Source organism: Argopecten irradians, unplaced genomic scaffold (assembly GCF_041381155.1).
Source record: "Argopecten irradians isolate NY unplaced genomic scaffold, Ai_NY scaffold_0299, whole genome shotgun sequence".
Lineage (NCBI taxonomy): Eukaryota > Metazoa > Mollusca > Bivalvia > Pectinida > Pectinidae > Argopecten > Argopecten irradians.
The window spans coordinates 1-63,594 of NW_027187766.1; the positions used below are offsets into that span (position 1 = coordinate 1).

The 63,594-nt window shown below is 38.1% G+C and overlaps 2 pseudogenes; one reads left to right on the forward strand and one right to left on the reverse strand.

The window, feature by feature from the left end:
• Positions 1-5,045: 5,045 nt before the first annotated feature.
• On the reverse strand, positions 5,046-27,526 carry LOC138312380 (CD5 antigen-like; annotated as a pseudogene).
• Positions 27,527-32,288, forward strand: LOC138312379 (uncharacterized; annotated as a pseudogene).
• Positions 32,289-63,594: the final 31,306 nt, after the last annotated feature.

A 63,594-nucleotide genomic window follows, 5' to 3' on the forward strand; every position in this document is an offset into this window, starting at 1 on the left:
ACAACGGACAATGTTTAGGTCACTGGCGTGACGTGGAGGACATATAGGTAATGTGATTACAACACAGATCCTTATTATCATTACGTTTGATAACATGGAGTGGTTATAAGGGTCTGTATTTTAGTCAGGTTGGACATGTAGTGTAACCTGATGTCACATGTTAACATATTTGATTTATTGTACAGTTGTTTTAATTTGCGGGAAGTTGAAGTCTACTATTTCCAAGCTTAGACAAGAAGATAATGTCCAATTAAGATGAGCTGAATAACATATTACTGTTAGAAATTGACAATGCGAGAACAATACCAATTATCACCTTAGAGGAGATCGCTAAATAATCACCAGCGAAATATATAAATATGCCATTATTATTTTGAATGTATTAGAATATAATGATATATATCATGTAATGTTTCCATATTGAATTAATTGCATATTAGAGAAAGCACAAAAGGAATCGAATTCATGAATTAAATCAATTAAAAATCAATTAATTGGATAAGGATAATATTTGTAAATAAATAAAGTGGAAATAAGTCTTGTAAGGCAATGGTCATCAAAACATCGATTATAATTTTCATCTTATATTTATATTTACAACAGGAACATACCGCAGTCTCCCAAAACACGCACCTTACACTAAATACACGCTACAGTACACACCACAAACATGGGAGGCAGTCCTTACATGGTCCTGGTTGTTATTCGGACGTTAACTATTGAAACAAACAAACAAACGCACATCATGAACGTAATTGACAATCCTTCTTTATAATGATACAGTAAACAGTTTTTTCACCCCATTTAGCTGGCGTTTCCTGGGACAGTGACAGAGTTGTTGCCCTTGCAGGCCTGATAGCGGTAGCGAGGCCATGACCTTCCGAGGGTTATACTGCCATAACGGCGATACGTACTACGACAAAGGCAGTGATGCACTCAGGGCAGCAGGACAAGAAAGTACAAAGGTGCTGATGGAGGTGAAGAACAGGTACACTAACATTCCCTGCCTTGTGATTATAGTAATATCATAACCAGAATTCTATAAAACTATTTTGCATACGATACTGTAGGGTTTGTAAGTTACATTGTAGAATTCCGTGGATGCAACATTCCGAGATTAACTATTTTGCTTTTATTCGGAGAGGTTGGTTTCAATTTTCGCAAATCACCCTGAACCTTTAGACAGTCATAAACTATGACTGGGTGTGCTATGTAAATATATAGCTGAACAACTGCAAGGTAACACATTTTGCAAATTAGGTGTGGAACCGGCGAATTTAGGGAAATTAACCCCCCGTGAATATCTACAAATATACAGTGCCGACAGTATGTCGTCTATTAAAATATAAAAAAAACATAGTAAGCCCTATGGATATAACAATACAATTACAATACTAACACATGGCAATTTGAGAAAAACAAAAAGACTTTTTTGTATTTTTATTACATGTAGCTTGAAAACATGACATATACGACATTTCTCTCAATTATTTGCTATAAATAGACTTTTACAGAAGAACATTCCTTGCGAAGTTGTGTGTATGGGGTCAACTCCTAGCTGTTCTCATCCAGACGAATCGATGTCATATATAACATCGGTTGTTAATAGAACGATAAACCAAATCGGTCTTTTTCATTTATTCTCCATGTTGTGGCACACTTTGTGGCGTACATTTTCGAGGATTGATAACTCACCGTATCCACCTGAAAATTGATCGCAGTTACCTTGCTCCCTTCCGCCATATATATGTTGCCAACTATAATAATGACGTCACAATAGATTATCCCGACGTAAATGAAGAGGAAAACACCCGTTACGCTATATATGGGTACGACACGACGTCAAAAGTGATTATGACGTCACATATCAAGGGAGTTTTCTCCGATCTATTTTAACACAGGTTACTGGATTCGCGAGAGGTATCTGGACTTAGTCCATTAACCTCGTGTGGTTTTTGCCGCCGATTTTGGGGTTGATATCGCAGTTGATGGATGCTTCTGAGAAACGTATTGGCCAATCAAAATACAGCAAAAGCACCAGTCATATAATAAAATATAATCATGGTTTGTGGTATTTTCAGATCTAATGCAAAAAGACATTGGTTCTTGTCAGATGACAGATATTGCTGGACGAGTGGCTACTCGTGTTATCGGCCACAAACCTGAGCTGAACATTTTGATTATTGACTGTGGATTCCTCGCCCTAAGTAAAGATGGAATGGAAAACAACTTACCTGACGGACCATGGATCATACAAGATAATCAAAACCTCAGGTAGTGGACCTATTTTATTCATCTTCGATGATTAAAAAGATATGTTTGCGGCGAATTACATTAAGTTTGTATTTAAACGACGATTTACATGGAATTATTTCCACTGTACTGTATTTGATGTATGTAACAAAAAGGACATTTAGTTTAAAAAAAAAATTAAGTTCTCGCCATGCATACACTGTAAACAATCAACATCTTAGTCATTTAACTCATTGTTGCCTGCTGTTTATAGCCAACAATATTTTGTTTATTGTTAATCATAATAAATATATATAATTATATTTTATTATTTTAATTCGTGTATGATTTATTAATTCAGACTGGTTGGCATGAGTCAAGAGCTTGGAAAAGTTACACAAGTAAAGGGAGAGATAAATTTTGCCAAGTATCCTATCGGATCAATGCTTTTCATCTATCCGTATCATGTAGGTATCGACAACTTTGCCCTTACTTTTTACATTTTGACAACCTATAGAAAACTCCAGGTAGACATGTTTCTATCTTGCTTAGACTTATCTTTAGTTATAAACTCTTATTCGGTTCATCCGAACTCTGTCTGAAATATGAATAATCATAAGAAATATCTGCGATAAGAATGTTTTATTGATAGTAGTATTGTAGTCTATTATTTCGCACACAGGCTTCCTTTTAAATTGTTTCGTTTCTTTTTAAATGGCAGTGTGCTACAGTCAGCCTATGCATCTCTGGTGTATTTACGTCACATTGTGGAGACAGCATCACAGCGACGTGGCGGGCCGAACGGCCGGTGGATAGGATTATTACTAGAAAAAAGTACTAAGTTTCACTACTATTTCTTGTTAATATATAATAAAATAAAAATCAAACACTAACAGACAATTATTCTGTTTATTGTTTTTTGCCTTTACAACGGTTCACTATCTGGCATGCACGCGTGCTTTAGGGCATACTGACATATTAACAAAGTCATCCAATGATTATCCTTTTTAAGTAACTTCCAACATTCTCAGGTAATGGCACGTTAACGAAGATTCTAGCTATAAACTGTTGCTACAACATTACTGACAACTTTTCAAAACATCGATTGGACGTGTATAGAAATTACAGTTCAGTAAAGTTTGGAGTTTTTTAGTGTTAAATATATTTACCTACCTTTCCAAGCGTGATATATACGTTTGTTGATGACAAAAAAACCCAAGATTCCTTAATTCAAAGAAGCGTGACATCTAAAGTATACTTGTCTGAGATTTTATTTCCACGAAGCCACAGCGATGTATATTTCAATAAGATTATCTTACAAGGAATAACCATGGTTATTAATACCCTTACATTTCCATAAATGGAAGAAGTGAATGTGTTAAAATAAATTCAGGATGGAAAAAGAAAAAACCCAAGAAATTCCAGAGGGATCAAGGCATCAAGCAAAGGAGGATATATGTCTGACAATGGGAAAGAGATTTTTTGTCTCTGTTGTAACAATAAAATTCTTCTCTTTGACCGATCGGTCCCAAAATGCAATGTGCACAACAAGGGTCCTAGTGGGGCCTAAATAATTATGAAACAACGTTTTTCTGAGAAATAGCGAATACAAGAATTGTTTATTGTTTACGGACGGACGGTCCACGGACGAATGGCAATTTGAATAGCACACCGTGTATAATTAGCAATCAGTTATACGTAGAACACTTCGCCATACCATACCTAGTATGTTACCGAGCCCCACGACGTGGACGTGGTTCTACTCGGGGCCCAAAATATTTGGAATAATTATACGCATCTGTGTTGTGGTTGACTTGTTTTACCTCAATGATATTTCCTATATCTCAAAAACTCAAAATCACCCAGTAATAGCACAGCAAACAATAATGTTAATATTATAAAGCACACTCTAACGTGACCCGCTACTTCCCTAGCATTATAACACAAGTATGTTTTATTATTATTACAAGGAGACAAACATTATATATACCAGAGCCTCTCAGAATAAGATAAAGTCACACAATAAACACATTCATTATAGGAGGTCATAGTGATATATTCCTAGCTGTAAATACATGTAATACATTGAGCCTATTTAACCGACTAATCACTTCGAAAACAAGTCAAGCAAAACAGGATTTGTATGGCATTTAAGAATCAAAACATTAATTGATATCATGCGTTATGTTGTTTTTTGCAAACAAAGTTAAAATAATAAAGAATGCAATGGAAGAAAAATGTGAGCAACAAGGAAATGCGGAATACCTCTACAACGCCTTGAAACAAGTGTATGAATATAACACACAAATGAATTTATAATTAACCAAATAAAGCTGAATAGAAAACCTAGTCTACCATCACAAACGTATTAATGTTATCCCAATTATCTTATATAAACAGCAAGCCCACAAGACCTTTATCGCTCACCGAGCTTGTTATGTCAAACAAAATTAAGTATAGGTCATGGATTTTTCTTATCGATGACATTTATCTTCCCCAATATTGGTCCTCAACCATTCAATCAAGAAGGGGTCAATGCGTCACCTTACTCCAAATGCTGTTTCTGGTCTCTTTACAGTACATACAGACTAGACAGGTTTTAAAAGAGTTAATGAATAGCTTCACCATTTAATTATCTCTGTCTCTGTCGGAGATAAGATCTACATCATTTCTGACCAAACTAGACAAACGTCTGTGCTGACAAATAACAACTTAAAACGGTGACGTACAACAGATGGATATCTATTAAATATATATATAAACGACTGAAATAAAACAAATTTTACTAAAATGCCATTATTATGTAAATTATGTCATAAAAGATTAATGTAGAAAAAATACGAAGATTTCGCATCATCTGAAAGAAAAACAAAACATCAAAAGCCAAGTGTCGAACCTATATTCTAATAATGACTTGAATATATGTCGCTTTATCTTTACAATTGAAAAAGATGTTAACTTAACTTACACATGCCTCTTTCTCTCTCTCTCTCTCACCAAAGACAATAAGGAGAAACAATGAACATAAATAAACAAAAGAGACAATACATTATTAACTGGACAGAACATGATAAAATATATATAAACAAAAGTGACACGTGTATATGTGAATGACTAGTATTGATATATTGATGTGTGTGTGTGTGACTGGAGTGAATATATTCTAAATAGAATACACGAATATGTGTCTTATTATCATAACCATATGTCGCTTGATATTATAATAAGTAAAATGCAATTTTCGTCTTAATTTAAGACACAAAGACATTAAAAGGGGTGTGAAGCAGATAATCAATTCAACCTTAATTACTGACCCTGGACAGTGGTCATATTACATCTATAAAATAATTTCAATGTTGAATTTAAAATTACCTGTGGGCTCTGTACAAGAAACTCCGCCTCTATCTGTTTGATGTGGGCTTGGACAATTACTTGAGGCTCTACTAAATGTGCATTCATAGATACTCAGTTCTGACCCAGAACAATTCACATTTATCTTTAATATCAAGTCATCTTTGGATTCCCATGAATATCTTTTAAAATATTTAGCCGTTCCATCACTGAAACAGAATGGAAGGTATAATTAGTTAATAAGATATGGTTTCTGTTTCACAGTTAAATAAAAGCATTGATGATTACAATACCTACAACAATGCACATATGCATTTCAAAGATAAATAACAGTATTGCGCCTCAATCTTCAGAAATGATCTGATAATAATCACGTTCTGCGAGCAGATATACAGCGATCTTATTCGTAATTGATTTTCTGTATCGTTACTGGTCCATTTACAAGTTTATTTTACATGACTAAACCATCCCACGACAGGGACTTGATTAATGACGTATCGTTAATAAATCCGAAATAAGAATTTCATTCATACGTCGTATTTTAAGAGAGGGGGACTACTGGTTTGCCTTTTGTCAGTATAATGGGAATGAGTGAGGTGTGTTGCTTGGTGTCTTCGGAGGTATGATTCAATGATATAGCAGTATAAAAAGGAAAAGGTTTCCACTTAACAAAAAGACACAACACGAGAATACAGCAGTCTACCAAACCACACCCCTGTATCTCATACACGCAACACACCGCATACATGGGAGGTCGTCTTGACCCTGATTGCTAATATGATGTTAATTAATTAAACAACACACTAATGATTTATCTGTACCTGAAACCAAGCATCCTGCAGACGATTTCTGCTTCCGTATCTCCCCAGTTGTCACTGCAGACTGTTGTCCTCTGTCCCCCATACACCACATCCACGGCACCAGATGTTCCATTTTCCGCGTCCACAAGGTACACGGATTCGTTGTTGTTATCATCTATAAAAATAAACTTAATCTGATTAATATCGGTTGCATCCTCTAATATCGCAAACTATACAACATATGGAATAACAACAAATAGCTGTAAATTCTGTTTCAAAATTGAACAACTGACATCAGCAATGATTCAAACACATATTGGGAATATCATAATACTTGCTGTCAATAGTTACGATTATACCTCAAGTTATAATCATGTATTCAGATTGAACGAGAGTTGGCATTAGAACAATGGAAGATAATCGACGTTGTCATAGCAACGCCTTAGCATCAAGTGACATCGCAAAAATGCTCACCGCCGGAAAATAATCCGCACTCAAAATGACGTATTTTTTTCAACGCCATCCTCGTTTATTAAAAAAGATATTCTTAGAAATCTTGTTTGAAGCTATTATTAATTTTGCCAAATGAGATTTAATCAATGCATTTTTCCGAATAAAAGGACTGAGCTTATCGTGTATTCCTTTTCGTTTATCCTCAAGACACTGTTTTTTTTTTTATTAAATTGTCAAGGGAAATATAATTGCATGTGTCATCGTGACGTTGTTTAAGTTGTAAACAGAGGAAAATAGGAATTCATTGGCTGTCCAGCAGGTAGGACTTTAGAACTGTACCTGCTGCCTTTATTGTATAATTGTAAAGGGCGACCCTTATATATCATAATAGAGTAAGGTTGTACTAAATTATGTATGAAAACCATTGTCGTTACCATACGGTGTAAATGGGACGTACATATAATAAACCAATATATATGACAATAGAACATTATGAACCTTCGGATCAGATGACCTAAGACAATCAACATTGTTATGTACACATACCTTGAGAGTCATTGTAGCACAGGGCAGTCGCAACACCCAATTGAACACTTTCGTAGTCAGTATGATCGATTGGACAGTCTTCTAGACTACTTTCGTTACCCGCACACCTTCTATATCCCCAAACTGGAATCGTGTTGAAAGGCATCAGTGAAGCACCGTGACTAATCCCGTGGCTAAAATTAAACACATAAAACTGATTATTTATCTTCAGTACAAATAACGTTAATTATGTATATTATCCCATTCTTTTGTAACGGAGTGAGATTGAGATGGAAGTTTGATATCTTCGGGTTAACGCCTGAGACTTAAGGCCTACATGTAGTAAGGACGGCATTTCGTGTGCCATATATAAATGGTTTATGTGGTATACTCTAGTTCTTTCTCCTTCTAATAGCGGGACACATGCCTATTTTATAGTGCTATGCCATAGAAACATGCCACAAAAGACACCAATAATAAGAATTATCGATATCATGAAATATCTCGTATTGTATAATTCCGCAATAAACCTGAATTCTGCCTCGGGCAAGAATCATGCACTCCTATGGATTAAAATTGCGTTATGTGATATTTCATAAAGAGTCGTTTTAGGTTCGTATATATCCAATTAGGTTAAGACGATAGAGTTATCCTTCTTTGTCTCTAATGTCATTCGTAATTACATGGCGATCAGGTAACACGACAACCGAACACAGGAGATGGAAACAAAACCTGTTAATAATAATGTCTTATGAAGATGACTTAAACTAAAACAACGACAAATCAACAAGAACAGTTTATGCTTTGAGTCGTTTAGCAGTTGTGTGATTGAAAGTTTAACATGGGATAAAGCCTTGATTACGTTTCCACTATGTTTGTTTGCTTGTTTGTTTGATTGCATTAGTGTCATTATAACAGCCAGGGTCATATAATGACGGCCTCTTGTGTTTTTGTAGCGTGTGTAAAGTGCTTGGTTCGTGTTTTCTACACTGCGGTAGGTTTATTTTATGTCTTCATGTACAGTGGAATTTTTTTGGTGTTTTTATATCACTGAAGCATGCTTCCGAAGACAGCAACACCCCGACCCGGTCACATTATACTGAAAACGGGCGAACCAGCCTTTCTACTAGTGGGGCAACACCTTAAGGGGTGTTGCGGATGAAATGAGAGACGGAAAGGATCATAATAATTCGTGGTAATTCTCCAAAAGAAGTGCGAGTATGCGCATATGCATACAAATGTGTATACAGTGCATACGTGTATGAAAATGAAGAGAATAGGGCCTAACATACAAAGGACAATGTTTCATGTCTATTTTGTCAACTACTATAGTGGGCGACACCTGTACGAAGGAGTGTCGCTAACGGAATATACTTGCTGTTACTCTTACAGCCTGTAAACGAGAGAGCGGTTTCATTAGCTATGGAAACAATATCCCACGATTAAAGTTTTTTTACGATTTTAGTCTATTTGACCCTTGTGACTGTGCACTTGAATGAAGGTCAAGGTCATTCATTTGATCAAACTTATAATTAGAAGCCGTTCATCCAAGCATGCTACAAACGTAATACATGTACCATGCATATGGCTACAGGCCAGTCAATTTTTGATAGAGGAGCCATTTAAAGATTTTAACCCATTTGACATTGTGACCTTAAATTAAGGTCAAGTCCATTTTTTTAACAAACTCTGTAGCCTTCCATTTTAGCATGTTACAGAACCAAAACTAGGAATACCAAAATCAGGTCTGCATGACTATTGACAAGAATTTATTGCAGGTGGAATAAAACTATAGCACTCTCAATTCAAAACTGGTGGGCAGATTCTTTTACGACTTATCCTAAACGTCTGAAGGTAATTCGAATCTTTTACAACTTATCTTAATCTTCGGAAGGTAGCCTATTCTTTTACCTATTGGAGGTGAAATAAAACTAGCACTCCCAATTCAAAATGGTAGTTTGATTCTTTTACGACTTATCCTAAACGTCTGAAGGTAGTTCAAATCATTTACAACTTATCTTAATCTTCGGAAGGTAGTCCTATTCTTTTACCTCTCAACCTAATCTTTGGAAGTATATTTTAATTGCCTATCAAAAAGCCCCTGAATGTACATATTAACACACCTTTATGGTGAACAAAATAGGTTAAAAGATTTTAAATAAGAAAATGTATAGTATTAAGCTTCTCCAGTGAAATGAAGCAAAAAATCCCAATGTCATGATTACATAATATTTCAATTTGACCCGGATATGATTGACTTCGAATTCATATTCACTCAAAAGCGACAATTCTGAATATGCAATATGCATTAAAAGTTGCGTTAATTTATATTGGAATAAAGTAAACCGGTTCTTAAATATGAAAGTTAAGTAGTAATTGGTATCACTGTGACATGCTTACATATATGGACTGTGTATTGATCAGTGTTTGTAATACGAAGAATAGCTTGTTCTCCAGAATAATAATTGGTAGACCGAACCTGAACCCAACCACATCAATGGAGAAGTGTCCAGAACTATTCAAATCACTATAACAATAGTGTTTATTATACAGAAAATCTGCTATTCTACTTATTAATAATATTATATTTAAATCCATGATGCGCACCAGTGGGGGTGGGGGGCGTGCTAAGAATTTCCATGTTAAAGTATATACGCTTCATCCATCATTATTGTACAGATCATAAGGGAAAACAACTCTATGAAAGATGAGCGGTTACCATGGGGACATGCGTCTAAGTGAAATATGATGTTTATCCCCCGCCGTTATGTTCTTAGCCACGTGATATATTTAAACTAATGACAGGCACATATAAATGACATCACAAGTTTTGTATTCTTACATGTGCCCTGGAAATACAATCCGATTAAAACACAGATCCTTATAACCACTCCGTTCAATAGAGGATCTGACAATATTCCATAAGGGGTCACGTCCAGATGACCTTTATACCACGTGCACTTCAGAGCAAATGCAGTTTCTACACCTTACAACATCAATTGAAAATGTCTTTTCGCCGCAGTATACATATACAATTAGCTTTGTTGTGCACTTCGGGCGAGATGACTACGTACACGAAAATTATTTGGACAGCTTTTTGAAACTATTTCGTCCCCGGTCAAGATTCTGGCAGTGCCAATTTGATTGGCCATTTCAAAAGGTCATCTTGACGTGACCTCTAATGGGATGTTCTCATATCCTATTATGCAACGTAGTGATAATAAGGATATGTATTTTAATCAGATTGCCTGGAAATATGCATGTTTATGAATAATCATGTAAAAGACTCCGCTACCACCATTTTATCGAAAAGAAATTGTTTTTTCTCATATAAGTAAGACATTGGTATTAAGGCCAAAAAAATATGTCTGTTTAGGGTTACATTGGCATACAAAATAGGGTTGGTCGGGAGGATTTTTTTTAAAAGTGTCTTTCACTCTAAATAATGGCCAGAACTAGAGTCTGAGATCGAAATCCCGACTTTTAAATATTTTTCATAGAAAAAATGGGGAAAAAAATATTGGTCGGGGGTAAGAAATTAGGGTCGGTCGGGTACCCCTAAAGAGACATGTTTTTTTTGGCGTAAGAGACATTATAATTATCGTCCTTGTCGAACACTCAATACCTTAAAAACACATACATTTTAGAGAACAAGAAAGTTAAACCGTGTTTTTACATAGAAAATCACAAAATAATACTTTAAAGCTACAAGTTTCTATGGATACCGCGCAATTAATTAAGTTGAAATAACCAGAATTAATGTAATATGGATTGTATGACACCCAACAAGTAATTATGATGTAGTTTTGAAATGAATTTTAGCTGAATGCACGAAAGTGAGCAAATAAGCTAATTACCTCCTCTTTCCCATCCCAGGTTAAAATCATGTTTTCTATTTGCAATTTAAAGCCAAACACACACTGTTTGCATGATATTTGTCCGGCAAAATGACTCCATAATCACTTTACTTTCAAGTTTATGATTAATTTTGTTTTCTGTCCTTTCACCAGTATCATTCATTAGGACGCACTAGTTAGTTATTTAGAAGGTGAAAAAGATGGAACAGCTTGTTTGGGGCTGTGGTTGCCGAGTGGTTAAGATGCCTCGACATATTTACAACAAGCCTCTACCTTTTGGTTACAAATTTGAATCCCATGGTCGTAGATTCCATGTACTGACTGCTAGTCAGTGGTTTTTTCTCCGGGTACTCAGACTTTCCTCTAGAGTCTTGACATCTCCTAAATGACCCTGTAATAAACACTGATTCTGATATTTAATTCAAATGATGGCATGACATCAACGATTTTGAAATGCCTTGGAATAATTATCATGTAAAAGTCAGGGCCGCAGTGGCCAAGCGGTTAAGATGTCCCGACATATTACCACAAGCCTAGCGCCACCTCCGGGGTCAAGAGTTTGAACCCCATTTCGGGCAGTAACCAGGTACTGACCGCTGGTTGTTGGTTTTTCTCCGAGCATTCCAGCTTTCCTCCACCAACAAACCTTACATCCTGACACGACCATGGCTGTTAATAGGACATTAAAACTAATACTCGAGCTCATGTAAAAGTTTCCGCTGTTCCTATTTTATCAAAAGAAACTTGTTTTCTAATATAAATAAGAAAATGGTAATAATAGACAATATCGATCTGGCTAAACAAGAAATCTGTTACAATAAGAGACATTCCAATAATTTGACTAAATTCTTTAAATTGTATTTATATTAGCATTATGCTAGAAAATTAACACATAGGCAAATAACCTCCCTTTATTCAATCCTAGTGAAAACTTTTTATGTGACATGAAAAGCACGAAGTATTTAATTGAAAGATAACCCTTTGAAAGTCAGATGCCATCCAAAGTGATTTTTATAAGTTGTATAACTTGTTTCGCAATCAATGTAAAATAAATGAAAGCTTTTTTTTCTCCGTTCGGACATGACATTTACAAAACCATTTCCATGCGCTGACTGTTGGTTAGTGTTTTTTTTCTGTAGGAACTCTATTGTACATCCAAATTCGAAAGACATAATTTATATTATTGTAAATCCTTGGATTCCCTTATACAGCTTGGGATATAGGATATATGAAAATCAATTAAAAAAATTCTTGGTTCATAAGAAACTGAAAATAACTATTTTGATGTACTTTTTTTATCATTAGTATTGTTATTATTTAGCCTTTACAAGTATGAATAGATTTAAAGCCAACATATTTTATATTGATGAAGATAACTAGTTTTCAAAATAACTACAGTAGCTGTCGAAGTGCTATAGTCTTCGTTACAGATGAAAAAAGTGTCAAACAGTGGTACAATACCTTAACCGAAAGGACTTAAAGTTTTAAAATGTAACTGTATAATGAGAGAGATATATGATTTTTTTAGATCTATTCTCAAAAGTTATTAGCTCAGTAAAATATTGTTTGTTCCGGAATTCACCATTCAACGGAGAAATTTAGGTACTCAAACAATATTTTTAGACAAATTACTATTAGATCTACTAGACCTATATAGAACATGTTTTAGAATAAATTTTTAATATAAAAAGAAAATCAATTAAAATTTTTGTTGGTTTCTGAAATGCTTGAAACTGAAGAGGCTGACGTTGAGTGTTTGACATTCAGTGCAATTAATTTATAAAAAACCTGTTATTAACTATGCCCCACTCCCTCCCCCTGTAAATGTACAGTAACTTACTAGGCCATGTACATTATGTACGGTACAGAACGTGTCATGTAAAACTGCAGTGTATATATCTAATAATGTTGATCGTTTCCATTTTCAAGCTACCAGATTGTTCAAGTCTGTCTTCTTTAGTTGTCTGTACATGTCACTTATATTTGGTTTACGGTTATCCCTTGCCTGACATTGTCGCATGCCTTTGATCATCAGTGCTATTTTTAGACTGCAGCTGATCAACAAAACATGTGTCATCTGATAACGGGTATGGTTTAATTACACTACTGTAGGTAGCAATTTAATCATACAATTAAGCAATATATTAGGATGACATATTAAAACGGCATCTGTCTCAGAATCTGTACAAGAGACTGTCAATTTACGAGTTGTTTTTATCCATCCATGCATGATTCAGTCGCTGTCATGATAAGACTTGGTACTGCAGTAGGCATACGAAAAAACAATCATAAAACAACAGCAACCTCAAATATTAGATAGCGAATAATACTAACACCCGCCGATATTGAAAGGTTTAACAACTTTAACATATAACTAGGCTTACTTACCTGATACTGCCGATTGTAACTTGAAAAGCGAAGCGGCTTTCAACATCAATCTGAACCGGTTCAAACCGGATACACAAGTGACACAACGTTACCATGCACATTCCTTCTACCAGGTGGCGCTGTCGTATTGCATTCCTTTGTGCGGTTGAATGTTCAGAATTACTTTTACTAATAATGTGTAGAATCTCAGTTTGTCGACTATGAGCGTTTGTTCGCTAGGACGAATTAAACAGAAACTAGCGATAAAAATGTAGATTTCTGTCTGTTTGACTCAAAATATCTTACTGAAATGAATTTTCGTACAGTCAACATCTATCTTAATCGATAAATCACGCCATGATTTACTTAACTGTAAAATACAGTTTAAAAGTATCTGTCAGTTTCCTTATTACTCAACTTGCGGTTATAAGCGTGTTGATAGGTAAAAGTTGTCGTGTTCACATTCGTTCCTTCAGATAACTCTGTTATCGCTCCTTACGTCTCTCATTTCATGCTCCCTTAAAGCTGAACGCTAAGCAAGAGGAAACTACCATTGTTCTAGACTTTGGTGTGTCTCAGCCAGGGGACAGAACCCAGAGCCTACCTCACAGGGGCGTGCGCTCAACAGGCTCACTACCTCACTCTTGCAGAGTGGAACGCGTCAAGGAGAAATAATGAGTGCCTGTATGAAATGCGAGGTGCATGTTTAGGGAGTCTGTGGTATCTTCGCGCTGTGTCCTCTGGTATAGTGAAACTCTAACCATTTTATAGTTCTATCACATTGAAGACTGCCGCCGAAGACACCAAACAACACACCCCACACGGGCGCCTTAAACTTTCATTTATTATATTGGGCGTCTTGGTCAGGGGACAAAGCTCAGAGTCTCCCTCACATGTGCGAGCGTTCAACAGGAGAACTCAAATGAGGGGGTTTTAAGGGAGACGTCAGGAAAAAGAAAGATGAGATCCTAAATTTAGTCGCCTTTTACGATCATGGTCATAGCAGCAAGCACGATTCTAACGCCCTTCCTGTATTGCCAATTTTTATATACAATCATGTGCATCAAAATTTCAAAAGCTAACATTGATCTTAATAACCTGTATCCAAGCATTCTGCAGACAACCTTGGCGGCATTATAATCACAACAACCGTATGCTAAGCCTCCCCAAATACTGCTGTAGTGTACTTCAATGTGTCCATATCCATCATCTCTGCCGTTCACCAGTCGAACCGCCATGGGTGAATCGTCTGTAAGTGAATAGTTTATAATTTGGTTTGGTTGGTACAATATATTTACGTCCTATTGACAGTCAGGGTCATTAAAGGTAGCTCGATACTTTTGGTAATACCTATGTCATTTTTTTCTAACAGGTCTTTCAAATCTGTATAGAAAAATGCCTGCTCTCGAACTAATTTTCGAGATATTTATGTTGAAGTATACAATCCGTACAAAATTGCTGGCCAAAAAAGAAAAATTCATACAAAAAATGTTTTCTGTAATATTAGATTGAATATAGTCTCAATCCTATTGATTTTTGTCCTTAATTTCTAACGATAGAACAATATACAAAACTGTTGTATTTTTCCAAATACTAATTGTTTTAAGCCCATCATTATCCCTCTGGGATCTCTTGTCATTATTTCCGAGGACCGTTTCTATACATAATTATCACGTTTTTACCGTATTTTCCTCCGTAAAAAATCAATGAATGCGCAAAAAAGGAAATGTAAACCTTGTCAATTTACAAAATATTATGCGCAAGGTAATATATTTTTTACATATCACATATAAACCTGGGGTTCCCGATCAAATTTTCACAATTTTGTAAGCTTGAAGTTTGTAACTCACAACCCTAACCCCATTTCATCCAGGGTTAAGATTGGTCATATTTCACTATTTATAAAAATAAAAATATGTCATAAAAAGCATTCTAAATCAGATTATGTGTTTTGTCTGGTTTATATCTCTTAAATGTTATGATTTTCTCAAATTGTTTTGCTTTAAGGAAATCTGTAGGCGATTTTTTTAGAATTCTGGAATTTCAGTTCGGACAAGTCCCCTCTTATCATTTAATGCAACTAACGTTACTACCTTTGTTTGAAAATCCATTCCCATTAAGGACAGAGACCGCAAAAAACACAGAGATAGCATCTTACATTGACTTCATTGCTTTTATTTGATTTATTTAATGATTTTAAATGGTCAATATTTTATGTAGACAATTTGTACCTATTGAAAAAATATCCAAGTGGAATGTCATAGCGTATCGGAAACCATTCTGGAAATCAAAACAACGTCGGCAGCTTCCGGTTTAGCGTCATATGAATTGGCGCGGTTTTCAAAAGTATTGTTCTAACTTAAGGACGGCATTCCGTTTATGTGGTGTCTTGCATGCCTGAAGTGTGAGGAGCGTGTTTGAGGAGACTGGAATATTCGTGTAGTGTCTTCTTGCATGCCTCCAAAGACACCCCATCCGGTTACATTATTCCGTCTTTGCATATTACAGAATTTAAATTTTAAAGTAATTCATTTTGGGGATTTAGACAATTCCCAATCTCTGTATCGCCTAAATCTATATTTTAGATTTATTGTGGTATCAAATTGTATCTCATGCTGCATTGTTATTGGTAAGCATGAATTATGTATGAAGGCGTAACTTCGCTGCCTCATTATTTTTATATTTCACAAAATAATAGAATATTTTTGACATTTTAATCGTCAATACACCACGGTGTCTACTATCTTAAACGTGTAGTGGTAAATTCAGTTTTGTATGATACCTTACATTTTTGCTTCATATCGTGCATGTATTCAAAATATCTGACCCAATATCATGTCGGATAATCTAAATCCCATCGCGCTAACATCTTTGTGATAAATGTGAAGGTTCACTGTCTGTTAGTCTGATTTGCAAAGGTACAAGTACTAAGCAGTAACGGTAAGGTCCAGTAATGTATACTCGAAGGAAACTTAATATGCCTGTTTGTATATACTGTTATTTGTATCATAAATAGCTTACTACTATCAATGTACTGCAAATGTTTGGCAACACTTATACTAAGTCCTGTTGAAATTATTAATAGCCATGTAAATATATTGATGCACTAGTGTCCATGTACTGTACATATGACTACAAGTGTCTTTGTCGTTAGTGTCATAGCTAAATGTTAATTGTAAAGTAATTTTGGGGATGTAAACAATTCCCAATCTCTGCATTGTTAGTGGTAAGCATAAGCGCTAATGTACGGTGCAAACCATTTTTGAAATCACCACATAGCTGTATTCACCCTGATTTTTGTTAGTGTTTTACTCTGCATATGCTACCTATTGTTTCTTCTTCTCCTCACTTGTGGGGACGTCCAGCCTAACCCCGGTCCTAATAAACTTGACTATCTATCTATCTGTCACATTAATGCACGGAGTATTTTGGCCACCACAGATGAAAGTAAGAGTCGCTTTTATAAGTTAGATGAAAATTGAGAGCGTTTTCTGCAATCACTTTATTTATTACATTATAGCTATATCTGAGACATGGTTATGTCCAGAAATTGAAGATTCTATTCTTCAATTAGAAAATTTTAACCTTTACAGAAACGACAGAAATAGACATGGTGGAGGTGTAGCTATATATACCCGTAATACTATTAAATGCAAACGTCGGCTAGACTTAGAATCCCCAAACATTGAAAGTCTTGTACTAGAAATAACTCATCAGGCAGGAAATATCTTATTTAGTACAATCTATCGTCCTCCTAACCAGGATGCCCGCACTAAACCGACTTCTTATCTTATTTCTCAGACACTAGTACCAAATCATGCAGTCCGGAAAACCGTTAAATATCATAATTAATGGTGATTTTTAATGATAGATGTAATTTCCTGGGATGACCAGCACGTGACTAGTGAACTCGGACGTCGTCTTTTTTGATTATTGCGGATCCAAAATAACTTGTCACAAATTAATTGATAAAGCTACCCATTTTACCGCAAATTCATCACATATTACTTGACCTCATTTTTGTTGATAAAGTCCACATGGTGGCAAACGTTGATATAAAATCTCACCACTTTGTAATCTTGATCATAGTTCTATTTCCTGTTAACTGAAATATTATGTTTCAAAGCCTCAGTCATATCAGAGAATCCATATGAGACTACAAAACTGCTGATATCGATGGTTTGAACAATGCATTTAACACCGCTCATGTCGATATATTCTTTGGTGTTTTTGATCTTTTAGATGATATAATTGAAAATGTAAACAAGTTTATCTTAGATACGTGCAAAACATTTTATAATAAATAAAGTAGTCAGTATTCGTCCTCGCGACAAACCGTGGTTAACAAACGAAGTACGTCGAACCTTTAGGACTAGAGATAGATTTTTCAAATTATTTCAAAAAACAGGTAAAGACTTCGACAAGTTCAGGTTCCAGGTAGCACGTAGGGAAGCAAATTGGGTAAAACGCGATGCACTTAAACGTTGGCAAGAAACCACCATTACTAAACTATCTAACAGAAATACCAATCCTAAATCTTTCTGGTCGAATTACTAAATCTCATTCTCTAGGCAGTAAAATGGAATTCATAACTAGTTCCTCCTTCAATGGAAAACAATCACTAAATACACGTATGGTACTGAAAACGGCAGATCTTTTATACACACATACTTTCTCTGAGTCAATGTTATATTCCTGGATTTAATATGAGTAGAAACCAGTTACTACCACCAAACTAAATGTAAATAATAACTTATCTGTACTCGGTACCGTTACAAACCACTCCAGAAGAGGTATATAATATTACTTAAAGATCGCTACACAACCCCAAAAAGGACAACACGGGCCAGATGGCATAGGGAAATTTAATTCTTAAAAATTGCTTGTCAATTAGTTTAGAGTTCATATTTGGGCACCATACTCCTTTACAATTTTCTCCTCAGATCAAGCATTTTTGTTTTCCCACTATGTGGAAAACAGCTCAAGTTTGTCCTATTCATAAAAAACGATAGCAAAAATAATGTTAAAAACTATCGACCAATATCACTTCTTTCAAATATATCTAAATGTCTTGAAAAAATAGTATACAAACGTATTTATGAATTCTTTGTGGCAAACAACATTCTTATCAAAGAAAATTCTGGATTTAAAAGAAATGATTCCACCATTAATCAATTGTTAAAAATAATCCACAACATTTACAAAAGTATTGATAATGGCGATGATGTTTGCACAGTATTTTTAGATGTCTCATAAGCTTTTGATAAAGTTTGGCACGAAGGTTTAATTCACAAATTAGAAAACATAGGTATTAGAGGAAGTTTGCTTTATTGGCTTAAAAGTTATCTTTGTAATAGAAAACAGTATGTAGTCTTAAATGGTCAATCTTCTGGTCATAAATATATTAACTCTCACTGGGTGTCCCCAGGGCTCGATCCTTGGACCGCTTTTATTCTTAGTTTATGTAAATGATATCAATGTAGACATTTCATCTGACATTAACTTATTCGCTGACGATACATCTCTCTCATCAACCATAAATAGGAACGATTCAGTAGATAAAATTAACGACGATTTAACTTCTCTGTCCCAGTGGGCAAAACGATGGCTTGTCACATTCAACGCACAAAAAACTGAATTTGTTTTTTTTTTCTAAAAAAAGATTTGTTAATAAACCGAACCTTCTGCTTGATAACCTTCCGATTAAACATGTAATTAACCATAAACATCTGGGCATATTTCTATCTGGTAATCTTAGCTGGCATTCTCACATCTCAGAAATTGTAGCCAAAGCCAACAGAATATTAAACATCTGACAAGCATTAGCTTATATTATCCCGCGTTCATGCCTAAAAACACTATATAAAACTATGGTAAGATCGGTTATGGAATATGGCAATATTTTATTTGATAATTGTAGTCAGCAAGAGTCTAACCTTATTGAAAGTTTTTCAGCGTAGGACGGCATTAATATGCACAGGTGGTTATAAGGTAACCAAATATACTAAACTGTTAGTTGAATTGGGATGGGAAAAGTGATAGACGAAAAAATTGCAGACTTAAAATGTTATTTAAAATTAAGCATGATCTGTGTCCACCATATTTGAAAACTATCTGTCCAATTCAGACTCATAGAACACAAAACTACAACTTTAGAAATTCAAATACTATTCTCCCTATCCTGTCAAGAAAATCTTTCTATCATCAATCCTTCTTTCCAAAATCAATACGTGACTGGAACAATCTGCCTGACACATTAAGAAATAACTTTCTCTCTTGCACTGTCAAATCTATCCACTCCACAAAAAAATCTATTTATATACATATGGACATGGGGAAAGGCAAAATCAATCACTCTAGAATAAGAATGGGTTTAAGTGCTTTAAACAAACATAGACATTCTTACAACTTAACCAATAACAAATTATGTGACCTTTGCGTGAACTCCCCCGAAGATGAAATTCATTTCTTTTTACATTGTCCAAAATATAACAGAATCCGTTGCAATATGCTCCGTACTGTTTGTCATATATTCGCTCCAAATGTCAATTCCAACCTCATTGTAGAGCTCATGCCAAATGTTCTTGTCAAAATAACTTTATGTGGCTTAGAAACTCTAAACGAAATTGAGAACAAAGCATTATTTGACCATGTATTTGAATATATAGTAAATTCAAACAGATTTTGACCCCCCCCCCCCACCTTTCTCTCTCTCTGTCTCAGTCTCCCCCCTCTCTCTCTTTCTCTATCTTTTTCTCTCTCTCTCTCTCTCTAAAGTATGTATGTGTGAGTGTTAGCGTGTGCGACATTTGTATGTCTTTTGTGTAATTGTACATATTGTTTGTTTGATATATGTTGAGAAGAGCATCTAGTAGCCTTCGGGCTGTTTGTATTCCTCGTAAAATAAATAAAGAATTAAATATATTACAGAGTTAGCTCGCTAGCGGGTATGTATCGATTGTTACGTCATTATTTTGTAAGCGCAATTCACGTCGTTTTCTCCGAAACATATGACGTTACGCTCGCAAACACATGACGTCACAATTTATACCTACCAACAAGTGCAGATAACTCTGTAATATGCAACTTCGGAATACTTCAGTGATATTGCACTATAAGAAGGCAAGAGTGTCATTATACAAGAGGACACAATACGGATATACCGCAGTCTCCTAAAACACACACCTCGTACTTCACACACCCTATACACCTTACACGACCTGTCTTTTAATAGGACGTTAAATAATCAAAAAAAACAACTAAACACACAAACAAACAATGTTCTGACATTGTGTATGCTAGAGTTCCAGCATTCAAGACGAAACACAAATATACTGCAGTATCCCATTACACGTACCACGTATTTTATACACGGAAAACACAACATATGTATAGGAGGCAGTCTTTACATGACCCTGGCTGTTAATTTAAAATGACGTTAAGTGAGTCAAATAAACAAATATAAACATTTAATGACCTTGAAATTCAAATTGTTGAAGACAACATATATTTTTTCAAAGTATATAAATATGTGGTTGTTGATTAATATGAATGATATTGAGACAATAGTATATGTAGGTGTTACTAAAACCAAAATACCTTCATTGTAGCAGAAAACGTAAGCACTTCTACATGATCGTCCGACTTCCCATTCATCAAAAGGACAATCCTCGAGACTAGACTCTGTTCCATCACATTGTACATTATACCTCCATATAATATCAGCATCCGTGTCATTGCCAAACCACTTGTACCAGGCTGATAACGTTGCATAATGGCTTATAATAGTTCCATTCCTTTAGTGAATAGAAAAATATTAACTTCATTACCGAAATTTGTTTTTGTGACATTTTGTGTATATTACTTATGGTTTTCCAATAATCATCACCATTCACAACTTATTATACTATTATGGTTCAACCTCATTAACACTATTTTAGCTGCACCTACATCTACATATCGTCTTAAAGTTGGATGTAATGTGTTTGCGAAACGTGGATTAATATCTTTTTTTACGGAATCACACTCTACAAACTGTCGTGTTACAGTGAACTTTTTCCTATCGTTCATAGTAAATATGTCATTTTTGCATAATAAATTAGTGGTTTTATTAACACATTCGGTGTGTGTGGTGATATCCAGTATTATTTAAATTCAGTATTGCACTTATCCCAGCGATGAGAGCCCTCTTATCAATATCAATGATAATCCCTGCACCTGTTGAGAACGTAAAATCAATATCTTTATGTGTTTCATATGTAAAATAAATTTACCAAGAAGTCGACAAAACTTTGATTAAAATGGAATAGTTACAGTTTTCGAGTGGATTTCATTTGCAGTTTTGAAAATTAATATCTTAATTGATTTGATGAACATTTTCCTGACATATAGTGACATTAATATAGTTCAAAAACAACGATCTCGCTCAAAAGAAATGCACTATTTTAAAACCTACGAATATCCAAGCATCCTGCATAGAACATTTGCTTCGTTGTAACTCCAACCTCTGCTACAGACCCCCCGCCCCATTGACCATCATGGTACACCCCTACCCGTCCACTGTAGTCATACAGACCATTCTCTAGGCGGATGGCAAAGGAAGGCTCGGTCGTTGTTGATGCAGCTATTAAAACAAAGGCCCATATACATATTTAATTTTAATTCTAATGACCGCTGAATAATACCCCAGTGGGCACATAACGTGCGGACAACGTTCAATCTGATTAAAATACAGATCCTTATTATCACTACGTTTGATAAGAGGATCTGAGAAAATTCCATATTCATGGTCATGTCCAGGTGACCTTTGGAAATGGCCAATCAAATTGCTACTTGCAAAATTTTGACAGTGAATTTCAGGGACGAAATAGTTTGAAAAAACTGTCAGAATTATTTTCGTTTTCGTAGTCATCTCGCCCAAAGACCACAATAAAGCTAATTGTATATGTATACTGGGACGAAATACCGTTTTCAATGGATGTGACAAGGTGTAGAAAATGTATCTTATATGAAGACCACGTGATATAAAGGTCAACTGGACGTGACCTCCTATGGGAAATTGTCAGATCCTTTATATAACGGATTGGTTATAAGGATCTGTATTTTAATCAGATTGGGACAACGTTTTGGCAACGTTTTATTTATGTTGCGACGTCGGGGACATTCTGACAATGTTGTAAGAACGTTTTTCTCCAAGCGTCCTCACGACATTAGCATTTGACGTCCTGAGAATGTTTTTTAAATGGTTAGAAAAAAACTATGACAATTATTTAATATATTTCAAAAAAGTATTATTGTTGGAAACAACTTTTAAAGGAAGCGAATGAATCTCTTCAAATAGTGATGCATACAAATAGGCCTTATATTTTTTTCAATAAGTATTAACTAAATAAATAATAATTGATCATTTTTTTGTACTTGTAAATAGTTTTATTTTTTGAATTACAGATATTACAGGTATTAATTGAATAGATGAAAACAAAAAAAAAAGTATAATTATCAATACCAAGTTTACATACCGATTAATACGTCCAATATGTAAACTACCCAGTTATGATAAAGGAGTTGTGTTACCTCCCTTTCATTTTAAAGTTTATCCGCTAGGGGTCGGTATAACAATGTAACTATTTAAAACAAAAAATTAAAATCATTATAATAATGCGTCTTTTTATGCCAATAAATTGTGATTTTATTTATATGACATTTTACATATTTTCCCTGTACACTTCAGAAACTAGGAGTGGAAACTCGTAAAGATTTGTTTGGTGTTTGCGCGGTTATTTTCACTTCCGGTTCTTTGTTCATTCAAACTTTGTGTACACAAGTGCTTTACACGGATAACATTTCTTAGCCTCGACATCATGCAAACAGGCAAACTTCCAGATATCGACAGATATTTCAAGGTAAGTCTTTGTTGATTCGTATACAAACTTGTTTTTAAAAGAATGTGTTTATTATATTATATCGCGGTAAGTTATTTTATCTATGTGTGTAGTCAGTATTATGAGTATGTATACACATATACATGTATACGAATTCCCTGATGTGCAAGTATCCTATTTTTGTTTGTATTTATGTAATTACGTACCAGCATATGAAAAATATATCGTCTAAATCATTATACAGACGTTTAATGTTTATTCTGTTTTTTCTTTTACAGATGAAAATGCTTACATAAGTACACACGGAAGTACGTGAAATGGCTCCTACACAAACAGTCTGGGTGGAAGTTGATGCAGGATGAGCAGAAGACATCAAAATATTATATAAATACTATATTTTGTTGTTATTGTAATTCAAAATACTAGAATAATGAAAATAAACAACGTTGTCAAAAAACGTTCCCCAAACTTTCATTTGCAACCTAAATGCAACGCTACGATCGGACCTAATAAAAAACGTCCTCCGGAAGTTGTGTGCCCACTGGGACACATAACAATTAATTGTTGAATTGGTGCCATGGTCAACCACGTAAAAAAAATTTATACTAGACGTTGATATATGGCGTTAATGATCACATAAAATATGATACATCTGTTTGTTTGTTTAATAAACATGCTATTAACAGCCAGGGTCATGGAAGGAAGGCACACATATATGCGGTGTGGGCACACATATAGCGTGTGGGTAGTGCCAGGTGCATGGTTTGGGAGTATTTTCGTGATAGCTTGTTGTTAGGAAGCATTTTTTGCTGTGTCAAGCCAAATATGAAAAAAAAAAAAAAAATACCTTAAAATCTTATTTTTCCTGCATACAAATCCCTACATATATTGGATTATTTTGTCCTGGTATGTATTTGTTGTTCTATTGTGGTTATTTTGATACTTCCTTTGTCTACTTCGAGGGGAAAATGTCCATGTTATGACTATTTTCTCTTTTTAGTGGAATTCGAGACGGCTGCCACCTTGATGTGGTCATAACCGGACGTTCATCCCAACTTATGCAATGGTAATATTTTGTTTTATGATCAGTAAGTCAAAGGGTTCAGAAAAATATTGGTTCGGAAGTTGTTTTTTTTCTTCTTTTTTTACGGGGGGGGGGGGGGGTCATGTGGGACCCTCCTAGCCCATGGCCTATAACGCCCTACCTGCAGGGCCCAAATCTAATACAGAATGTAACAAATACCTCTAAATCTTTTAATGGACTTTTGTGGCGAAAATAGGTCTTACCGCTGTGTCATATGTAAAGTATGTGTTTTATTATTGTAAATGTTTGGCAGACGCTTTAGTGTTGTAGTAGATCTTGTAGTAAGCGTTGCAATGACTCGGTGTGATTATTGTTTTTTTGTTTGCCGCTAGGGGCACTCTTTTCTCCAGCACTATAAAAGGAAGCGAGCTGAGAAAATGCTCAGCGTGCCCCGAAACGTTATATATGGCGTTACGGCACGTAAAACTCTTCATTCATTCGAAAATGCTCACTCTTTGTTCTGGTCGTCGACCGGTTAACATCGAGTCACACTCTCCTGTAGGTATTGGCACTGAGAGACAGATGTGGCTGAAGAAGCCTTGCCTTGATCAGTGTCATACCCAGCAGATCATTCCTAGCATAGCTCTTAGCTGTGGCTAGTGTGTAGTTTGTGGTGTCGACTATCGGTCGCGAGGTGCTAGCAACATATTATCACGACTAACGACTATTAGTTGTGATCGAGTGCTCATGAAGTATATTTCTTTAAGTACCTGTCTGGTGTAACAACCAGCATAAGCTTTGGCGGCAGGCAGCCGTATTGTGGTGTCAATTCATGTACATTTGTAGGTTGCATGTTGCTTGCGACCACCAGTTGGTAAGTCGTGAACACTCACGGCATAGGCAGGTCGTGAGTAGGGCTGGTTACAGTACAGCTAGTGTTGGCGAAACGATCGCAACCAGCAGGCTCTGAACCCCAGTCACAGTGATCAGAAATTACAGTGTTGTGTGTCGAAGTATACGTTTGACTACAGGCAATTGTTGTAGTGTATAGTTGCTGCTGTCCGGTGGTTTGTTTTGTGAACGTATTCATCAGCACTGGGTGTGTTGCGCTCCGATTGTGTATAGGGGTTGTCTCCCTTCAGCGAGTGTATTGTAGTTCAGAGAGGTACTCTGTCCATTATTTCATGTGTTGTACATAGAGCTTTGGATAATGTCACTGGTAGTAACCATCATTATTTATCTATTATGGCCTGGTTGAGAGGGCACTATTGCCTAATAGTATTGTCTCATGATGGGATAGTGCCCTCGCCTTCGGCTTGGGCACTATTCCATCCCTCGACATTACTATGAGGCAACAGTGCCCTCTCAACCAGGCCATAATGGGTTTAGTACATCACCCAGACATGAGACCGTTTTTCATGTCATCGTAGGCCTGATAGAAGCAAGTCAAGCGATACCTAGCAACGCTATCTTCATTTCCACACCACGTTGTTACATTAAAAGAACAACCTTTGAATTGCCGCAGAAATATGGGATTCTCAAAAAACGGGATTCAGCTTCATGAAAATTAAAAGTAGAACAATGTAGAACATTAGTGAACTGTCTTCTGTAGAAAAGCAACATTTGCTTCCATTCCCGCACACAACAGCCTGTCCGCCATCTTGACGTCTTGGTCGAAGCCGAACGTTATAATGACGTCATGTTATGGTGACGTCACAATACATTCACGTTCAATTTCGCGCCAATTCAATAGTGCCCGCTTGCCCGGGCACTATTGCAAATAGTACCCATGTGTGTAGCCAATGAGAATCCAGTATTCTGTCACGTGATGTACTAATGGTATATATTGACTGCTGTATTGTAGTTAGTGATTCATAACAGGGACCCGAGAATATCTTGGTAACAATCCCCGCCCGATACGTTACACTTTGGCACTCATACCGTGCAATCGGTCAGGAGGACTAATGCGAACATGTACAAGATGCCCGGAGGGCCTTTATCGCCTGGTTGTTTTTACTAATCATTACAAAAACTCTCACAATCAGAAATAGCAAATTTTGCCCGAAAGTTTGTTAAATATTTAATTCCAACTAAATGATAATGCTTTCAATATCGTATTTGCCCCTTTTGGACCAGTTCTTTTGACCCGCACCTCAGGCCCGGGGAGTTTGTCCAATCATTTTAACAATTTTGAATCCCCAACATCTAAGGATGCTACAATTGTATTGTAATTGTTATCACTTGCTTAGTTTCAGAGACGTCGTTTATGTAAAAATAACCAAATTGACCCTTTTGGTCCCGCCCCTCGGGCCCCCGGCTTGTTTATAAGGAAATAACCTAATTAACCTTTTTGTCACGCCTCTCATGTCTCCAGAGGGTCGGCATAAGGATTTGTACAATTTTAGACAGTACCCTTCAGGTTATAGCGATTAAACTTTAGTATATACCCAGACATATATACGTGTAACCTGAGGCCGTGCTATAAGAATAAAATGGTTAGTACATTCAATGTTTTCTCAAAAAATGTTTCTTAGAACCACATATAGATCTATACAGTTGAATAAAAAGCAAAGAATGAATTCATACCTTCTTTCACGTGCGAGATCCATTTTGATTATAACATAAACACACTCGGAAATTCTAATAGAAGATAACATTGTCAAAATAAATATAAACACTGCACTCACCTGACAATGTTTCACTGAAGTAATATTGTCAGCTAGATCCCAAAATATGTCAAATACGAGCAAATAAAAAACTTCGATATACATCAGATTTTACACGCACATATACACATGTGTGCCTTCGGAGGCGTCACTTGTTTGGGACAGGTAGTCACGTGCACGTGGCCAGTCGAGTACATAGGGTACGAAAGTATGCGTGGAGATTCAAATATTCCCGCGTTTCGCTAAGTATAGCGGGAATAATTTGTCTCTGTCGGCACGAGTATGCAAGTGTTGCACGTGCGTTGACGTCAGAGCGGTCGATGTGTCGGGGTAAACAGGTGTGTGTGTCATTCCTAGACGCCGTTGCCATACCGTATGGTCATGTTTTTATCGGTGCTAGTTGTTGCTTATTACCTTTGCATAATGTCTACTACTACGGAAGATTTTATCACTGCCCATGTGAACGCAGCTGTCGAAGCTTCACAAGATGACATTGTCTCCAAAATGAGTGCGTTAATTACTCACAAATTGGATACTTTTGAAAGCAAGATGAACGATAGTTCTGAAGCTCAGTTTTCGAGGATACAGTAAAATCTCATGTGTGCCGAGCCTCGCAAATTTTCCAGGAAGAGCTGTGAGGATCAGTATAAATTCAACGGTAAAGTCAAGGCTAAGCTCATGGAAGCGGAGCGATTATCTACGACAGAGCCACACGCATCTAAGGCTAAGCTTGTTGAAGGTATCAGTTTAATTGACTATAGACAAAAGCTAATTAAGCTAGCCGATACTTCGGACTGTGGGTGGAAAGCAGTTGACGAATACATCGCCAACCCTATCGCTTCAGACTCGGACGACGAGCGCAAAATGGACCGTGCTAGAGCTAGGGCTAACAGAAAGGCTAAAGACTCTAAACAAAAGTCCAACAGGGGGAGATGACGTTACACATCATACGGCGACCAGCGCCAACGACATCTAGTGCCTACAGGCAATATCCAAGATGGCGTGAGAGGAGGTATTCAACGGGCCGTTAACAGACCAGGCAGTTGTTTTGCTTGTGGCAAGATTGGACACTGGCGGGTTGATTGCCCTGCGGTGATGGGAGCAACAGGAACGACTAACACTAATAAGATAAGTGATGTTTTACTTTCTAAGCATGTTGAAATCATAAATGGCGATATCATGGGCCAATCAAACGATACGTTCGGCGGTAAGTGTGTTCCGTTGGAGACTGGCAAGTACGATCTAGTAAATGGTTCAGGTAATGATATTCTGGATAGTAAAATCAACGATTTTTCTCATGTTTCCCCTGTAGGCAGGTTAAAAGGGTGTTTAGACTATTGGGAAACACAGGCGCTTGTGACGCAGTATTGTCCGTGGTTAGCAATGAATGGTTATAAAATTCCTTTTCGAGAGATCCCACCTTCAGTTGTTCTTCCGAAAAATAAGTCGTCACGCGAGAATGCTTCATTTGTTCAAACTGAAATTGGAAAATTAGTCAAACTGGGCTGTGTTTCAGAAGTCACATCGGCTCCTTTTGTTGTTAATCCGCTCACAGTAGCGTATAGTAGGTCCGGGAAGCCACGCCTTGTCCTAGATTGTCGGCATGTCAATCTCTATTTGCATAAGTTCAAGGTCAAATGTGAGGACGCTAAAGTCGCAAGAGAAATGTTCCAACAGGGCGATTATTTGTTTACATTCGATCTTAAGTCTGCTTGCCACCACATTGAGATTTTCGCGGAACATAGAAAGTTTCTCGGTTTTCAATACAATTTTGCGAGCGGTACGCGCTATTTTGTATTTAATGTTTTGCCTTTCGGTATAGCCACGGCCGGTTACATATTCACAAAGGTTCTCCTTGAAGTAGTCAAGCACGTGCGCAGTATAAGTCACAAGTTGGTGATGTTTCTTGATGACGGTTTGGGTGGGAAACGCCTCCGAAGGCGGGGCCAGCGATGCCAGCATTTATGTAAGGCGTTCATTGGTCAATTTCGGTTTTATTATAGCGCATGAGAAGTGGCAGTGGGTTCTGTCACAATATGCCACGTGGTAAGGATACACGTGGTCGATGTCGGTGGGCGTGGTCAGAGTAACGACTGACAGAGTGGAGCTTTTGTTAAATCAACTATCCGATATAACGACACGGGTCAATGAGAAAGGTCACTCAATGTTTACCGCTAAGTATCTCGCTAGTATAATAGGTCGTGTGATATCGATGCAAAGCGTGATCGGTAGCGTGGCGCGTTTACGTACACGTGAGTTGTACAGGTGTGTATTAGCTAAGACCAGCTGGAACGCGCGTGTTCTACTTAGTAGTGGGGCTTTAGAAGAAATAGTATTTTGGCAGTCGAACATTGAAAAATTGAATGAAAATGGTTCCAACTTGAAAGAGGACAGAGTTTGTGACTCGATGTCTGTACCGATGCTTCTGGTACCGGTTATGAGGGTTATGTAAAATCCTGTAGGATCCCTTTGGAGGGTACTGCTGCACATGATGGTCAATATGTTTATGACCTTGTCGATTTAGAGACACCGTTTTCATTGACAAAAATCCCTTTGGAGGGATATGATTGCGCTTGTGAGAGCACGTGTTTTGGTTTTCCTTTGGAGGAAATGTCTGGTGAGACTATCGTTCCTAAGGGGCGTAGAAATGATAGGTTAAGCACAAATACGAGTGTTTTTACAGGTACTTGGAGTGAAGATGAAAAAACGCGTAGTTCGACCTGGAGAGAAATTGAAGGTATGAAGCGCGTGCTGTTTAGCTCTGTCGATGAAATAAGATGTCAGCACGTACAATTAGTAACGGATAACACAAATGTAGCTTCTATCCTGAAGGTAGGTAGTAGGAAGGCCGATCTTCAAGCAGTAGCTCGAGAAGTAGGCGACTTCTGTGAGCTTAACAATGTAAGTATCAGTACTCAATGGGTTCCCAGGCGTTTGAACAAATCTGCTGATTATTTTTAGCAGATGTACGGACAGCGATGATTGGGCTGTACAGAGGTGGGTGTTTGATCTCTGTGAGGTCTTATGGGGGCCACATGACGTGGATAGGTTCGCTGCAGATTACAATACAATGTGTAATAGATTCAATTCGCGCGTTTGGTGCATAGGTACTGAAACAGTGGACTGTTTCACTGTCCCATGGGAAGGTTTGAACAACTGGCTGGTTCCGCCTCCTAGGTTGATATGTAGGATTATTAAAAAAATGTTAAACGAGCATGCATGTGGTACATTGATTGCACCTCTGTGGAAGTCTGCTCCATTTTGGCCCGTTTTGTGCCCAACTGAGAATACTTTTAACAGTTTTGTCTCTGACCATCGCATATTGTCTAACAAAAACATTACCATAAAAGGTAGGGGTAACAATGGTATTTTTGGGAAAGCCGTTTTACCTTTTGAAATGGTCGCCATACGTTAGTTTTCTAATCTGTAAGAATGTTCACGATTTCGTTATTTGTTCCTACAGGTCTAGGACTTCACACAGCGATTGATAAAGCAGTTAAGGCTGCGAGTGTTACGGAAGCTTCGAGGTTATACAAGCATGTATCTGGCATGGGTGACAGGATATTACAGAGCAGGAGCGACAATACGAACATAAAATACTTCGGCGCTTATAAACGGTGGGAGTGTTTTATCAAGTCACATGGTTTTTCGGCGTTGCCAGCCGATTCTATACATATTTCTTTGTATTTGAACAGTTTATTAAACAAAGGATCCTCATTCGCGGTCATTTCTGCAGCAGTGTACGCAATCAAATGGGCACATAGCATGCATGGTTTACCAGATCCAACTACAAACAGTTCCGTGCAAAATCTATTGGAGGCTTCAAAGCGCATAGCTAAAAAAAACAGTGTGTAAAAAAGACTCGGTTACAAGTGACATTTTGATTAATCTTTGTAATTTTTTTTTCACAGTCGGGTGACTTGTTAGTGGTTAGGGATTTGGCAATGATTTTGCATAGTTTTTCAGGTTTTTTACGTTGCAACGAGCTAAGTAATTTACATTGTTGCGACGTTAAGTTTGCGGAAGGCTATTTCACAGTCGTAGTGCGCAAAAGCAAGACCGACCAGTACCGCTTCGGTAGTGACATTGTTATTAGTAAAGGGGGAACTGCTGCTTGCCCATATGTTATGTTGAAGAGGTATATTCATATCGCTAGTATAAATTTAGAGTCCAATAGCTTTTTATTTAAACCCGTTTATAGGTCGGGCTCAGTTTGCCGTTTTATTCACAAAAATAAACCTTTGAGTTATACCGGTGCTAAAGAGGCTATCTTGAAGCGATTGAGCTTGGTTTCGGAGGGCAAGAATTTTGGTTTACATTCTTTGAGATCGGGAGGTGCCAGCATGGCCACCAACAACGGAGTAAACGACCGATGTTTTAAACGCCACGGACGTTGGCGTAGCGAGTCCAGCAAGGATGGATATGTCGCTGATTCTATCGAGAGGCGTTTGAAAGTAACGCAGAATTTAGGCATTTAGCGTTTCTTTTCTTGAAAAAAAAAAAAAAAATCCATGCCGATATCTAAAGTCAGGTTTGTCAATCCGCTTCATAGTTTTCCCCTTTCTTTGTTATTCCTATACACGGCGGGCTAGTCGGCAAATGGTATTTGCGTGTTTGTCATTGTATGTAGTGTAGAGGAGACTCAAATATTCCCGCGTTTCGCTAAGTATAGCGGGAATAATTTGTCTCTGTCGGCATGAGTATGCAAGTGTTGCACGTGCGCTGACGTCAGAGTGGTCGACGTGTCGAGGTACACAGGTGTGTGTGTCATTCCTAGCCGCCGTTGCCATACCGTATGGTCATGTTTTTTCTTTTTTGTTTTTGTTTTGGTCGCTAATAAGGTGGTCATGGCAGGTGTAATCTCTTTAATTCGTTAAACATTTCAGTGTATTTTTGCTGTGCCGTATGTGACCGCTCGTAAGCTATGTCGGGTATAATCCCATTAAGTCCTCGAACATATTAGTATAGTTTTGGCCTTACAAAACCCAACATCTGAAATCTTAAGCATTGAGAGTTGGTGCACCTCCTGTCCCCCTGTACAACAGGAGTTTCAGGTTGGGTGGCTCGCTTGATTTCCTTATAGGCTTTTTATATGTGTCAGGGCTTTAGTTTTGATCTTCAAGTGTTATAAAGACAGATTGTTTCCACGTACTGAATCTCTTTTGTGTACTGTTCAATTGCTGCTTGTATTTTCTGAATAAACTTCGGCTGTCCTATACACGGCGGGCTAGTCGGCAAATGGTATTTGCGTGTTTGTCATTGTATGTAGTGTAGAGGAGACATATGGACGGATTATTATTGGAATTTCTTTGCATTAGTGTGGAAAGTTCAATTTGTGAAACATCTAAATGGTAGCTTAGAGCAGTTGACATGTTTGCTTGCTAAAACAAGCTAAAACAAGCCGTACACAAAAATATTTACAGGTAAGGGGTTTGCTTATGTATTAGTAGTTGATGCACACTGTTAGGTGTATAGGTACAATACTGAGCGCACGTGTATCGATTCACGCGCTTTATATCGGGGACGGTGGGCGTATTGAATCCAAGCAGAGTTCAAACAAAATGGCGACTGCCCATCCTTAGAAACGCAAAAGGCGGTCTCAGAATCGAATTTTGAAAAAACATATAATTGCATTCTACATATGATAAAGTGCCATAGACTTTTTTGGGATGAAATTATAAAAACTTGTCTTGAAGAAAAATAGGGAGGATTAAATTTTAAATTATGGTGTAATAATGTAAAGTAAGTAACTTTTGTAACACAAGAAAAATACCAGTTTGTCTGCTCCTATTTTTGATAAAGAAAATACAATTCGTCAGCGGTGTAGCATCTTTAAAAGGAAAAAAAAATAGAAAAAAGGAAAAGGACACGACACATGTACACGTGCAGGAAACATGAAAGTTAAAACATAAAATTGTTACAAACTGACACGGAAAAAAAATACTCTACCCGTCGAATGATGCCAATATATCTGGAGGACAAACATTATTATTGTAAAAGTGACGTTTACATAGTTACTTTGCCACCACACTTCAGCGATATATAATAGACACACACATTTGAGAAATACTATAAACATTATTCTAGAGTATATATTTCAACGACGAAAACATAACAAAATAAACGACACACGTACAAACATGAATGCTCAAACATCAAATTGTTACTGCTCAGATACAGAAGAAAACAAATACTTACCTGATGAATGATGCCAATATATCAGGAGGACAAACACTCTAGGTATATATACGACGCCATCATCCTGTACTCGCCGTGTCCTCTCTCGGTCTGCCTGATACGGTCTACATGTTCCCGGCAATTACGATTTTCTTTTCAGCGTGTCCTGACAGGTAACATTCCTAAGGAGAATCAGATCGTAGCGACGAATACACCACTAACATTGTAGCAGGAAGTATATGAGCGAAGTATGGGAAAGGTACCAACATAGTCTGAACAATTGCAGTCTAGCACACATACCGTGCAGCGACCCGTCAACAACTGGGCACAGGACCGCCGCCGGTCTTTTGTTTAAGCTGAAATGTGTAATTATCAGTGATTTCTTTACGAATCAAGCTATCAAATTTCCATGTTAACAGTATATGTAAATATACGCGTATACAAACACTTCTCTGTATCGATATCTTAAATACTGCAGCTGAAATCGACATTTCATGTTAAAGTCCCATTGTGTTTTATAAGATTGGTTTACAAACTAAACATTGATGAAACTAATGAATTTATTCTTTACTTAATTTTGTTCAAATTTGTACAGTTTCGACAAAAATGCATATTGAAAATATATAAAAATAGAACACGTAAATGTGTTTGTCTGAAAATACCCTATGTGGGGTTTTTTTTTCAATATTTGTTTTTCAAAATTCGTTTCTGAGAAAACCCCATGCGTTTCTAAGGACGGGGCAATCGCCATTTTGTTTTAGCTCTGCTTTCATACAACACTGGGTACCGAGACCCTTTATAAGGCGCGTGAACCACACACACGTGCAATAAGTCGAACATTCGCTGTTCAAGGTGTAACAGCTGGCCGGCTCTAGATCTACTTTAGTATATACCCAGACGTATTTCGTGTAACCTGAGGCCGTGCGAGATCCATTTTGATTATAACATAAACAAACTCGAAAATTCTAATAGAAGATAACATTGTCAAAATAAATATAAACACATGCACTCACCTGACAATGTTTCACTGAAGTAATATTGTCAGCTAGATCCAAAAATATGTCAAATACGAGGAAATAAAAAAATCGATATACATTAGATCTTAACACGCACATGTACACGTGTGTGCCTTCGGAAGCGTCACTTGTTTGGGACAGGTAGTCACGTGCACGTGGCCAGTCGAGTACGAAAGTATGCGTGGAGATATGTGAGCGGATTGTTATTGAGATTTCTTTGCATTAGTGGAAAGTTCAATTTGTGAAACATCTAAATGGCAGCTTAGAGCAGTTGGCATGTTTGCTTGCTAAAACAAGCTAAAACAAGCCGTTTTTACAGGTAAGGGGTTTCATTTCAACAAATTTTATTTCGAATAACGAAAAAAGGATTAAACAACAGGCATTGCCTATATAAGTGTTCTCCTAGTAATAGTGAGTATATACATATGATTCAACAAAGTTCTAATTTTAAACATATTCATGAACATATACTGTAGCAATTATAATGATAAATAATGTTGGGATAAGGACAGTATTTATGATATCATCTCCAATATACTTATGTGCGAAGTTTATTGTTTTTTTTCAAAATATATATAATAATAATTTAGAGATTAAAATATAATATAAATGACTGGATCTATCCACACATAGGATACAGACCTAAATGTCAATAATGGCTTATTTGCCAGTGGTCATCCACCTATGTATTTTTGGATCCAGTCAGGGATATTATATTCAAGTTTTAGTAATAAAATAACTGTACTATCATTGAAGATGGAATATATCATTAATATCAATGGATTTGAATGAGATGAAGTTAATTTAGATTCAAGATATTTTTAATAAATACATAATCTTGATATTGTCCTTACTTATTTCATAAACAAACCTTACTTATTTCATAAACAAACCTTACTTATTACATAAACAAACAGTTATGTATTCTTTCATATGTGATAATTTGAATATATCATTATAATATGTTAAACAATATAAATTAGGTGCCATAAATTACATGCCAATCAGAAAAAAATAAGGGAGGAGGGGAGTAGAGTAGGTGACCATATTTAAAATAAAGTGTGCTATCTATTAATGCTATTTTAGTAAGGAAAAATATAAAAACCAGATCGCAGATCAATATTGGGATGATATCAAGATCTATACAGGTAAAAATCGATTGGTAGCTCAAATGAACTCAATGACACTATCAAATATGTTAATTTTGATTAATTTATTACAAGTTTTACAGCCAGACAAAAGCATATTTAAGTTATAATGATTATGATTTTGATTTAGACCGAGTAATTTCTCTCTTAGTATTCTTCGGGGTTCATCATATTTATTACAAGATAAGAAGAAGTGTTCTACTGTTTCATGGCCATTACCACACGTACATGCTGGAGATTCAGTAAGATGATCTCTGTGTAAGTCAAAGTTAAGATTGCTCATATTGTTTCTTAACTGACAAAGGAGTATATTGTTTTTCCTGATGCCAGTATTAAAATAATTATAATTAACATTTTCTAATCTGATATCACTTAAATACATTTTTTAAAGTTTTTTAAACTGATAGATTGATGTAACACTGGTGAGGTCATACCTTGCTGTAAGTTCATTATAATCTTTCAATGTGGCTGGAATGACACTTTTTGCATAGGTATTGGTTCTGCATAGTGGAATAGTAAACATTCTATCATTACGTAGTAGATACGGATTGGCTTTATTAAAGTATGGCTCAATTAGTTCATTAAGATAATTTAGTGTTGTTCCAAAGAGAATTTTATAAAGGAGTATTAGTCTATGTTTTTTCCGTCTTGCAGCAAGGGTGTCCCAACCAAGTTCATAGTAAAGTTTATAGTGAGAGGTTCTCTTACGCAGTCCTGTGATAATGCGGGCAGCTTCAATTTGTATCGATTCTAGTAAATTTGCTTCTTCTTGGGTACAGTTATCGAAAATAATATCACCATACTCTAAAATAGGTCGAATATAAGAGGTATACAAAGTGACTAGTGTTTTACGGCTCATTTTATATTTTACTGATTTTAGTAGATTAAGACGTTTACATGCTTTATCATAAATATAATCAATGTGATGATGCCATTTACCATCTGCAGAGAAAAATATACCGATGTGTTTATGTGACGTTACATTTGATACAATTTCATTTTGGAATAAGATATCAGGATAAATTGTGTTCCTTTTACGACTAAAAGTTAATGACTCAGTTTTATGTGGATTAAATTTAATGTCCCATTTTTTGGACCACACATCAATATTAACTAGGTCTCTGGATAAGCTATTGTCAGCATCTATTGGAGTGGTATGTATTACTCTAAAGATAGATGTGTCATCTGCAAATAATCATTTTTTCATTAATTATACAATCAGTGATATCATTAATATATATAAGAAATAGAAAGGGGCCGAGGGCTGATCCCTGGGGACACCGGCACTTACCTGTCGTGGAGATGAACATAAGCCTTCTGTCATAACCCTATGTTTACGGTTTGAGAGATAATCCTTAAACCAATTAAGGAGATTGCCTTTGATCCCATACATTTCAAGTTTGAATAGTAAACCAGGATGCCAAACTCGATCAAATGCTTTGCTTATGTCACAGTATATTGACCTTATATTGTCCTTCATCAAGCTTTTGTATAATTGTATTATACGTGGATAGAAGTTGGTAGACAGTAGAATCACCTTGGATAAATCCAGACTGATATTTTGTAATAATTTCATATTGGATTAGGTGGTTATATAAATATTTAAAAATATTTTTTTCTTATATCTTACTAAAGCAACATGTGATAGAAATAGGACGATAGTTGGATACATCACATTTATTACCTTTATATATAGCATTGATATTTGCTAATTTCCAAGACAGAGGAATAGAGCCTGGAGACATAATTTTATTGAATAACAAAGTAAGAGGAGTTACAAGTGATGGAGAGAGGAGTTTGATAATTTTGGGTGCAATTTCATCAGATCCTGCAGGCTCTCTATCATTCAATACAGGCAGTTGATCCCTCACCTCCCGTCCTTGAAATAAAATATTATTAAGAGTATTGAGAGATTCAGGAACTGGAGGCAGTGGATCTATATAGTCAGAAGAAGTTGCTATAGTTGTAAAATAATCAACAAGACATTCTGCTTTATCTAGTGGATGAAATAAAATGGTATTATTACGATTTAGTGGAGGAATGATAGGTGATTTGTCATCAATTTTCAAGTTTGATTTGCAGTTTTCCACCATTTTGATGCTGAAATAGACTGGTTGTTAAGAGAGTTTTCTAAATTTTCTATGTATGCAGATTTAACTGTACGTATTAAGGCAATAAGTTCATTTCTTACATTTCTAAAATGTGCCCAATGATCAGGATTATTACTTTGTACTGCTTTTTTATGGGCTCTATTTCTCTGTCTTATTTTTAGCCTGATCTCATTTGACATCCATGGTTTATCATTCGGTCTAACTGTAATCTTCCTCTTAGGTATACAATCATCAATAGCTTTATCTATAGTGTCAACAAGTATCTTATTTAAATCATTTACATCATGCTGCTCATTTATATTTACCCATTTTATACTATCAATCATACGGTTCATTCTGATAACATCAGCATTGTTATAGAGGGAGAATATCTCTTGAGTATGCGTGTTGTTTGTATACGGAGTAACAAATACTGAAGTTGATTACTGAGTGGTCACTACTGATTTTTTTTAACAATTGTATTGTTATTAGTGAAGACAATATCAATCGAGGTAGAAGAAACTGGAGTAATTTTTGTAGGATCATTTACAAAAAATATTCAAGTCATATTTTGAAAGAAGCCTGCAAAGGTGAGAATTTGGTTGAATATTATTCATATTTACATTGATATCACCAGTAATAATTATATCAGCATTTGTATTTCTTGAGTCATCGGAAACACGATCAAGTAAATCGTCAAGCTTACTCCAGTAATTTACATTGCTGTCAGGAAGTCTATATATACAACCTAGAAGAATATTTTTATTGCCGAAAGACACCTCTGTCCATAATAATTCTAACTCATTACTCTCCAAGTCTGCTCTTCTTCTCATAGTGATATTGTCTTTATGGTATATTATAACCCCTCCCCCAGGACGCAGACCTCGATCTCTCCTAAAAAGTTGTTTTTGAGCATGAGCTAAGCATCAAGTCGTTATCATTTATAGTTTCATTAAGATGACTTTCAGTTAGGCATATAATATCTTTGTCGTTAAGTTCAGCTTCAAGGATATCCAGTTTATTACGTATTGAGCGAATGTTTAGACAGACAATATCAAGACTGCATAAGGGACCTGGATTACTTTCAATATCCATACATAAAATCAATAGTAATAAAAGAATTAGCAAGAAATGAGGATTTGTGGAGTAATAGACTAAATGTTTATGATTAATGCGACTGCAAAAATTGAAATTATCAAAAAATGTCCAAATATGAGTGGATAGATATTTATATCTATGCAGTTACACTCCATGCATTGTGATATTAATTAATTTAGTAATTTTAACCATTATCTAGTAAATCATATTTCATTACAAGATGCATGGAGTGTGATACAGTAGACAATATATGAGAATGGTCACAATAGGGGGGAAGCTCTGATTGGCACGTAATTTGAGGAACAGAGCATGAGAACAATGAGACTTATAGTATTACAATAATGCTATATACATCAATGTTACCTTAAAAGTTTCCAGCAACACTTTCGGGTTAGGGAATTTCTGGGACCGGGATTATTTCCATGCATGTTCAATGTAAATATGGGGTTTGCTTATGTATTAGTAGGTGATACACACTGCTACGTGTATAGGTACAGGACTGAGCGCACATGTGTCGATTCACGCGCTTTATATCGGGGACGGTAGGCGTATTGAATCCTAGCAGAGTTCAAACAAAATGGCGACTGCCTATCTTTTGAAACGCAAGGGGCGGTCTCAGAAACGAATTTTGAAAAAAAACCATTATGTTCTATTTGTCTCAAATGTGCATTTTGTAGCATGCATTGTGAGCTTTAACTCCCTTACTGATTTCATATGACCATTCTCTGATAATAGTTTTTAAAGGATTTGAAGATTCAAAGTAGAATTTTAACGAAATTTTATAGACTCATTTACAAAAACGAGAAAATAAGATGGCAATGCATTAACATCGTTTGCCCTCATATGTGATTTTACCCACGTGTGGTCTGTGGCACCAACAACGCGTAAATAATGGAATTTCATGGTATTCCCCAATCATAACTACATTGTACAATTCTGATAAACTGCGACATTTTTAATTCAGAAATATCGCAGTAAGGTTATCAACTTTATCATTTAGCAAAATTTGTTCTTTTTCTTCGATTCAAAATATTTCGAAAACATAATGGGACTTGAAAAGTGCAATTCTGTATATCTAATCTAATCTATAAATGGGAAAAGGCTGGACATGAAAACCTGAAAACATTTTGTTCAAATGTTTCCGGCTTTCTTTGATTTTTGACACAATCTGATACAAATAATGATCGTTATTATTCTATATTTGATAATTGAACGGAGTGGTTATAATGATATGTATTTAATCATATTTATTAGGACGATTATGGTGTGCTCTCGCTATTTCCAAATAAAGCATAATTAGATGAATAAAGCTGTGAAAATATTCAAATGTACAGAAAAAACATGTAAAAACATAAGATAAAACATAAATTTTATGTTCTGTACAATTCCTGCTTTTACGTCTTATGCATGTTTAGATGGAAACATACGTAAGCAGAAATCAGATTAAAGTTATTAATATTTTGTTTGATTAAGTTAACGTCCTATGTACAGCAAGGCTCATGTATGGACGGCCTCCTATGTATACGATTTGTTGTGTTCAAAAAACCAAGATGGCCGCGGGTAGTGTCTGACGTTTTATATCGGAGGTAATTAAAGGAAAACTACTGAAACAGCTGAATACTGATGTGGAAGTTCGCTATGGAATGCATGATGTGGGCCTACTGGATGCGCGAGAGTATGTGATGGAGCTAGTGTGTGTATGTGTGCTGTATTGGAACGATTGTGAGTTAGGAGTGAGAATGTTTTACCTGTAAATATAATGATTATATGTTGTCGTCGCTGGGATCGCTCGTCTGTTGTGTACTATGTCCACCATGTTGTATGTGTGTATTTCCGTCGTGCGTTAGATGTCGGTCGTGTGATTGGATGTAAGTGAGGGTGGGTGTGTCTATCTGTTGGCGCCGGTGATTGGCCAGGCTGGGTCAATATACCACCGGCGCACGTGTGTCCGCTGGGCAATCTAGATTAGCTTCGTTGAGCTGGGGGCTGTCCAGTAGATGTATTTGTATGTAGTCTCTGTGTGAGGGTTGCTTGTTATGCTGAACTTAAATGATGAGTCCATGTTAAACTGTGTCACTGTCATGTCCGCCTTGTGTGTGTAATATGTGCGTGCATTGTTGGGAAGAAGCCGGGCGCTGTCCCTTTCTAATTGTAAGTGTCCTAGCGGCGGCCTAGGTAAGAGGACGGCGTGCACGTGTGTGTACAATGCATATCACCTTTCACCTATCAAGGAATTAATAAACTTATAGAAACGTTCACGTGAGTTCTTTATTTCTTGCATGTGGTATTTATGCCTATAAGGCTCGAAACTCCTTGCCAGAACCTGGGTCAGGTGTGTTAAGACGTGCGATACGCTTACAAGTGGTGCTGTGAGCAAAGCTTGAGTTAATTTCGGGTTCTTTAATATGTATATTTTTATGTCATGTTTCACTCTGTTTTGTATGTATTTGCACGTTAGGTCGGATCTCTGTTTTTCAAATTACCTTTTTATCCATTGTTATTTAGTTTGTATTGTAGTTATATTTACTAACTCATTATGACATATTCTAGTGGAGTTCAAGGTAGAACCTTTGGTGGAGGTGATATGCCTAAAACTCCTATTAACCCGGTACGTTCGGTTCCTTGTTTGAATGGGGATAGTGGTAGGCATACTGTATCGGAGGGTGGTAATTTTACGTTTCCTGTTCAGCCTTCTGGAGGTAGGTTACCTGTAGATATTGGGCGTGGGCGTGGTTTACGGTTACATAGCGTGTCATTTCCTACTCAATGTCAAATGTCATTTGAGGCCCCGATTAGGCATAGGGCTAGCCTAAACACAGAACACGTGGTTTCTGACCCTTTTCAAGTTCCCGGTATTTATAGGGATGAATCTTTTGAGGAAGGTGTAAGACCTGAAATGTACTCAACTCCAATAGTTAATTGGAATGTGGAGTGTAGAGATAGTCTAGTTTCAGAGTGATTGGCTTATAGGGAGGTTCCATGTTGCCCTACATTTTCTCTATCTGTATCAACCTCAGGATTTGCCCCAATTTACTCTAGTGCCAGTAAAGTGAATGTTGTCGCTGTGAGTAGTGTGACAAGCACAACTGCTGCCCACCCAAATCCTTTTGATAGAAGCTTACCCCAGTTACCCTCAGTAAAGCATTTGCCATTTGTAAATTTAGGTAATTTATCCGTGGGAACAAAAAGGAAAGAAAAGGAACCCCAAACTTATGACGGTACAACTAATTTTCAAGATTTTCTGATTCATTTTGAGCAAATTTCTAATTGGAATGGGTGGACAGATGTAGACAAGGCTAAACAAATTACTATGTGTTAAAGGGGGTCTGCCCAGAGGGTACTTTCAGAGTTAAGGCCGTCAGAGATGACCAGTTTTGGGAGGGTGAAAGAGGTGATGATAAATCGGTTCGATCCTCCAGGTAGGGAAGCTGCCTTTAAGTCGGAATTTAGATATAGACATAGGAAAGAAGGAAAAAAGTCTAGCTGTTTACGGGGAAGCGTTGAGATTAGCTGCCCTTAAGGCTTACCCTCATAGGCAACTTGAGTTGTTAGAAGGTGATTTAGTGGATCAATTTATTGATGGTTTGAACAACTATGACTTAGGTAGGCATGTTCAGTTCTCCCGTGTTAAAACGCTAGATCAAGCTGTGAGTTCTGCTATCGAGTATGAGTCATTTAGTTCGAGGCATGAAGGTTCAATTCCTGTAAGGAAACCTAGGGATCTAAATCAAGAAGCCCCAGCATTTGTACAGGCAGTGTCAAATGAGGCTGTTAAAACTAGTGAGGTTAGTACAGAGCCAGACTTGGTGTCATTGATTTTAGAACAGTTCCAAAAGTTAAATAGGAAGTTGAATTCCAGGGGTAGGAATCAGCAGGCTAGATCTAAGAACCCTGGTGTACCTGTATTACAGAGGCATTGTTATGTTTGTGGAGAGTTAGGGCTTTTGTCCTATGATTGTACTAAAAAGGGTGGTGATCCGAAGCAAGATTTAAACTAGACAGAGCTGGTCTCGGGGCCAGAGTATCAGCTCCTATTTCTGAGGGTGAAGGATCCATTGTTGTGTTGAATACCATTCAGCTGAGTTTTGTCTGCTAGTGTGGGAATAGGTAGTTCAAATCTTAGTTTACTAGTAGACTCGGGTTCCTCGGTAACTTTGTTAGATGTGGAGATATATAACAAGTTGAGGGGAATGCACAAGCCTGAGTTAAAAAGTTGTAACCTTAAGTTGTCAACCGCCTCGGGTAGTAACCTGATAGTTTTTGGGAAAGCAGATTTCACATTTAGGATAGGGAGTCAGAGCTTTGTACAGGAAACAGTTGTTGCTACACTCCAAAGTTTACAGGGTATCCTAGGGATAGATTTCTTAACTAGCCATAAAGGAAATTTGAATTTTGGTGACAATACCCTACAGTTAGGAGGTCGTACAATGAATCTAAATGCAGAGTCTGTTAGTCAGTGTTATGAGTGTTATTTTGCGGGGTTATGTGGATGGAGATATAAAAGGTGAACTAGGCATTGTTGAACCTACCAAGTTAGTGTACAATCAGGGCCGTTTGTTGGCTAAGACTTTGATATCACCCCAGAAGGGAAGGGAGGTAACTCTCTCAGATTTGAATTTGACTTCACAGGATATTAAGATACAGGGCAATACTTTTGTTGGTAATGTTCACTCTGTTGATCAAGTACATGAGGTTGTTGAGGAAAAGGTAGAGACAGGTTCGTGTCTTCCTGCGCATTTACAGGATGTTTTGGATAGAACTTCTGATGAACTTAGCACAGATCAGAAATCAGAGGTTAGGGACTTATTACATGCATTTAAGGATATATTTGCTGAAGGAACTTTAGGGAACACTAAACTGGTAGAGCATAGTATTGATACCCAGGATTTTTATCCCATTAAAATACCTCCTAGAAGGATATCTCCTGCACAGAAGGAAGTTGTAGAGAAGGAGTTGGATAGTATGTTAGAGAAAGGTGTTATAAAATCCAGTTCTAGTCCATGGTCTGGTCCAGTTGTGTTGTGATCTAAAAAGGATGGTTCCGTACGCTTTTGTATTGACTATAGGAAGTTGAACTCAGTAACTAAGAAGGTTGCCTATCCGCTTCCTAAGATAGATGAGGCGATAGAACCTTTGTCGGGTATGAAGTGGTTTTTAACCTTAGATCTGGCAAGCGGGTATTGGCAGTGCAGTATGGAGGAGGGTAGTAAATCTAAAACAAGCTTTTGCCACCCATAAGGGCTTGTATGAGTTTAATGTAATGCCATTTGGTCTATGCAACGCCCCAGCCACTTTTTCAAGGTTAATGCAGTTGGTTTTAGGAGGATTACAGTGGTCAAAGTGTCTTTGCTATCTCGATGATGTTATTTGTTTCGGTGCTTCATTCGAGTCTGCTATGTCCAACTTGAGATGTGTTTTTGAGTGTTTGCGTACAGCCAACCTGCAATTAATACAAAAAAGTGTACTTTATTTCAAACTCAGGTATCGTATCTAGGTCATTTAGTGTCAGAAGCGGGTATAAGCTGTGACCCTGAGAAGGTGAAAGCGGTCAAAGATTGGCCCCAACCTGCATCATCAACCGAAATTCGCAGTTTTTTAGGCTTAGCGGGTTATTACAGGAAGCATATTCCGTTGTTTTCTGAAATCTCAGCTCCCTTAATGTTAACTAGAAAGGGGAATGTGTTTTCATTGGACGAGAAATGTCAACATGCATTTGAGACCCTCAAAAATCTGTTAGTGTCAAGTCCGATTCTGTCATTTCCCCAAAGTTCAGGCACATTTATTTCAGATTGTGATGCTAGCAATTTTGGTATGGGTTGTACCCTTAGTCAAATTCAGAAAGGGGAGGAAAGGGTCATCGGGTACGCCAGTAAAACTCTCAGTAGGTTCAAGCAGAACTATTGTACCACTCGTAGAGAGCTACTAGCCGTTGTTACCTTTTTGAAACATTTAAGGCATTATATCGCAGGTACCCATTTCATCATCCGTACGGATCATGCATCCTTAACATGGTTAAAAAACTTAAGGGAGCCAGAAGGGCTGTTGGCTAGGTGGATTAGTGTTGTAAACATGTATGATTATGAAATCCAGCATCGTACAGGTTCTCAGCATGGAAATGCTGACGGGTTATCACGTAGGCCTAGGAAACAGTGTGGTAGATCAGAGTGTCCTGACTGTGTAACTTCTTCCGTTCCTGTTGTCTCCTCAGTAGACGAAACAAATATGTCTAAAATGGAGAGCCAGCAACTTTTCTCGAATTGGTTAGATACATGGGGAGTTGTGAAGCTGAAGGCTGAACAAGCTAGGGACCCAATTATTGCTTAGTTTAAACAACTTAAGGCTGATAGGTCAACTAAACCAAAACGAGATGAAATACTTGGTTTTTCTTATTTTGTCAAATGTGGGATAGAATTTCCTTACTAGAGGATGAGTTGTTATATGTTGTAGATAAAGGGCAAGATGGTAATAGTCTATACCGAGTTGTCTCCCCTGCTTGTGTTAGAGAGCAGATCCTGTATCAACTTCAATGACAGTCCCACTGCAGGTCATTTAGGTAAAGATAAAAACTCTGTCACAGTTACGGAGAAGGTTCTATTGGTCTGGCCTGTTTGCTGATGTGAGGAGATGGTGCAGAAAATGCAATATTTGTGCACAGCGTAAACCCGGTCCAGGTATGGGAAAGGCCCCATTACATCCCACACAAGATCAGGTATCCCGTCCACTTGATAGGATCTCCGTAGACATCTTAAGTGGTATTCATGTAACAAACAATGGTAACTGGTGTATAATGGTGGTGTGTGATTTTTTTTCAAAGTGGGTTGACGCATATGCCCTTCCAAATCATACAGCTATTACAGTGGCTGACAAGCTATGTTCTTAATTTATTAGCAGATTCGGGGTGCCATTTGAGATTCTAACTGATCGGGGTGCATAGTTTGAAGGTCATTTATTTTCCATTCTATGTCAGAGATTGGGTATAGAAAAAAAGAGAACTTGTGGTTTCAGACCCCAACAAAATGGTCTAGTAGAACGGTTTAACCGTACCCTTATCCAAATGCTAAGTGCTTATTTGAAGGCTGAGTATGACGACTGGGATGATCATTTACCGTATGTCCTTATGGCATACCGAGCAACAGCTCAGAGAAGTACAGGCTGTAGTCCAAACTTAGTCATGTTAGATAGAGAAACAAACTGTCCTTTAGATATAGTCATGAGAGTTCCCTCCCCTGAACCACACCCTGTATGTCCCTATCTATATGTGAATTGGCTTAGACATAGTATGTGTACAACGTTTGATTTTGTAGCTAAGCACTTACAGGAATCTGCAGAGCGTCAGAAAAATTATTTTGACCAGGGACTTAGACCTCGAGTTTATGAGGTTGGGGATTTTGTTTGGAGGTGGTATCCCCCAACACTTTCATGTAAGGGGTGGGCAGGTCCGTACAAAATAGTGGAAAAGCAGTCTCCATTGACATATATCATACAGCTTAAATCAAGCGCTCGTACGTCACCTGTCCATGTCGATCACTTAAAACCCTATGAGGGGGGTCACATTCATTTGGCTTGGGAGGAGAAAGGAGATGCTATATCTGAATCTCCCCAGGTCAGCCAAGACGATGACCTTGACAAATTTGACGACTTTGGCCATGACCTTGACAGTGACCGTGACATTGGTGGAGTAAACAATTCTCCCCCTCATACTCTAGTGAAGACATTTAGTCGTTTCGGCCGTGAGATCCGCCCTAAAGTTCTGTATAGCCCCACATAGAGACCTCGTGTGTTGTCTGGTATTGTCTGTTGTTTTATGTTGTGCACCTGTAAACTGTAAATGAAAATATAGAAATAAAAACGGAACAAAACACATAGGTATAGTGTAAAAAAGGAAAAAAAGTGTGTATATATGTGCAGTAGTTGCACATACATTATTACTAATTATGCCGTAATTATATATAGTATATATAATAGGCAACCAATTAGTAGCAGTTGAAAATTCTAAGAAGGCTGTTGCCTGAGGGTAGGAAATTATCTTGTACTTCATTGTTTTATTAATATTAAAGTGTCATTCATTATACAGTTAGTAAATATAATTGGAACCAGAAGACCTCGGTCTGTATAGAAAGGTTATTTATTAAATTATTACAGATGTCAAATCATGCCGACGTGTTGGAGGTTACTGTGACGGAAGCGGAGGTCAAGGATATTTTAAAAGATAAACCTGTTTGGGTGGAGGGGGAATGACCTGTCCTGTGCCCCAGTGTGGAAATACGTTTTTCCGAGCCTACTATGGAATGCTTCGGCATTGGGTAATAATACACGCCCGTACAGTGGTGAAATACTGGTGCCCGAGCTGTCGGTTCGCGCACATTCGGAGGAACCAGGTTTGCCGGCACCTCAGGAAGGTCCATCACACTCCAAATACCGAATCCCCAGGGCTGTATATTTGTGAGGAGAGACTGATGAACCGTCGCTACATCTCCCCAGGCTCCGTCCAGATACCTGTTAAGAGGACTCCATTGACTGATGAGGATCTCCTCAAGTATGTCGACGACATGTGGCATTAGACTGTTATATGACATTTTTTCGTTTGATTGATCTATTGTTGATTTATGTTGTTGAATGATTAATTGTTATATAGTATTGGCCAGTTAATTGTTTTATATTTTTGATATTAATATACATATACATACGTTGTGGGTAGAGATATATATACATATCTTACTGGAACCTTGAGGGTGAATAAACTTTTTTGTTGTTGGTTAAATTGTTTTATAACCGATTTACATATTTACACAATGTTAATTGTTAATTTCTATTGTTAAATTGTTATTGTTAAAGTAAATTTTGAATATAATGGGGTTCTTCCCGGCCAATAAACCTTTCTAAATGATTGTTTGATTTGTTTATTTATAGGAAAATGATTATTTTCCTAAAAAGGGAAGGTGGGTGTGTGGAAGTTCGCTATGGAATGCATGATGTGGGCCTACTGGATGCGCGAGAGTATGTGATGGAGCTAGTGTGTGTATGTGTGCTGTATTGGAACGATTGTGAGTTAGGAGTGAGAATGATTTACCTGTAAATATAATGATTATATGTTGTCGTCGCTGGGATCGCTCGTCTGTTGTGTACTATGTCCACCATGTTGTATGTGTGTATTTCCGTCGTGCGTTAGATGTCGGTCGTGTGATTGGATGTAAGTGAGGGTGGGTGTGTCTATCTGTCGGCGCCGGTGATTGGCCCAGCTGGGTCAATATACCACCGGCGCACGTGTGACCGCTGGGCAGTCTAGAGTAGCTTCGTTGAGCTGGGGGCTGTCCAGTAGATGTCTTTGTATGTAGTCTCTGTGTGAGGGTTGCTTGTTGTGCTGAACGTAAATGGTGAGTCCATGTAAAACTGTGTCACTGTCATGTCCGCCTTGTGTGTGTAATATGTGCGTGCATTGTTGGGAAGAAGCCGGGCGCTGTCCCTTTCTAATTGTAAGTGTCCTAGCGGCGGCCTAGGTAAGAGGGCGGCGTGCACGTGTGTGTATAATGTTGTATCACCTTTCACCTATAAAGGAAATAATTAATTAACTTATAGAAACGTTCACGTGAGTTCTTTATTTTCTTGCATGTGGGTCAGGTGTTTAGATGCGATACGCTATACGGAGCCGTTAAACCTTGCCAGTAACACTTTAGGTTGGGTCAGGTGTGGTAAGACGTGCGATACGCTTTAGCGGGGGAGTTCAAGGGTAGAAACCTTTGGTGGGAAATGGGTGATATTAAAACGATCCGTTAACCCGGTACGTTCGGTTCCTTCTTTGAGATGGGGATAGTGGTCGGCGATTACTGTATCGGAGGGTTTGAGTAATTTTTTACGATTCCTGTTTCAGACTTCTGGAGGTAGGTTACCTGTAGGTATTGGGCGAGGCGTCAGTGGTGTGTGCGGTTACATTGCGCGTGTCATATTCCTTACTCAAGGTCAAATTGTCAGTTGATGGCCCCGATTACGGCCTAGGGCTTGCGTAAACACAGAGCTCATGTGGTTTCTGACCATTTCAGGCCTCCCGGTATCTTTAGGGATGAAATCTTTTGAGGAAGGTTGTAAGACCTGAAAATGTACTCAACTACAATAGTTAATGGGGATGTGGAGTGGTAGAGTTAGTCTTGTTTCAGAGTCATTTGAGCGTGTATTGGGCGGTTCCAGCCCTACATTTTCTCTATCTGTATCAATCCTCAGGATTTGCCCGCCAATTTACTCTAGTGCCAGGTAGTGAGTAAAGTGAATGTTGTCCCTGTGAGTAGTTGTGACAAGCACAACTGCTGCCCATCCAAATCCTTTTGATAGAAGCTTACCCCCAGCTACCCTCAGTAAAGCACTTGCCATCTGTAAATTTAGGTAAATTTATCCAATGGGAACAAAAAGGAAAGAAAAAGGAACCCCAAACTTATGACGGTACAACTAATTTCCAAGATTTTCTGATTCATTTTGAGCAAATTTCTAATTGGAATGGGTGGACAGATGTAGACAAGGCTCAACAAATTACTATTGGTGTTTAAGGGGGTCTGCCCAGAGGGTACTTTCAGAGTTTAAGGCCGTCAGAGATGTCCAGTTTTGGGGAGGGTGAAAGAGGTGATGATAAATCGGTTCGATCCTCCAGGTAGGGGAAGCCGCCTATAAGTCGGAATTTAGAAATAGACATAGGAAAGAAGGGGAAAGTCTAGTTGTTTACGGGGAAGCGTTGAGATTAGCTGCCCGTAAGGCTTACCCTCATAGGCAACTTGAGTTGTTAGAAGGTGATTTAGTGGATCAATTTATTGATGGTTTGAATAACTATGACGTCGGTAGGCATGTTCAGTTCTCCCATGTTAAAACTCTAGATCAAGCTGTAAGTTCTGCTATCGAGTATGAGTCATTTAGTGCGAGGCATGTAGGTTCAATTCCTGTACGGAAACCTAGGGATTTAAATCCAGAAGCCCCAGCATTTGTACAGGCAGTGTCAAATGAGGCTGTTTAAACCTAGTGAGGTTAGTACAGAGCCAGACTTAGCGTCATTGATTTTAGAACAGTTCCAAAAGTTAAATAGGAAGTTGAATTCCAGGGGTAGGAATCAGCAGGCTAGATCTAAGAACCCTAGTGGTGTACCTGTATCACAGAGACATTGTTATGTTTGTGGGAGAGTTAGGGCATTTGTCCTATGATTGTGCTAAAAAGGGTGGTGAGCCGAAGCAAGGTTTAAACTAGATAGAGCTGGTCTCGGGGCCAGAGTACCAGCTCCTATTTCTGAGGGTGAAGGGCCCATTGTTGTGTTGAATACCATTCAGCCGAGTTTGTTTGCTAGTGTGGGAATAGGTAGTTCAAATCTTAGTTTACTAGTAGACTCGGGTTCCTCGGTAACTTTGTTAGATGTGGAGATATATAACAAGTTGAGGGGAAGGCACAAGCCTGAGTTTAAAAAGTTGTAATCATTAAGTTGTCAACCGCCTCGGGTAGTAGCCTGATAGTTTTTGGGAAAGCAGATTTCACATTTAGTATAGGGAGTCAGAGCTTTGTACAGGAAACAGTTGTTGCTACACTCCAAAGTTTACAGGGTATCCTAGGGATAGATTTCTTAACTAGCCATAAAGGAAATTTGAATTTTGGTGACAATACCCTACAGTTAGGAGGTCGTACAGTGAATCTAAATGCAGAGTCTGTTAGTCAGTGTGCACGCATTAGAGTGTCTAACACAGTATCTATTCCCAAGAACTCTGAGTGTTATTTTGCGGGTTATGTGGATGGAGATATAGAAGGTGAACTAGGCATTGTTGAACCTTACCAAGTTAGTGTACAATCAGGGCCTGTTGTTGGCTAAGACTTTGATATCACCCCAGAAGGGGAAGGGAGGTAACTCTGTCAGTTTTGAATTTGACTTCACAGGATATTAAGATACAGGGCAAATACTTTTGTTGGTAATGTTCACTCTGTTGATCAAGTACATGAGGTTGTTGAGGAAAAGGTAGAGACAGGTTCGTGTCTTCCTGCACATTTACAGGATGTTTTGGATAGAACTTCTGATGAACTTAGCACAGATCAGAAATCAGAGGTTAGGGACTTATTACATGAATTTAAGGATATATTTGCTGGTCCTGAAGGAACTTTAGGGAACACTAAAACTGGTAGAGCATAGTATTGATACCCAGGATTTTTACCCCATTAAAATACCTCCTAGAAGGATATCTCCTGCACAGAAGGAAGTTGTAGAGAAGGAGTTGGATAGTATGTTAGAGAAAGGTGTTATAAAACCCAGTTCTAGTCCATGGTCTGCTCCAGTTGTGTTGTGTTCTAAAAAGGATGGTTCCGTACGCTTTTGTATTGACTATAGGAAGTTGAACTCAGTAACTAGGAAGGATGCTTATCCGCTTCCTAAGATAGATGAAGGCAATAGAAACTTTGTCGGGTATGAAGTGGTTTTCAACCCTAGATCTGGCTAGTGGGTATTGGCAGTGCAGTATGGAGGAGGGTAGTAAATCTAAAAACAGCTTTTGCCACCCATAAGGGCTTGTATGAGTTTAATGTAATGCCATTTGGTCTATGCAACGCCCCAGCTACTTTTTCAAGGTTAATGCAGTTGGTTTTAGGAGGATTTACAGTGGTCCAAGTGTCTTTGCTATCTCGACGATGTTATTTGTTTCGGTGCTTCATTCGAGTCTGCTATGTCCAACTTGAGATGTGTCTTTGAGTGTCTGCGTACAGCCAACCTGAAATTAAAACCGAAGAAGTGTACTTTATTTCAAACTCGGGTATCGTATCTAGGCCATATAGTGTCAGAAGCTGGTATAAGCTGTGACCCTGAGAAGGTGAAAGCGGTCAAAGATTGGCCCCACCTGCATCATCAACCGAAATTCGCAGTTTTTTTTTAGGCTTAGCGGGTTATTACAGGAAGCATATTCCGTTGTTTTCTGAAATCTCAGCTCCCTTAACAATGTTAACTAGAAAGGGGAAGGTGTTTTCATGGGACGAGAAATGTCAACATGCATTTGAGACCCTCAAAGATTTGTTAGTGTCAAGTCCGATTCTGTCATATCCCCAAAGTTCAGGCACATTTATTTTAGATTGTGATGCTAGCAATTTTGGTATGGGTTGTACCCTTAGTCAAATTCAGAAGGGGGGAGGAAAGGGTCATCGGGTACGCCAGTAAAACTCTCAGTAGGTCCCAGCAGAACTATTGTACCACTCGTAGAGAGCTACTAGCCGTTGTTACCTTTTTGAAACATTTTAGGCATTATATCGCAGGTACCCATTTCATCATCCGTACGGATCATGCATCCTTAACATGGTTAAAAAAACTTTAAGGAGCCAGAAGGGCTGTTGGCTAGGTGGATTAGTGTTGTAGACATATATGATTATGAAATCCAGCATCGTCCAGGTTCTCAGCATGGAAATGCTGACGGGTTATCACGTAGGCCTAGGAAACAGTGTGGTAGAACAGGGTGTCCCGACTGTGTAACTTCTTCTGTTCATGTTGTCTCCTCAGTAGACGAAACAAATATGTCTGAAATGGAGAGCCAGCAACTTTTCTCAAATTGGTTAGATACATGGGGAGTTGTGAAGCTGAAGGCTGAACAAGCTAAGGACCCAAATATTGCTAAGTTTAAACAACTTAAGGCTGATAGGTCAACTAAACCAAAACGAGATGAAAATGCTTGGTTTTTCTTACGAGGTGCGCTTATTTTGTCAAATGTGGGATAGAATTTCCTTACTAGAGGATGAGTTGTTATATGTGGTAGATAAAGGGCAAGATGGTAATAGTCTATACAGAGTTGTCGCCCCTGCTTGTGTTAGAGAGCAGATCTTGTATCAACTTCATGACAGTCCCACTGCAGGGCATTTAGGTAAAGATAAAACTCTGTCACAGATACGGAGAAGGTTCTATTGGCCTGGCCTGTCTGATGATGTGAGGAGATGGTGCAGAAAATGCAATATTTGTGCACAGCGTAAACCCGGTCCAGGTATGGGAAAGGCCCCATTACATCCCACACAAGATCAGGTATCCCGTCCACTTGATAGGATCTCCATAGACATCTTAAGTGGTATTCCTGTAACAAACAATGGTAACTGCTGTATAATGGTGGTGTGTGATTATTTTTCAAAGTGGGTTGAAGCATATGCCCTTCCAAATCATACAGCAATCACAGTGGCTGACAAGCTTTGTTCTGAATTTATTAGCAGATTCGGGGTGCCATTTGAGATTCTAACTGATCGGGGTGCAGAGTTTGAAGGTCATTTATTTTCCCTTCTATGTCAGAGATTGGGTATAGAAAAAAAGAGAACTTGTGGTTTCAGACCCCAACAAAATGGTCTAGTAGAACGGTTTAACCGTACCCCTTATCCAAATGCTAAGTGCTTATGTGAAGGCTGAGTATGACGACTGGGATGATCATTTACCGTATGTCCTTATGGCATACCGAGCAACAGCTCAGAGAAGTACAGGCTGTAGTCCGAACTTAGTCATGTTAGGTAGAGAAACAAACTGTCCATTAGATTATAGTCATGGGAGTTCCCTCCCTGAACCACACCCTGTATGTCCCAATCTATATGTGAATTGGCTTAGACATAGTATGTGTACAACGTTTGATTTTGTAGCTAAGCACCTACAGGAATCTGCAGAGCGTCAGAAAAAATTATTTTTGACCAGGGACTTAAACCTCGAGTTTATGAGGTTGGGGATTTTGTTTGGAGGTGGTATCCCCCAGCACTTTCATGTAAGTTAGGAAAGGGGTGGGCGGGTCCTTACAAAATAGTGGAAAAGCAGTCTTCATTGACATACATCATACAGCTTAAACCCAGCGCTCGTACGTCACCTGTTCATGTCGATCACTTAAAAACCCTATGAGGGGGATCACATTCCTTTGGCTATTGGGAGGAGAAAGAAGATGCTATATATCTGAATCTCCCCAGGTCAGCCAAGACGATGACCTTGACAAATTTGACGACTTTGGCCATGACCTTGACAGTGACCGTGACATTGGTGGAGTAAACAATTCTCTCCCTCATACTCCAGTGAAGACATTTAGTCGTTTCGGCCGTGAGATCCCGCCCTAAAGTTCTATATAGCCCCACATAGAGACCTCATGTGTTTTGTCTGGTATTGTCTGTTGTTTTATGTTGTGCACCTGTAAACTGTAAGTGAAAATATAGAAATGTAAACTGTAAAAAAAAAAAAAAAAAAAAAAATGTGGATATATGTGCAGTAGTTGTACAAACAGTATTACTAATTATGCCGTAATTATATATAATTATATATATAATAGGCAACCAATTAGTAGAAGTTGAAAATTCTAAGAAGGCTGTTGCCTGAGGGTAGGAAATTATCTTGTTATCTTGTACTTCATTGTTTTATTAATATTAAAGTGTCATTGATTATACAGTTAGTAGAAATGATTGGAACCAGAAGACCTCGGTCTGTATAGAAAGGTTATTTATTAAATTATTACAGATGTCAAATCACGCCGACGTGTTGGAGGTTACTGTGACGGAAGCGGAGGTCAAGGATATTTTGAAAGATAAACCTGTTTGGGTGGAGGGGGGAATGACTTGTCCTGTGCCCCAGTGTGGAAATACGTTTTTCCGAGCCTACTATGGAATGCTTCGGCATTGGGTAGAAATACACGCTCGTACAGTGGTGAAATACTGGTGCCCGAGCTGTCGGTTCGCGCACATTCGGAAGAACCAGGTTTGCCGGCACCTCAGGAAGGTCCATCACACTCCAAATACCGAAGCCCCAGGGCTGTATATTCGTGAGGAGAGACTGATGAACCGTCGCTACATCTCCCCAGGCTCCGTCCAGATACCTGTTTAAGAGGACTCCATTGCCTGATGAGGATCTCCTCAAGTATGTCGACGACATGTGGCATTAGACTGTTAAATGACATTTTTTTCGTTTGATTGATCTGTTGTTGATTTATGTTGTTGAATGATTAATTGTTATATAGTATTGGCCAGTTAATTGTTTTATATTTTTGATATTAATATACTTTTTGATATTGATATACATACGCTGTGGGTAGAGATATACATACATATCTAACTGGAACCTTGAGGGTGAATAAATATTTTTTTTGTTGTTGGTAAAATTGTTTTATAACCGATTTACATAATGTTAATTGTTAATTTCTATTGTTAAATTGTCATTGTTAAAGTAAATTTTGAATATAATGGGGTCCTTCCTGGCCAATACACCTTTCTAAATGATTGTTTGATTTGTTTATTTATAGGAAAATGATTATTTTCCTAAAAGGGGAAGGTGGTGTGTGGAAGTTCGCTATGGAATGCATGATGTGGGCCTACTGGATGCGCGAGAGTATGTGATGGAGCTAGTGTGTGTATGTGTGCTGTAGTGGAACGATTGTGAGTTAGGAGTGAGAATGTTTTACCTGTAAATATAATGATTATATGTTGTCGTCGCTGGGATCACTCGTCTGTTGTGTACTATGTCTACCATGTTGTACGTGTGTATTTCCGTCGTGCGTTAGATGTCGTGTGATTGGATGTAAGTGAGGGTGGGTGTGTCTATCTGTCGGCGCCGGTGATTGGCCCAGCTGGGTCAATATACCACTGGCGCACGTGTGACCGCTGGGCAGTCTAAAGTAGCTTCGTTGAGCTGGGGGCTGTCCAGTGGATGTTGTTGTATGTAGTCTCTGTGTGAGGGTTGCTTGTTGTACTGAACTTCAATGGTGAGTCCATGTTAAACTGTGTCACTGTCATGTCGTGTGTGTGTAATATGTGCGTGCATTGTTGGGAAGAAGCCGGGCGCTGTCCCTTTCTATTTGTATGTGTCCTAGCGGCGGCCTAGGTAAGAGGGCGGCGTGCACGTGTGTGTATAATGTATGTATGTCACCTTGCACCTACAGTTTAAATAATTAATAAACTTATAGAAACGTTCACGTGAGTTCTTTGTTTCTTGCATCTGGTATTTATGCCTATAAGGCCCGAAACCCCTTGCCAGAACCTGGGTCAGGTGTGGTAAGACGTGCGATACGCTTACACAAGTGGTGCTGTGAGCAAAGCTTGGGTTAATTTCGGGTTCTTTAAATTATGTATAGAATTTTATGTGTTGCATGTTTCACTCTGTTTTGTATGTATTTGCACTTTAGGTCGGATCTCTGTTTTCAGAATTACCTTTTTAGCCCCATGTTATTTAGTTAGTATTGTAGTAGTTATAATTACTAACTCATTATGGCATTATTCTAGCGGAGTTCAAGGTAGAACCTTTTGGTGGAGGTGATATGCCTAAAAACTCCCGTTAACACCGGGTAGGTGTTTGTTCCCCCCGGTTCCTTCTTTGAATGGGGATAGTGGTAGGCATACTGTATCGGAGGGTAGTAATTTTACGTTCCCTGTTCAGACTTCTGGAGGTAGGTTACCTGTAGGTATTGGGCGTATGGGGCGTGGTTTACGGTTACATAGCGTGTCATTTCCTACTCAAGGTCAAATGTCAGTTGAGGCCCCGATTAGGCATAGGGCTAGCGTAAACACAGAGCACGTGGTTTCTGACCCTTTTCAAGCTCCCGGTATTTATAGGGATGAATCTTTTGAGGAAGGTGTAAGACCTGAAAATGTACTCAACTCCAATAGTTAATGGGGATGTGGAGTGTAGAGATAGTCTAGTTTCAGAGTCATTGGCTTATAGTGAGGTTCCATGTTGCCCTACATTTTCTCTATCTGTATCAACCTCAGGATTTGCCCCAATTTACTCTAGTGCCAGTAACGTGAATGTTGTCCCTGTGAGTAGTGTGACAAGCACAACTGCTGCCCATCCAAATCCTTTTGATAGAAGCTTACCCCAGCTACCCTCAGTAAAGCACTTGCCATCTGTAAATTTAGGTAATTTATCCATGGGAACAAAAAGGAAAGAAAAGGAACCCCAAACTTATGACGGTACAACTAATTTCCAAGATTTTTTATGATTCATTTTGAGCAAAATTTCTAATTGGAATGGGTGGGACAGATGTAGACAAGGCTTCAACAAATTACTATGTGTTTAAGGGGGTCTGCCCAGAGGGTACTTTCAGAGTTAAGGCCGTCAGAGAATGTCCAGTTTTTTTGGAGGGTGAAAGAGGTGATGATAAATCGGTTCGATCCTCCAGGTAGGGAAGCCCGCCTATAAGTCGGAATTTAGAAATAGACATAGGAAAGAAGGGGACATAGGTCTAGTTGTTTACGGGGAAGCGTTGAGATTAGCTGCCCGTAAGGCTTACCCTCATAGGCAACTTGAGTTGTTAGAAGGTGATTTAGTGTGATCAATTTATTGATGGTTTAGAATAACTATCGACGTCGGTAGGCTATGTTCAGTTCTCCCATGTTAAAACTCTAGATCAAGCTGTAAGTTCTGCTATCGGAGAGTATGAGTCATTTAGTGCGAGGCATGTAGGTTCAATTCCTGTACGGAAACCTAGGATTTAAATCCAGAAGCCCCAGCATTTGTACAGGGCAGTGTCAAAATGAGGCTGTTTAAACCTAGTGAGGTTAGTACAGAGCCAGGACTTAGCGTCACATTGATTTTAGAACAGTTTCCAAAAGTTAAATAGGAAGTTGAATTCCAGGGGTAGGAAATCAGCAGGCTAGATCTAAGAACCCTAGTGGTGTACCTGTATCACAGAGACATTGTTATGTTTGTGGAGAGTTAGGGCATTTGTCCTATGATTGTGCTAAAAAGGGTGGTGAGCCGAAGCAAGGTTTTTAAACTAGACAGAGCTGGTCTCGGGGCCAGAGTACCAGCTCCTATTTCTGGGGGAGGTGAAGGGCCCATTTGTTGTGTTGAATACCATTCAGCCGAGTTTGTTTTCTAGTGTGGGGAATAGGTAGTTCAAATCTTAGTTTTACTAGTAGACTCGGGTTTTCCTCGGTAACTTGTTAGATGTGGAGATATATAACAAGTTGAGGGGAGGGGAAGGCACAAGCCTGAGTTAAAAAGTTGTAATCTTAAGTTGTCAACCGCCTCGGGTAGTATCCTGATAGTTTTTGGGAAAGCAGATTTCACATTTAGTATAGGGAGTCAGAGCTTTGTACAGGGAAACAGTTGTTGCTACACTCCAAAGTTTACATGGGTATCCTAGGGATAGATTTCTTAAACTAGCCATAAAAGGAAATTTGAATTTTGGTGACAGATACCCTCCAGTTAGGAGGTCGTACAGTGAATCTAAATGCAGAGTCTGTAAGTCAGTGAGCACGCATTAGTAGTGTCTAACACAGTATCTATTCCCAAGAACTCTGAGTGTTATTTTGCGGGTTATGTGGATGGAAGATATAGAAGGTGAACTAGGCATTGATTGAACCTACCAAGTATTAGTGTACAATCATGGGCCTGTTGTTGGCTAAGACTTTGATATCACCCCAGAAGGGAAAGGAGGGTAACTCTGTCAGTTTTGAATTTGACTTCACAGGATATTAAGATACATGGGCAATACTTTTGTTGGTAATGTTCACTCTGTTGATCAAGTTACATGAGGGTTGTTGAGGAAAAGGTAGAGACAGGTTCGTGTCTTCCTGCACATTTACAGGATGTATTTGGATAGAACTTCTGATGAAACTTAGCACAGATCAGAAATCAGAGGGTTAGGGACTTATTACATGAATTTAAGGATATATTGCTGGTCCTGAAGGAAACTTTAGGGAACACTAAAACTGGTACGAGCATAGTATTGATAATCCCCCCCCCCCCCCCCCCCCCCCCTTACCCCCCCCAGGATTTTTAACCCCATTAAAATACCTCCTAGAAGGATATCTCCTGCACAGAAGGAAGTTGTAGAGAAGGAGTTGGATAGTATGTTTGCGGAGAGTAAGGTGTTATAAAAACCAGTTCTAGTCCATGGTCTGCTCCAGTTGTGTTGTTGTTCTAATAAGGATGGTTCCGTACGCTTTTGTATTGACTATAGGAAGTTGAACCTCAGTTAACTAGGAAGGATGCTTATCCGCTTACTACGATAGATGAGGCGGATAGAAACCTTTGTCGGGTTGAAGTGGTTTCATCAACACTAGGATCTGGCTTGTGGGTATTGGCAGTTGCAGGTACATGGAGGGAGGGTAGTAAAATCTTAAAAACTGCTTTTGCCACCCATAAGGGTTTGTATGAGTTTAATGTTATTGCATTTGGTCTATGCAAACGCCCCAGCTACTTTTTCAAGGTTCATGCAGTTGGTTTTAGGAGGATTACAGTGGTCCAAGTGTCTTTGCTATCTCGACGATGTTACATTTGTTTCGGTGCTTCATTCGAGTCTGCTATGTCCCAATTTGAGATGTGTGTCTTTTGAGTGTCTGCGTACAGCCAACCTGAAATTTAAACCGAAGATGAGGTAACTTTATTTCAAACTCGAGGATATCATATCTAGGCCATTATAGTGTCAGAAGCTTGTTATATGCTGTGACCCTGAGAAGGTTGAAAGCGGTCAAAGATTGGCCCCAACCTGCATCATCAACGAAAATTCGAAGTTTTTTTAGGCTTAGCGGGGTATTACAGGAAGCATATTTCCGTTGTTTCTGAAATCTCACAGTCCCTAAACAATGTTAAACTTGAAAGGGCTAGGTTGTTTTCATGGACCGAGAAATGGTCAACATGCATTTGAGACCCTAAAAGATTTGTTAGTGTCAAGTCCCGATTCTTGTCATATCCCCATAGTTCAGGCACATTTATTTTAGATTGTGATGCTAGCACTTTTTGGTATGGGTTGTACCCTTAGTCAAATTCAGAAGGGGGCGGAAAGGTGTCATCGGGTACGCCAGTAAAACTCTCAGTATAGGTACCAACAGATACTATTGTTACCACTCGTAGAAGAGCTACTAGCCGATTGTTACCTTTTTTGAAACATTTTAGGCATTATATCGCAGGTACCCATTGCATCATCCGTGTACGGGATCATGCAATCCTTAACATGGTTAAAAAACTTTATGAGCCAGAAGGGCTGTTGGCTAGGTGGATTTTGTGTTGTAGACATGTATGATTATGAAATCCCAGCATCGTCCAGGTCCTCAGCATGGAAATGCCTGACAGGTTATCACGTAGGCCTAGGAAACAGTGTGGCTTTGAACAGAGTGTCCCCGACTGTTGTAACTTCTTCTGTTCATGTTGTGCTCCTCAGGTAGACGTAACAATATATGTCTGAAATGGAGAGCCAGCAAACTTTTCTCAAATTGAGTTAGTATACATGGGGAGTTGTGAAGCTGAAGGCTGAAAAAGCTGAAGGGACCAAATTTTCGCTAAGTTTTAACAACTTAAGGCTGATAGGTTCAAACTAAACCAAAATCGAGATGAAATGCTTGGTTTTTCTTAACGAGGTGCGCTTTTATTTTGTCAAATGTGGGATAGAATTTCCTTACTAGAGGTTGAAGTTGTTATTTGTGGTAGATAAAGGCAAGATGGTAATAGTCTATACTGAGTTGACGCCCTGCTTTGTGTTAGTTGAGCAGATCTTGTATCAAACTTCATGGACCAGTCCCACACTGCAGGGCATTTAGGTAAAGATTAAAACTCTGTCACAGATACGGAGAAAGTTCTATTGGCCTGCCTGTGCTGATGATGTGAGAGGATGGTGCAGAAAATGCAATAATTTTGTGCACAGCGTAAAACCCGATTCCAGTATGAGGATAGGCCCCCCATTACAATCCCCACACAAGGATCAGGTTATCCCGTCCACTTGATAGGATCTCCATAGACTTTCTTAAAGTGGTATTCCTTGTAACAAAAACAAATGGTAACTGCTTGTATATTGGTGGTGTGTGATTATTTTTCAATGTGGGTTGAGGCATATGCACCTTCCCTAATCACATACAGCATTTACTGATGGCCTGACACAGATTTGTTCTGAATTTATTAGCAGATTCGGGGTCCCATTTGACGAGTTCTCAACTGATCCGGGGGCTGCAGAGTCTTGAAGGTCATTTATTTTCCCTTCTATGTCAGAGATTTGGGTATAGAAAAAAAGAAAGAACTTGTGGTTTCAGGACCCAACAAAATGGTCTAGGTAGTAGGAACGGTTTAACCGTACCCTTATCCAAATGCTAAGTTGCTTATGTAAAGCCTGAGTATGGACGGCTGAGGATGATCATTTACCGTATGTCCTTATGGCATACCGAGCAAACGCTGCTCAGAGAAGTACAGGCTGTCAGTCCGAACTTAGTCATGGTTAGGTAGAAGAAACAAAAACTGTCCATTAGATATAGTCATGGAGTTCCCTCCCCTGAACAACACCCTGTACTTGTCCCAATCTATGATGTGAATTGGCTTAGACATAGTATGTGTACAACGTTTGATTTTGTAGCTAAGCACCTACAGGAATCTGCAGAGCGTCAGAAAATTATTTTGACCAGGGACTTAAACCCTCGAGTTTATGGGTTGGGGATTTTGTGTGGAGGCTGGTATCCACCCCCACAGCAACTTTCATGTAAGTTAGGAAAGGTGGGCGGGTCTTACAAAATAGTGGAAAAAGCAGGTCTTCATTGGACAAACATCATACAGCTTAAAACCCAGCGCTCGTACGTCACATGTTATTCGATGTCGATCAATACCTTAAAACCCTATGAGGGGGATCACTTTCCTTTGGGCTTGGGAGGAGGAAAGAAGATGCTATATCTGAATCTCCCCCAGGTCAGCTCATAACAAGACGATGACACTTGACAAATTTGAAGACTTTGGCCATGACCTTGACAGTGACCGCGACATGGGTGGAAGTTAACCAATTCTCCTTCCTCCATACTCCAGTGAAGACAAAATTTAGTCGTTTCGGCCTGTGAGATCCGCCCACTATGTTCTATATAGCCCCACATAGAGACTCATGTGTTGTCTTGTCATTGTCTGTTGTTTTATGTTGTGCACCTGGTAAACTGTAAGTGAAAATATAGAAATAGAAAATAAAAAAATAAAAAAAAAAAATGATGGGAATATGTTGCAGTAGGTGTACAAACAGTATTACTAATTATGCCGTAAGTATATATAACAGCGATACTCGGTTATACGAACTCGAGGACCGAGATAAACCTTCGAGTTATCCGGAGTTCTTCGAATTAACGCGAGTTCTTAAAGTCTACTGACTATCTTCTTTAATTGGTTTTTAGAGATATATAGACTAGTTTCATGTCGTAAAACGATGCGAAAAAGTAGAGATGTCAAAATCACGATGGTAGTTGCCAAATTTATTAAGGGAAAATCAAAAATATATTTTTGGAAAAAAACCGTTTCTACGGCAGATGTATGAAAAGAAATCCCGGGCATTTTGGGCGATCTCGTTGTCAAAAAAAAATCTCATTACGAGTTAACAAAGTTTTATGTGTATGATTTTTTGTCTTTCGGGACCCAAAATTTACTTAGTATTATCCGAGTCCTTCAAGTTTTCCGGGATAAAAATTTCGGAATTATCAGAGTTCTTTAAAACAAACTATAAAGAGGAAATTCTGCCGGGACCGTCAAAGTAAACTTCGTATTAAGCCGGGATGTCGATGAACCGAGTTCGTATCACCAAGTTCATGTATTTTATATAATAGGCGACGTGTTAGTAGAGTTGTTTATCTAAGAATGCTGGTTGCCTGAGGGTAGGAAATTAATCATTGTTATCTTGTACTCATTGTGTTATTAATATTAAAGTTGTCATTGATTATTACAGTAGTAGAATTGAATTGGTACCAGAAGCACCTCGGTCTGTATAGATAGGTTATTTATTAAATTATTACAGATGTCAAATTCACGCGACGTGTTGCGAGGGTTACTGTGACGGAATAAGCGGAGGTCCATGGATATTTGATAGATAACCTGTTTAGGTGGAGGGGGATAATGACTTGTCCTGTGCCCAGTGCTGGAAATACGTTTTTCGAAGCCCTTACTATGGATATGCTTCGGCATTGGGTAGAAATACAACGCTCGTTACAGTGGTGAAATACTGGATGCCCGCAGCTGTCGGTTCCGCGCCACATTCGGAAGAAACCAGGGTTTGCCCGGCTCCTCAGGATGGTCCATTCACACTCCAAATACCGAAGCCCCAGGGCTGTATATTCGTGAGGTGGGACGAGATGATGACCGTCGCATACAGCTCCCCAGGCTCCGTCCAGATACCTTTTAAGTATGGACCCCTCCATTGGCCTGATGATGGATCTCCTCAAGTATATGTCGACGACATTGTGGCATTAGACTGGTTTTAAATGACATTTTTTCGTTTGATTGATCTGTTGTTGATTTTATGTTGTTGAATGATTAAATTGTTATATGTAATTGGCCAGTTTAATTGTTTTATATTTTTGATATTAATAACACTTTTTGATATTGAGTATACATACGCTGTGGTGTAGAGATATACATAACATATCCTATACTGGAACCATGAGGGTGAATAAATATTTTTTTTGTTGTTGGTAAAATTGTTTTATAACCGATTTACATAATGTTAATTGTTAATTTCTATTGTTTAATTGTCCATTGTTAAAGTAAATTTTGAATATAATGGGGTCCTTCCTGGCCAATACACCTTTCTAAATGATTGTTTGATTTGTTATTTATTAGGAAAATGATTATTTTCCTAAAAAGGTGAAGGTGGTGTCTGTGGAAGTTCGCTATGGAATGCAATGATGTGGGCCTACTGGATGCGCCGAGAGTATGTGATTGGAGCTAGTGTGTGTATGTGTGCTGTTATGTGGGAACGATTGTGAGTTAGGAGTTGAGAATAGTTTTACCTGTAAATATAATGATTTTATGTTGTTCGTCGCTGGGATCGCTCGTCTGTTGTGTACTATGTCTACCATGTAGTACGTGTGTATTTCCGTTCGTGCGTTAGATGTCGTTGTGATTGGAAATGTAAGTGAGGTGTGGGTGCGTCTATCTGTCGGCGCCGGTGATTGGCCAGCTGGGATCAATATTAACCACTGGCGCACGTGTGACCGCTGGGCAGTCTAAAGTAGCTTCGTTGAGCTGGG